The sequence below is a fragment of the Nothoprocta perdicaria genome, unplaced genomic scaffold (assembly GCF_003342845.1).
Source record: "Nothoprocta perdicaria isolate Ctin4 unplaced genomic scaffold, notPer1 scaffold_256, whole genome shotgun sequence".
NCBI classification, from domain to species: Eukaryota; Metazoa; Chordata; class Aves; order Tinamiformes; family Tinamidae; genus Nothoprocta; species Nothoprocta perdicaria.
Window position 1 is genome coordinate 112,377 of NW_020455484.1, and position 72,089 is coordinate 184,465.

The following is a 72,089-nucleotide window of genomic DNA, read 5'->3' on the forward strand; positions in this document are numbered from 1 at the left end:
TCTAATTTGGAGGATTGTTCCCCTTTTATTTAATCGGGCTCTGTAAGAATCAGACATGTTGGCTTGGGGTTATTACTAGGTTATCTGCCACACCTTTGGAAAGCTTGAAGTACTCTAGTCAGAAAAGTAAAGAAAAGTGGYTTAGAAGGATTGTAGGTAGGTAAAGAAATAAGAGATATTGAGGAGGACTAGAAAGAGTACATTAGTTTCAGGCAACTAGGCTATACTTTACAAGAGTGGAAATAATTCTAATTCATGACCATTTTAAGGAAGAGGAACAATGACTGTGAACTTTATCCCACTTGATTCCCACTTGATATATTGCATGCTGTGGACTCATCAAATCCTTCTTCTTGGAAAAGGAAATTTGAATTTCTGAGCCATCGGACTCATTTTAAGAGGCTCTGAAAAAAAATAGTCAAAAGTTCAAGTTTTCAATGACCACAGGGATTTTTTCTTTTTTTCTTTTTTTTTTTTTTCAGGAGTCACAATTTCAAAACAGAAGGTAGTTACCATTACTGTATTAAGAGGCCACACTGAAAATGCCTTTTTATCTTGGATATGGCTGCACCCTTTGTTCACTTTCTGAAATCAGGAGTGCTGCAATATCATGTTGTGTCACAGGCTACCGCCACTAAACGGTAGCAGACAAAAATAGAACATTGTCTTTTATCTCCCATGTAAGATAAGTGAGAATCCAGGACACGTGTTCATGGTAGAAGAATCAAGGAATTTACAGAGGCATGTGGCATGATAGTGTAAATTCTACACTAGTCAAAGGTTCAGGGATGGGCTTGGATAAATGTTTGATCCCAAATCAGTTATTTTTAACACATTTTATTTTTTCAGTGAGAACTTTGAAACTAAAACTGATACAATTTGTRTAATAATTTATGATCTTAAGAATACTGTAACATTATTTAAAAATAAACTTTTAAGTTCTTTAAAAATCAACTAAGCTATCCAAAAAGGCCCGAATTTAAGAGAGAAAAAACAAAACAAAACAAAAAAAAAAAAGAAGAATGGCAATGGGAACTGCACCTTGGACATGGAAGAGCAAGATGCTGAAAGAAGCTGAGCCTTTGGTCCTGGAGAGGAGGTGAGGTTTTAAGTCTGCAAGCTCACATTAAACCTGAGCTCTAAGAGGCTGCATTTAGGAAGCAGAGTGCTCATAACTGGCTCCCTCAAATAACAGTAGCCAAGTCAGTCCTAAATAACAAGATAAGAGCACTTYCCCTAGTTTTCTTTCACTTAACTGTTAGTAACTGTAACTGCTGATGCTTCTGCTGTCAAGATTTCTTACTAGAACAAGCACGACTCCTGTCTTCGAACTTTGCTGGTTTGAAGGGTCATCTCAGCTGAGGCTGAGACAAACCAGTTGTTTTTACTCTCTGGAAGCTGTGATTCTAGCCAAAGTGGTGTGTGGGCTCTCTGACTTAACTGGAATGACTGACTTAACTATGAAGCTAAAAAGTTAAGGTGAGCTGCCTGGAGAGAGAATAGATTTCCATAACACTGTTTTTGAATTCATACGTTCTCAATTCATAGTGTAAAAACATGTAGTTATTTACAGAAACTGAGAGGGATTATGTGCTCTGGGTACTTGCTTGATACTTTTTTTTCCCCTTTTCTTATTCGCAGTGTTTCTTCAAAGATACTTGCCTGAATGAGCAACTTATCTCCAATGAAAAGCCTGTTCCATCAGGCCGGCACCCCTGAAGGCAGCCTAAGATTACCAGTCTGACTGAAAGGTTGGAGTCAGGTTGGAGTCTTATCTCTATATTCTTGTCTGCTGTTTTTTAGTTCCAGTAGTAATTAAAAACACACACACATGTGTATGAGTCACAGTTTTAAGTAGTTGCCCCACCCATCAGTAACATGAATAAGAAAGATGGGCTTTGTCTGCGGTTCTCCATTTGAATGGCAAACTGAAAGCAGTAGTAATGCTATTTAATGAGCTAAAAGGGTCTGGAAGTTATTCTGACCTATACAAAAGCTAATGTGCCAGAGAAGTTCTCTTGCCAAGGGTTTCTCTTGTAAGTGCTGACCCATGGCAAGCCAACCACTCTCTCAGAACTATGAAAATGGAGCAAGTCTGTAGGCTGGAATAGCTTGGTCACACCAGAGTGCTGCTCTCTGTTGTTAGTGAAATATTTTCAATAATTATCAGAAAATTACTTCACTTATAAGATATTCTAATAGGTAAAAAGCTAGATAGAGTTACTGCTCAGGAAACTACTGAGCCACACTCATTCTGCCCAAAAGGAGAATTTCATTTAATATACAAAAATTGCAGACCAACAGTCTAGTGGTGGAAAGAAATACAAAGTATTATTTGATTGTGACTTTTTTTCTTTTTTTTTCCTCYTTTGGCTTCCAGACTGATTTYACAAAAACTGGAATGCTCCAGTTTCCTCACCATTCCTTTCAATGCCTATCTCTCAGCACTTTGGAAACAGCTTTGACTTGTACAATGTTCTACATCTAAGTGCACATTATTGCAGACAGCTGAGAGTGATTGCATAAACAAGTTACCACATTTTTAGCATTCATACAAGCTTACGATTAGTCAGAAGTGTACTTTGCATGTGCAGTTCAGCATTTTCATACTTCCATGATTTTATTTCCAAACCAAATTGCCTTCGAAAAGCAAAGCACGCATTCATCACCGAGAGTTAACTACATACTGAGCCTGCAGATCCAACACAAAGCTGCTTTTGAGCTATGTGGCATTAAAAATAGCATCTGAAAAATTATTTGAGAAAAATCATTTTCTGTACATGAATAATTTAAATATACAAATGGAATTTTATTAAACTGTTTTCCTATCATTCCCCAAAAAGTTGTATTTTGAGAAGACGTATGCACTTTAAAGATTTTGGAGAATATTAAGTATGGAATAACAGCAGTAGTAGGATAGCAATGACAACGTTAAGGACAGAGTGGCTGTTACATGCCAGAAATACTTGTGAAAACAAGCCATCGTTTATGTATGACAACTGTATTTCAAATGACATTTTTTCTTGCCATAAAAAGAATTCCCCCTTAGACTGATAAGTACTTACAAAGTCAGAGTTATCTTATTTTGAGTACTTATATGAATGTTTCTTCGCAGATTTAAGAGATTTAGGTTATTTCTTAATGTCATGTCATACTGATTTGTAATTTCCCMTAGGCAAATCTCAGTATACGTTAAGAATCTGAACAAACTTTGACTTCTGTGAAGCAGGGCAAGCCAAGKGATGCTCCAGAGAAGGGGCAAGGGAGAGAAGAGGTAAGTAGAAGACAGTGGCACTTCAGCAGCACTATTTTCTAATATTTTGTCAGACACAACAATCGCATGTGGATTAACCTTTAAAGAGATACAGATACTTCATATAATATGAATTAATCCACCAGCTCTGCAAGGGAAGATGTTGTGTTTCATCACACACAATGGCCTCACCCTGTAAGCACCCCCACTGATGACAGGCAAGGAAATACTTACCAGTTGCTTTAGAGTAGACCTGCCTAACAATCTCATCATCTTTAGAAGGACAATCAGTGAGGAAAATTATAACCATTGTATTACGTGAAGGGGACTATAACATTTAGAATTGAAGCACAAGTATTGGTATTTTCTACATGACATAAAACTTCTACATCATATTACATGTATTATTAAAATATATTATTCTATATTACATACTATAATACTTCTGCATTTTGTATGTGTTTTTCACAGAACTGACTACGTGAAAACTGCGTAGAGTAATCAAGGAGCTGATGAAAGAGGCTGAGGCTCATCATTCTTCCCTAGGTAAAGGCTAGCTTTAAGCGTGGCTTGAGGACTCCAGCTACCATCCCTAGATTCATGAAAGTGAAGTTCAGAGAAAATAGCATGGGTTCTTTCCCACTTTGCTTTTAGATTTAGCTATCTATGAGAACTGTTGTGAACTATTCTGTAGTGTATTCCACTATCAAAATAACTTAAGTCCCCAGTTCTTACCAAAAAATATTTTTAAGGGCATTACTTATTTTAGATTATTTTAAAAGACCTGTCATAGGGAATAACAAAAAGTAGTTATTGGCTTCAGCTGGATTCATGACAAAGATGAGCAGACAAAATCTACTGTCTTGCAGTATCAGATCTGATCAGTCAGATCAGATTATCTAGTTGTCTTTAAAGACTTGTACAGTAATGGTGCCCTATGATACTTTTGCACCAACCACTATGTCATTGACAATCATTTGAATAGATCAAATAGGGGAAGGGAAGCCTGGAAATGAAACTTGAAAAGAAGGGATTTGAAATTCCTGATGGAGATAATCCAGGGAAAATTTGGTTAGTGAATAAAACAAAGGGCAGAAAACAGATGTATGCCTCCCATACAGTGAAGSTACGTGCAATTACCACAAACGTACTTGCTTGTTTTGTGTGCCATTACCTAGTGGCCAGGTTCTATAATCAACTTTCACAACTTTCTTATGAAAATCAATGAGAGATCTTCAGGTTGAGAGCTCCACATACTGCTAAGTGCCTGCTGTAGTCTAACATCAAAGACATCATGTCTTTTCCTTACGATGAACTTGAACATCTCCAGTTTAATTCATTACTTGGCTCCAGCCGTTACTGTTCTTAGGAGTTGACGCTAGATTCCAGAATTAATCCAGGAGGACTGGGGTTGTCYTGAATCACTTCAGATGCTGGCCAAAGTGAATGTTATCCTGGAGATCCTTTGCAGTAATTGAAAGGATAAATGTCCCCCTCAGTAGTATAATTCAGGTCAGAGCTATTGGAATATGTGTTTGTTAGGTCGTACTGAGCTTACCTAAAAACATCTTCCTTATTTATCAGGATGGGCTGACAGCCTAGCTAAGAGAAGTTACACAATACTTGGGGTTTTGACTTCTGCCTATCACTATTAACGATTTATTTAATTATTAAATATGATTTTAACTATGTTTTAATTGCTAACATATCTTCKGTGCTCTCTCTATATTGTTTTGTGGAACTACACACTCAGATAAACAAGTTCTCCTTCAATCATTCTTAACTGCCTGTTTGTTCYGCATGGGTCACTTTTGTTTCTCTCCATATCTCCCTTCATTCCCATCTTTCCTGTTTAAAGTACCCTAACGCCTTATATTCCCACATTTTAGGAAGATAGGGACACATACAGGCATAAGATGTTAACACTATGCGTTATGTGCTTAATGCTACTTGAGGTAAGTTGTAGAAATACTCTCTATTAGCTTGTCTTTCTGTATCAGCTAACTGAACTTCTATTCACACCTGTTTCTTGAACATGATTTCACATGAAACAACAGCAGACATTCTTAAAATATATTTTCAAGATAAAATAAGTCAATACTTCAGCACTTCTCTTGTTCTGTACTTTAGCAGGTCCTACATAAYCATTCCATCTAAATGACAGGACTATATGTAACAGATCTTTTATTTCATCACCATATAAAACAAATCCTTGCAGTTCCCAATTCTTTATACCTTAAATGCCCAAAGCTTTTATTATATTTATTATCATAAAAAAATAAAAAGCACTATGCTAAACCTATGTTATTTAACATATTAAATGTGACTTTGCGACTGTAATTGTGTCATTTTAAAAAGTTTCTTCACTGGACTTGGACAAAGAGCTTGAAAGTAGTCCCCAAAACTATAGGCTGCAATGCTGCCACACTTATTAGAGAAGATTCACCCAACAAGTAAAATGGTTTGCAGTGAATTGGGATGCTCTTCAGTCTCCTGCAGGTAAAGTTTCAGTAATGCAAATAATTAGATGCATTTAACATCTGCAACAMAGCCCCTAATGTGATTTTTTTGAAGTTTTGTACGAAGACGCATAGTAACATTCCTAGTCTGTTTCCAAGCTAATTAAACTGGGAAACAAAACAAAAATGCTTTTTACAAGTGAAGTATGTTTTTTAACTATCAGTGAAAATACTTAGAATTTTTTCCACACCTTCTCCTTTGAATCACTGTAATCTTTGTCCTGCCCTTGCTGAAAGGCTCTAATATTGGTGCTCCATGATAGATAATTTTTCTAAATTTCATGTAAATGCAAATAACCACAAGCTGCCAGTTCAATTCCTGATATTTGAATAACGATACCTGCAGTTTTTGCCGAGAAACATTAGCATTTTTTTTCTAGAAAGATGTATGTATTTTGTATACCTCCTTATTTTCAGCATCAAAGGGGAAAAAAAAAAAGTTCATAAAGATCAGGACCAAGGCTGTTGGCTTGTCTGGAACGACCTGAACGTCTTGAACGAACGAGCAGTTAACGTCTAGCCACAATTCTGTTCTATTCCATGGCAAAGTGAACATGATATGAGACAACACCAAGCGAAGATGGAAAACACGGACCAAAGATGTTCTACAGTAGATCYAAATAAGAGTTTTAATCAAAGCACAGATCGAATACAGTACTCTGAAAACTTCCCTCCCTCCAAGATATAAAAATACTTCATAAGAAAGGYGAATTTTCATTTTACAAGTAATATACAAATATTGCTCATTGCAAACCATATAATACAATTCTAGGTTATAACTATTGCCTTCTTTTAAGAAGGTGCATTCACTGAACTGTTCTCCTTAGCAAACGGGAGTACTTGTCACCAACAGTAAATAATAGATGCGTTCTTAACTACAGTGGAAACTGTTCAATATTTTTTAAATATACAGTTTGTTTATTCATCAGATTGCTACACTAAAGGACTTACATTAATTATATTAACATGGATAAGTGTTTTAGGGTCTAACTTTAAGGGAGACTGAACAACCCAGTCTTCCATGCTCTGAAAAAAATGTCATCACGCTTTGTTACCTATGTAGAAAGCAAAAAAATCCATTTTCGAGCTTGACATTTGAGGCTGATTAACTCTCACCTTCAGAATTAATTGCAGGAGAGAGCAGATCCTTCTAGACAAAAATAAGATAGATTAAGTTATTAAGATTTATCTAGAAAAGGACAGTGCGCAGATGATGATTTTCACTTTACCTCAGGAAGGGAATACTCATGTTATTTGATATCCTGGCACTGGCTTTCACAGTCCTCCTCCTCTCTACTTGTCACATTCCATCATCTGCTGAAGCTGATTTGTCTCAGTCATTTAGCAAATGATTCTTTTCTGAAGGCCAGAAGACTTCAGAAAAAAACACCGGCCTCCAGTAACTGATGCAGAAAGTCTGGGGAGCATTTAAAGAAAGCTTTGATTTGTGGATGGGTGGAATTACATTATGAAAAAATTGAGAAATCTTGAATGAGGAATTGAGATCAGTGAATCAGTAGGATTCTACAGAAGGGAGGAAGGAATTCAATACCTTTCCTTCTTAAATAAAGCTTTAATGAAAAAAAATTCTCTGCTGAATGTTATGCGGTCTCACTGCAGTACGCGCTCTGCTCAGCTGCTGTGCGGGTCACCCTGCTTGCTGTCCTCAAGACGTACCTGCAAAGAGGAAATACTCAGGATGCACAGGAGGAACCAGGATCCGCATCACAAGAGCCACACACAAAATAATAACTGACCCAGTTCTTCTGGTGACAGTGACTTAGACAGGGACTCTGTTCTCCTTGGCCCACTTCTTCATGATGCGGATAATGTATTCTACCTGGGGATTACCAGTGCTCCTCAGAAGATGCACCACTTCCCGTAAAGTCTCTCTGCAAAGGTGAAGGGCAAAAATTTAAAGGACAGTGAGAATCAACTGAAATCATTTGAAATTCCCATAAACAACCCCCTTGCCTCCAATTATTTTGCCCAATGTTGTTCCTGGATAGAGAGATGCTTTCATCTGCAGAGCAGAAATAGATAAAAGTGTGCAACAGTCTAGATCTCAGGACAACAGATACACCCAAAAAACATGCGTTGTTTCAATAAGAGAGAAATTAAATGGAAAAAGCAGCATAATACAATTAATCGGTTTGGAATTTAGTATATATACATATATATACACACACACATATACACATATATACATATACACATATATACACAAATACTCCCATACACACTAATGTATATAATGTATATAATATTATATATAAAAACATCTGTATATATACATTTATATGTATATATTTAAATGCATGTAGCTTATATTTATAAATGATTAAATATTATAAGAGTGTATGTATACACACACATATATATACACATATATGTGTGCATATATGTATATGTTTACACACACATACATTTATAAAAATCCTTATTCTTGCAAAATAGCTCCCTAGAACAAAGCAAATTACTAGTTTTCTTTCTTGTTTGTTTTTATGTGGTTTTCTAGCCTTCAGTATGACAACACCAACCTTCATGCTGCCAAAGCACCATATGCCTTACAAATAAATACAAACACTATGGAAATGCAAATTACCATCTTTACAGCAAGAGCTTGCATACATAATAAAGAACAGGTAAGCTATATTTATTTTGCTGCATCTAGTGCTATACTTCCCAGATGGATTCCTGAAGCCATTAAAGCCATTATGCCAGCAGAGAAGGGGCTACAAGAAAGATGGAGAAGCCAAGGTACACATCTTCCAGCCATGTACAAATAGCGATTCTGGCCTGGGCAGAACAGCCATCTGGCCTCACAGCTGAATATTCATGAGGGAGCAGCTCTTAAACAGAGCCTCGCTGCTCTCGCCCATTCTTCCATTGAGTGAAATTGGCCAGAAGTAAAACAATCAGCAATGCTCACAGGTAACTTCCTCTCTGAGCTTTAATCAAACAAGTATCTTTGTCTGATATGGACAGAATCTTCAGAAAGAACATCTKAGTGAAAGCCCAGTCTCATCTACTTACTGGACTGTTGAGTAAATGTTTACTTCTTTTTGTTCCATGAACCTTAAAATGGCATAGGAGAGTTCTTCTGCTCTCAGGCCATTAAAATGAAATGAGTTCCTTTCCCTATATTTATAACTTAGCTCTTGCTAGTATAATGACCAGTGCTGTATTTTGGTTCCCTGCAGTTCATAGTATGCACTGATAAGATACTCTCCACAGCATATTCTGTAACTGATGGCTTGGAAGACAAACTTCAAAAAACTACATATGGAATTACTGGTCAGAGTTTGTATTTTCCAAAAGGTCAAAAATGAATTAGAAGATGACATGCATTCCTGACACCATGATTATGATTTTGGCTTACATTGAACTGGAAATAGCAAAAGAGCAAATAAATTCATATATAACAAACAATACTTACTTTGCTTCTCGGCCAGCTAAGATCATTTGAAAGACACCCACACAAGCGCCTCTCTTGCCTTCCCAGTAYTCAGGATTACTATCCAGTCTCTCCAGAACATCAAATGCTTTGGCTGAGTAGTAAAACTGACCCATCTGCAAAAAGAAGAGAAACGTTACCTATCCCTAAGTATAGGACCATCTTTGGAAGGGGATTAAATATTTTGATCTCAGAAGCAACATGCATTTTCCAGGTTTTCTCCTAGCAGTGCGTGACAGAAAGAGGCGCATGGCAGCTCCTTCCAGAAAAACAGGTGATATTTTATTATTATTCTAAGTCTTTGAACCTACTTATAGACAAACTGCACTGTGAACTTGGCTGTCAACAACTCGTTCTCATTTCGGTCATGTATATCTAACATTAGCTAACAGAACTTCTTTTGTGCTTTGCTTTTTACAACTAGCATTAAAGTGTGACATGCCCTATTTACAGTGCAGTAGGTACAAAGTCCTCTTAATATCACAGACAAACTATGTCAAACATGTTAAAACAGGATTGATTTTCCTGAACTAGAGATGGTCACAAAGGCAGATATGGATGTCTTTTGGGTTTAACTCAGAGCTAAGTTTTACTCTTCATTGTTGCACTACAATACAAAATTAGATTCAGTGGCACTTTAATCCAGAATTTTCCTGAGCATAGGAAAATTCACTGTGTACCCTATTTTTCTCCATCAGTTTCTCTCCTTGTAAATGTAGACAAGAAGCATGTTGGTTGGCAYAGTCAGCGAGAAAGGAGGAGCTACAGTAATAATAACAATAATTCCCTTTTCTTCAAATGCATTGTGATTTTACCACAGGGACAAGCATTTATCAGATGAAAATAAAAAGTGAGCATAAACAGTATCAGACATCTCAGCTAAATAGAAAAAAAGATAATTCTGATCCCCCCAAAGTGTCAACTAAATAAGTTTCATAACATTTGATGAATGAGAGTGAACTGTTGCATTTGTGGATTCCAGTCACATGTCTTCCTTCTATCTCACATAAAAGCAGTTAGATGCTTCGCTCCAAAGCAAAGGTTTCCTATATGGTTAAGATGGGCTTTTCCATGGTGTAGTAGCAAGAGGTGAGCCAGAACTCCTGCATCCCAGTTTCTCACCAAACAACTGCAGGTCACAATAAACTGCTATGAGGCTTCCAGGTCKGAAGTAGCTGTTGGCCTTGCCCCATCCTTGTTCATTCGGCATTCTGCTGAACGAAGCTGACTGTGACTGTCTTCTTCAGTCACGGCTGTGACACTTYTGCAGACCTCCCATATAATACAGTATTTCAGAAGCAGCTAGAGAATGTTACACAGACTCAAACAAGAGTTGGGAGGTGGTACAAGTAGGAGAGGTACAAACAGCAAGTAGTGTAGATAAGTAGTAAAGATAAGATGTAATGGAACAGTAAATATTTTTGATAGTCTTTGCAATAAAATCTCTTGGTCTTTGGAGCTGTCATCTTGTCCATGTGCAGGTAATACACACTCTGAAACATTTAATCTTGGAAGTGCGATTTTTAAGAGTACTGRATGAATCAAAAGGTGGAACTGCTTCTCCTCTAGTGTACTCTACAGTTTCAAGAGGAATCCAGGCAAAGTAATCAACTTACTGAAGTGAAACTCAGAATGACGTAAAGACCAAATCACTTTCACAGTTGGCAGTCACCAGAAACACCTAGGGCCTAGCCGCTTGCTTGATCAAAAAGACCATTTTAGGGTAAGATGGTGAATGAAATACTTTGAGCTGTTTAAGTCAGAATTCCTTCAATTTTGGAAGAGTGCTTTTGAGATCACAAAGAAGATTGTCTGACTTACAGTTAAGTGTTCTTTAGGATTCTGAGAACCCTGGTACTGCCAGATGAAAGAAAATAGCAAGAAAGAATGTTATAGATGGTATGCACATATTTCTGCTCTTTAGAGAACTTGGCAGCATTGAGAACCATTGTGAGATTTTCAAGATGACCCTTATTATCTCTCTTTCATGTTGGGAAGTTTGGTCACTGTATAATAAACCTAAGCTAGTAGCTGCTCACTCCCATGTATTCATTTATCTTAGCAGTCTCTACTAAACCAATTCCATGAGGTTTAGGTCTATTATCTTTATTCTGCTCTTTTCACATTTGCCTTCTTAAAACAGCACAGTATGATAATTTCATGGTCAAAACTGTCTTTACATGCTGCATTTAATTTAAATTAAATCTAAAATGGCTGCTCCCAAAATAACTTCATCCCCTATCCTAATATAAGTAGCTTATGCCAATACATTTTGAAATTTGGGTGGCTGGTGATTCTGTGATAATGTTTTTCTACAGCACATCCCCTTCTCTCATCAYAGAACTGCTAATTCCTCTCCATAGGTCCCAACACAGCGCAATTCCTATGGATGCATTCCTAAGGATGGTAGAGAGGATACTTGAATCTAGCATCCTKTTGTTGCTTATTGACACACACTGCACTGTAGTAGTCTTTGCACAGGACAATCTTTTTTTTCTTCTCCTGTAATGACACATACAATCTTCTCAAAACAGCTGGTCTTCACATGTCTCTACACCCACCCTGTAGATGAAACTCTCATGTTTTCTTTCATGTTTTGCAGAAGAACACGGAGCTTAAGAAAGCAATTGCAAACAGCGTCTTGTTCACAAATGTTTGCTCAATCTTCTAGTTTGCCATGCAACATTTTATTGGGCTGGACTGAAAAAAGAAAAAAAGAAGTGCTACTAGTATGAAGTACCTCACGGTTGGTAAATCTCTCTGAGAATGTTCATTTATCCATTAAGAACAAACAGAGCTAAGTCTCCCTGTGTAAAAGCACCATCTAAGGAACTGGAGTTAGGTAGAACTCTGATCTGCTCCCCACAACCTCTTCAGTACTAATGTAGCTTTGTTTAAGTGAGAATTTGGAAGTTTGCCAGTAGTAAATTAGCACTCACTATTTGAGCTTGTAAACACAGCTTGTAAACATAGTGTAGAAGCCTAGTACTAGCCACAGTATATAAAGCAGCATATATTTTAACGAGTTCTAAAATGCCCAGAAGCATCATTTTAGTGTCTGCTAAAGTGAACACTGTCTACCACGATTTTTAAAAGCATGTCAGTCAGGTCAATCTAATCTGATAATCATCATAAATGATAATCATCTTATTAACAATCTACTCTAGAAAAGAGAAGGTTCAAGAGAAAAATTGTTACTTGTTAGCATGGATCCAACTAGTAATAAAAGAAACTTGTTACTGTATTAATAACTCAAGCATGCAGTAATTCCCAACACGGTAATCCATGGGTTGTCTATCCAGAAGATCTGTTGGTTAGAATTATTTTGGTTGGTTATGACTGTTAATAATAGTCATATCACCTCTTTAAGTGAAAATTCACTAGTGGTGACAAACAAATTATCAAAAAGAATAGCAGTTAGTTAGAGCACTGAATTAACATGCCATATATCAAGCTGCCGAGAGAAGACTCACTTTGTAGCAATCATTTGCAATGAGCTGCAAAAGACTAAAGGATTCCCCTGAGGTTTCCATCTTCAAATAGAGTTTCCAGGCCAGCTGTGGTTTCTTATTCATAATATCTGCAATAACAACAGAATGTTGAGACTGTGCAAAAAAATACATTGTGCACAATACTCAGTGGTGAGTAGAATAAATATTCCTAAACGTCTTTGCTCAATTTAATAGCATGCTTTACCCTACGACCATAAGGTTGAGAAGGGAACTTTATCCTGGTGTTTTGACTTAATGGTGAAAACAGTTACTCATTAGAGAACATCAGAATCTTGAATAAGAATTATCAAGTTTACATSTCAAAATCTTCATGACACCAATACAAAAATAACAAGTCCTATGATTTTCAGATGTGATTAAAGAACAGAATGGAAAGCTAAAATGGCATTTTGTTCAGAAGAAGCAGCTGTGACAATCCATTCAGATGGTGAGACTTATGATTGTATGTTCTTAAACATGGAAAAATTTTAACTGGCATCAATATGAGACCTTCAATACTTGGTGCCTATCCCCTTCTAAACATTCAATTTCTATGTTTTTTAGCAGACAATGGGTGCAAAAATTCTACAAGTGTAACAAAACTTATTCATCTATCAGAAGAAAATGCTTCAAAATTCCAGAGGTTTTGTGGTCATTTTAAAATTTGCATACGTGACTGGAACTTTTCATCAATCTTTAACTTAGAATATCACACAGTTATAATATAACACAGTTAAAATGAAACTATCTGAATCTTCCATTTCAGCTAGTAGAAATTCTACTAGGATGTCTGAATATTCTAAAAAAAAATTCTACAAATTGACTTTAGAATATTCTAAAAGTCTAAAAAAAAAAAAAGGAGATGAAGTATTTCTTTCCTTTTCAAGTTTTATCAGTTTTATCAGCTACTCTCAGAGAATACTGGCTGTTAATGCATGGATCGCTCTTGCACACTTTCAAGAGAGGGTTAGTTTACTGTTTTTTTTTTTTTTTTTCCCTTCTCATCTGTTCCCACTGGGCCACTGGACGTGTTGCATGTAGAATGGRTGGCAGTGGCAATCACAGACTGGTTGAGGTTGGAAGGGACCTCTCGAGATCATCTAGTCCAACGTCCTGCTCCAGCATGGACACTCAGAGCACGGGGCACAGGGCGGCATCCAGGCGGGTTTGGGAGATCTCCAGAGAAGGAGACTCCACAGCCTCCCTGGGAAGCCTCTTCCAGGGCTCTTCCTCATGTGAGATGGAAYTTCCTATGTTTCAACTTGTACCTATTACCCCTCGTCCTGTCACTGGCCACCTCTGAGAAGAGTTTGGCCTCATCCTCCCTACATTCATCCTCAAGTGTTTATACATATTGATCATACAATCATCAGCAATCATCAACATGTTTACATGATCATGTTACATGAACATCAAATCAGATGATTTATAGACACTTCTGATGTAAGCAGCAGGAGGACATCACACCAGACTTCTTGTTTCATTAGCTCCAGATTACAAACATAGTGGCAAAGAGCCATGTCCTAATTCCACCCATGATTTGTTGAACTAATGAATCTTACCCYCTTAGCAGGAAGGGGAAATAGGAGAGAGAGAGGGGRAAAAAAAAGCATTTATGATACTAATTACCAAACTATCTATATAGAGAAATATAGTTCTGTGCTAATTCAGTGACTTTTTACCTTCTCTGAAAGAGGAATTCAATATAAATTTTATAACATTAAACAAAAAATACTGTCTAGCATTCAAAAAAAGATGCATCTTCACTACTTTTCACCCAGTGACAATATTTCAGGATTAATTGTCTAAACCTTGATAGCTAATCATAGTCTCACATGAATGTATTACAGTGCTTTGTATTTTCTATGGCAGTTTTCATTAAGAAGGACATRATAGTAATTTTCTTACTTGATACAAAAAGACCACTACACTCATCACTGAACAGTTGTCTCTGTAAAGAATTTTATGAGCAGTTTGGGAGCCAATCTCAAAATTTTAAGACAGATACAGAAGAACACAGCAGCTCTACTGAAACTTCACTTCAGGAATTTAGAAGAAAGGAAGGCACMCCACAGAATAAGTAGGAACTCTATATAAAAGTGCTACATTTTTTTCTATTGATAACACAGTACTAATTTCACCTCTTGTATAAAAAGTATGACCATCAATCCAAACTGTGGATTGATGAAAAGAAAGAAATTGGCATGTCCTAGAAYAGAGTCAAAGATAGCTATTCAAAGGTGTGATGTGCTTGTCTGCGAAGATCACATTAGAGATGCTGACCACACACAATGCCCTGAAATCTATCTATTTAGATTGCATCTACTAATTCTCAAATTTGATTATGATATGAGAACATTTTTGTACTGAGGTACTATAAGTGAAATAAATCAGGCTAGGTAGTCTCAGACTTGAGCGATTAGAAAAGCCCACCTCTACACTGTATCACATGCTGCATGGTAGCCATGTCTACCTTGAGGAGTTTATTCTGTAATGTTTTAAGAAAATTTGGAAAGGGTAAAAAAAAAATCTACAGGATATTAAAGATTATTAAAGATATTAACAGCTTACTTGGTCCATTCTTGGACTAATGGAAAAATCCAGGTAAGAAAAAACATGCTAGTAATTATACAGGAAATCCTTCAGCCACAGGTATTTCAACAGGGGGAAGTACAGGCTGGTAGAAAGGGAAATTCCACATTTTACCTGCTTTTTTTTTTTTTTTTTCTTTACTCTTGGCTAGGCATCCAGTGCTGTCCTATCTTATCTAAAAGGGCACTGAGCTAGACAGCCCATTCTGTCTGACCCAGTATGGCTGTTTCTCTTTTATGTTTAACCATTTCAAGTTGTAACCAATCTTTTAAGACAGAAAATCTTCATTCAAACAACTGAGTAGACAATCGAGAACAAAAAAGTTCACAAGTTAGGACAAAGCCACATTGACAGAATCATAACAGCACTTCACTGAAGCAGCAGTTGCTTACRGAAGCTGTATGCATGAACAGTGGAATAAGCACCCACACTATAACCAGCTAGTGCAATCAGCTTTTCACTTTCGTAGTCTTAAATYCACCTACAACACTAAATTCAATTAGGAAAGTGGGTTGCCAAGACTGACGCAACAGAGGAGGATCTGTGTTCTGCAATGTTGAGAGCAAAGTGACTCACAGCAGCGGGCTAGCCAGCTAAGGTAAACAAAATCATTCTTTATCTTCTCGCTCTGGATCAAAAGGAACACCTGCAGGAAGAAATAAAAYAAAAGATTATACATGCACATACTTTTAAACAAGCAGAAGGCAGACTTGCCTCATTTCATCAGGCAGTTAACACTTAAGCCACATGAACAACTGCTTCAGGAGAAGGGGGAAGGTTTGGAATTGCAGGGCAGGAGGTAGCTCTGCGTGGCGCAGGTGGGGGATTTCAAAGTCGACCACGCTGTGCTGAGGGGGCAGCCTGCGCCGAACAAGTGCGAGTGGGTGGCCATGCAATTACAGATGGCACAAAGGAAGACAAGGGGCTGCAAGAAAAGCTATTTGCAGTGTGTTTGTTTAGCAAGCAATGCAAGCTATTAAATTAGTAGCTTCCTGAAATACCAGAAGTTTCACGTACATATTCCTTTCTGCCTCATAGGTGCCAGAGCTCCTTTTGGGTCAGCACTAAACTCTAACTGATTTGGTTTTAGCAAGGTTCTGAGGCAAAACATTGGCACTGTTCTGCATCTATAGACCTGTTCTGGCTATTTTTTTGTTTTTTCTTCTTCTTGTGCCTTTCTGCAGATATATTTGTTCTTTTACTAGGATGCTATTGGTAGAAATCAAAATGACCTCATAGGAGCAGGTATACCTACTGGAAGAGTGAGTTCCACTAATTACTGTCAGTTTTATTGGTTTGACGTTTCTAATCCTCTATTTCTTTTTGAAAACACAACAACAAAAAAGCATTATCACCATGAGAAGCATTTTATCATAGGGTTTATTTCATTGTACCCATGGAGGTAATCTTTTTAAGAAATACGGTGCTATATGTAGAGATATCATACAAGCCTGTGAGATGGTGGGGAGGGCTATTCTTCACCTGAAAGAGCCATCACAGTCAAAGATAAGATACCAGGACAAACTAACCCATTTGTTTAAATTATCCAATGATTTAAAAACTACRATCAGTTATATAACACAAGTTTGTACAGAACCACTGATGAGAACATAAACAGGAAAAACATCGATTAACAACAGTTTATACTTTGTATTACTTTTGCTGTCTGGCTGCAGCTAAAGATTTCTTACGGGGTTATCATTTTCATTTTTTGTGAACTCTCAGTATCAGCATAGTCTTATCAGCATAATTTCAAAAGATATTTACCTGCGTTTTCATTAAGGTAATTTAATCTAGCTAAAAGAATTGCAAAACACATCCATTTGGCCTGGCACACTTAAACTTTTTTCTAAAGGAGAGATGGAATTTCACATCACAGAAATTATGCAAGATATTGAAAGAAAATAAATAGGCCATGGGAGGACTTTGTTGTCCCAGAAAACCGAAGGGTTAAAAAAATGAAAAAAGAGGAAAAACAGAAAAAGACTCAAAAACTATATGCTTTGCTTAAAACAAAACACAGATTTCTTGGTGTGCTCTCTGATAGCTTTCTGGAAAAAAAAAAAGTTGCTTCCTTCTTCATAATAGCTCTATCTTAGTTCTGCATATCTTAGTTGTAATTAAGTTTCTGGAGTACATAGACACAAAAAATGCTGGATGTAGAAGCTAATCTCCTCCAGCTGCATCTGAATGCTGCTGAATAAGATAGTGAGTACTTCCTCTTTTCCTCCCACATCTCCCAGAGGAAGAAAATGTTTTTGTTTTGTTTCTTTTGTTTCCTTTTTTTTTTTTTTTTTAAACAAATTTCTAGGGAACACCTGACAGCTTGTAACTATTCAATATCTTTGTTTAAGTTGTCCTAGTTGTCTGAGCAGTAAGACTGCCTGGGATCCCAGACAAAGCGTAGGAAATCTGATTAAGAGGGCATTCTTTGATCAATTAGAGATAGTTGCAAGCACCCTTGTGATGCACCACGAGCAGCATGACTTCCCATGTACCTCACATTACCAGATTAGCAAGACAATCTTTTCTGAAGAGTGTTCAYCCACAGATTCAGTTCCTCTAGAAGGGGAAAATGACCCACACAATCTGCTTATATGCAGCCAACAATAAGATTCAGAGRGAGGAAAGGAAAGAAGGGAGGATTTGGAAAACATTTTCATTGTCTTATCCCTTTTTTTTTCTTTTTTCAAGGCAGTAAGCACATACCTCTTCAGCCTCATTAGAATTGCCCATGGCAGCTTTGGCTTGGGCGTAGTTAAAGTTGAAAGTGTCATCATTGTAGAAGTAACTCTGGAAAAYAAGACACACAGACTCAAAAAAAACTTCCATGGTATAACAACATTAAAAATAACCTCCTCCAATCTGAGTCAGACTATATCAAGACAACAAGAAGGAAAATGAAAAACCCACATTATGAACATACAGCACTTATAAACAGCGGGTAGAAAATTATGGCCTRGGTTTCCATCCTACATGTGTAACTACAAACATAGCTGAAACATTCCAGAGTATTAACCATGGGTGATCTGGAGAATGCTGCAAGCTCAAAGTTGCAGTGGCAAGTGCAGCTAAAGGCAATTAAAGCCTTTACAGCTTTAATTTTCAATTTGGGCATGCAAAGACATGCTGTAGTGCCTGGTTTCTTTACCCTCCCMAAAATTTACAAATCTAGGGTGGTGAATAGGCAGTTGACTCCCTAATGGCTTAAGGAGATGAACAGTTTGTTTTTCCAGGACTTCCCAAGGTTCAGCAGGAGATCCTGTGGATCTGGTTTTGTGACGGGCTGACACACTGGGCCATGTGATGGAGGTGGAGCTGCAGCACTGGRCCGGAGCCAGGGGACATACCTTGTTATAGGGCTTCCCTTCTCCCAGTATGAAGTGCAACACTAAGGCTTTTATTTTCTTTACTGCAGTATTAGACTGGACATACTCTGACTGGTGGTATATTATGTTGATCTAGCTGTATCTTTTCTGGTTGTGAGGGCCAATGCAGGAAAAATGATTTTACCTAGAAATGAGACATATCTTCGSGTCTGACTCAAATTGCTGAGATTTAATGTTGGTCAAATGTCCAGATTAAAGTGTAACTCAGATTACCAAAAGCCAGCTGAGCACATGCTCCATGATTCAGTGCTACCCCTACAAAGCTACCAGGTAGGTCTGGTATAAGTAAGCCGGAACACAGTACCTTAGCTCTAGAACAAATGGGAAGAAGCAACGAGGATTCCTGCTAAGCAGAGTTGCAGCACTCATCAAACAAACAARCAAACAAAAAACCTTAGTAGTAAGAGCATGGTGGTTTATCCAGTGCTCAAAGTCACTGCAAGAAAGGCTTTCTGGGTTTGTAACAGCAAGGTATAGGACACAGAAATGCTTTTCCTTTTATAATACATATGAGAGAAACAGAGGCTGTGTCAGGCAGTTGAAGTTTCAACTAACTTTTGTTTTGCTGCCTCACTACTAGTGACAAGGAGGTAAAATCATATTTGGACCTTGCAATGGATACATGGAAGCAAGGGACAAGAGCCTTTCCTAGGGCTTTTAGCTTCTTCCATTACGGAGAGAGGCTTGAGAACCTCTTCCTTTCCCCGTCCCCAGCATCCAGAAAAGTATTGACTGAGCTCCCCTAAGTACATCAAGCCAGACACATGACAGCAGTCTAGATCAGGTTCTGGAAAGAGCTGGGAAATATATCAAATATATCTTGCTATTTGGGTGAATTTAAGCTCTGTTTGTGAAATATTTCTGCACCTTTAGGGTGAAGTAACTGGTTTCACAGTATGAGAATAGAACAAAATGTTGCCATTCTTCCTCAATGATGGTTTTGGATGAATCAGCAGAAATCCCAGGTTAAGCAAAGGTGATGAGCAAGATGCTAGTTTTACTGCATTAATGCTTTCTTTGGTTCAAATACCCTCATTGTATTTTTGAATTAATATGGACAAATCCTCTCATCAGTAACCAAACTGAAAACCTGTGTCATTCCATCCAGGCTGTATTAGTGCTAGAGATCAGGAAGGCTGCAAAACCAAAATTGCAAAACTTGGCTGGCCAATAGTGCAGGATGTTTAGGTTGGCTAGTTTATCAATTATCTTCAGAATAGAGGCAGAATCCACACTGTACTCCACTTTTTGGGGGTCTTTTCCATGGAACTAACTGTGCTTTGAATGAAGTCTGTTTCAGTGAGATGCTTAGGTACCCAGCTGAACAGCAAAGCACTCCTTGTGACCAGAATTAAGCTGACATGGAATTAGCTGGTCTTCCCAGAGGATTTTCAGTGTTACAATGTTACCATCATGCCAGCTGGCAATACATTTATAGTAAGGTGTCCTCTGAAACATTCTAGTGCCTGGAGCAGTTTAAAACCATCATGGATGAAGTTTTAATCAATCACAGATGAAGCATGGATCAATCACGCGTGATATCCTGTTTGCAGGAACATCAGACAGAGTCTTCACAGAGTGCACAGCTCTACCTAAAAAGCGACAGATATTTTAGTGGGGTCGATTCCTAAGAAATGAAACACACAAAACACTCTGGAAAGCCACCTAAATCTTGACAGAGAAGTGGTACTGGAGAAACAATCTGCATCCCTGAAATCAGAAGAGGAGAAGAGTGATCTAACAGCTTGATCCAGCTGATCTAGCTTTCCCAGCTGGAAAATGGTCAGTAGCAGCTATGTCAGAAGAATCACACAACGAAAGCTGTAACGGACAGCAAACTCTTGTTCCTAGTCTTTGCTACTTATCAACCAGATTATGTCTCCAAGAACTAGCCCATATTTTATTTAGTCTTTGATCATTTTGCAACTGGTTTGATAAAATCTAAGAAACCTTCTGAACTTTTGACCTCAAGGATACACCATGACAATGAGTTCCATAAACCAAGAAAGTGTCATGAATTTGCTGCTATTCCACCACACCACATCTTGTTTTCAATCTCTCCTCATAATAGAGGTTTCAAATCTACCTTATTTATTCTGATCTTCATGTTGTATTATTTGCTTTTTAACTTCCCTTATAGCAAATAGTATCTCCCTCTCTTAACACAATGTTAAAAAATCTCCAGCAACTGTCTAAGCCAGTCAGCTTTCTGCATTTGAAAAGGGAGTGGCTGTTATTTCAAATAGGAGTATACAATTTGTCCTTATATGCACCAATCTTTTCTATATAATTTTTCCTTACATAGCGAAATGTTTTGTTACATCCTTATGAATGCCACAAATGTGAAAACTGAAGGAATGACAATACAGAGATTATCCTTGACTAAAATGGGTCAAAATAAGACAGTTGTATGGTTATTGAATGGATACCATTGGCCTTCTTGGCCACAASGGCACATTTCTGGCTCATGGTCAACCTCTTGTCCACCAGGATGCCCCGTCCTTCTCTGCAGAGCTGCTCTCCAGAAAGTCAACCCCAGCCTGTACTGGTGCAAGGGGTTATTCCTGCCTAGGTGCAGGACCTTGCACTTGCTTCAGTTGAATTTCCTGAGGTTCCTCTCCACCAATTGATCAACGTATCAACTGATTATCTAAACACATCACTTGGAACCTGTAGTTGGCAGCATAACTTGGTAAGCAAGGAACAGTTAAATTCTGAAACGATGTTTCTGCAATACGTCACTATTGTGACACTCCTAAATCTAACAATGATTTTTAAATATGCATACATATATACTTGCCATAATTTAAACCATCTTAGCTGTATTTAAGCTTATATTTTATTTCTTCCTTAACTACTACTTTCTTCTGTAACTACCTCACACCCTGCAAAAACTGCAACACTAAAATAAATCTGTGCGACAGACCAAAGCCATGGAGAAAGTGGATTTGCAGACCTGTATGCTCACAGCTTTCTAACAGGTGGGAATTGGAAAAGACTCCTAACAGCGGGTTCTTTGCCTCCGTGACCACTCACCTAATAGACACATATCTCTGAGTATGGAACAAAAGCATATGCAACATTGCCATCCTGTATATGGGATATAGAAACAGGCTTCTATTGTGCAATAGTTTTCAGTTTTTTGGTTTTTGCTTTTTTTTTTTTCTCCTCCCTGCTGATTGATTTTGGCAAACTATTACAGTTCACCACGTGGAGAAGCCCATTTTGCAAGCAGGGATCCACACGTTATAATATGCAAGACTCATCACTTTATTCTCCTCTTTCAACCAAAAAAAAGTTTTTTTAAAAAAAAAGGTCAAATAAATCTTCCTTTCCCCTATGCACACAACATAAAATTGTTTCCCTCAAAGCTGATGAGGTAAGTACACTCCTTTCTCTGTATGATAATTATAGCAGGACTGAAGGTATGCATACTTGTACCATAGTACCATACTTGTACTATTTTTGTCTCCCTCTTGATMCTGTTTCTAAATATTAGATCTATAGCTCACCTACATTTTCTTCTGCATGGGATCTTATGCTAACACTTCATGAACTACCAAGGACAAAATCTATGCTGTTCCTTTTCCCTTCAGATTTTCTTTCCAGCTCCACTTGCAATGCTTTGCTTTATTCCCTCACAGATGCAGAATTGCCTCATCTAATCCCTCACCTTTAACACTGCTCTTACCTCAAGCCTCTCTGCTCTGTCCTCTGATCTGTCTTCTGCCCCCTCTCAGACTCTGAATTTCTGTTACACATCTTGTTTGCTTTCAGCTGTTTCCTTTACAAACACCAGTCATGCCTTACTTTCCAATACTAATCCTGACTCCATTTGGCTCTCCAGATCCTACCCTTCTCTGCCTCATTCCTAAGCTTTCTTATACACCTTGGAGGCAATGATTAATCTCATTTAACCAACCTTTTCACGTTGGAACTAGTTGTTTAAGAACTTTTTAAAGTAAATGAAAAGAGATGGGCATTTCTGTGAGGTGACTCACTCCCTTCTAAGATAAAGTGTCAGAAATAGACAGGATGAATTCTCCTTTGGAAACTACCATCTGTCCCGGGCTATAGAAGACCAAGGGATTACTTGTAACTAGAAGCCTGACTTTTGATGGCTGAAGATATRCAGAATGAATCTCATATTGTTAGTTGCCAGCATTGAGCTTCTCCAGTTACACACACGCTCCAGACTCTTTGTCTCTTCATTCCACTGCCACCTGCGATTTTTTTCAATAGTCTCTTCCTAGAYGAAGTTTAAAAACATTTTCCTGGCCCATCTTCCTTGACTCATCAGCTGCTTTTGCCACCACTGCAACCCTAGTGGCAACCCTCATTTTCTTTGGGTCTCACCCTTCTTGGATCATAATAATCATCCTTATCTAGCATATTTCTCTAACCATTCTTTTTGAAGACCCCCATTCCCCTCCCAACCAAGTGCAGAATTCTCACTACTTTCACTTTGCTAGGACAAGATTACAGTCACTTAATCCCATTGTCAGGATCTAGCCTCTATCTGGGTCCTCATATCTGATTTATAACTGGAAATTTTAAAGGTACAACCACTACCATCCATCAATTATAGGTGATGTGATTATGTTGCAGTATAGTAACCACAGGCTCTTTCTCTTGAAAAAAATCAACATTGCCTGCCAGCAGGGAACCATTCAGATTACTTTCACAAAAGTAATATTCTTAGCTCACTCTGCTTTGATAATATTGCCCTACCTTAGCCCTTCAGTAGATGCTTTCTCTAAAAATGTATATGCTTTATTTCTTTCAGGGTCACAGAACCACAGATGGTTGAGGTTGCAAGGCACTTCTGGAGATTGTCTAGTCATCTAGTTCAAGCAGGGTCACCCTCTTCAGATGGCTTTTGAATATCTTCAAGGATGGAGATTCCACAGCCTCTTCAGGTAGCCTATGCCAGTGGTTGGTTTTTCCTCATGTTCAAACATAACTTGCCATGCACCCCTTGCCCTATCACTGGGCACCAATGAAAAGAGTATGAGGCCCTTCTCCTTACACCCTCCTTTCAGGTATTTATACACATCAATAAGATCTCCCAGCCTCCTCCAGGATGAACAATTTCAGCTTTCTAAACCTTTCTTCATATGAGAGAAGCTCCACATGAAGGGCYCTCATCATCTTCGTAGCTCTATGATGGACTTGTTCCAGTAACTCCATATCTCTGTCAGGTTGGGGAGCCCAGAACTGAACACATTGCTCCAGATGCAACCTTACCAGGGCTAGTAGAGAGGGAGAATCATCCCGATGTGGGCCCATGGATCTGTGAACGTAAATGATCTCTAACCTGATCCTCATCAATTAAAGGAAAGTCTTCCTTCTTCCAAACTTTCTCCTGTCTTCAGGATCTGGGATTCTGGAGGACTGCTCTTAGCTGTAAAGACTGAARCAACTCTGTAACTCTGCCTTCTCTGTATTCTTCATCACCAGGATGCCCACCCCATTCAGCATCTGGCCTACATTCTTCTTAGTCTTTCCTTCGTTACTGATGTATTTGAAGAAACCCTTTGTGTTGTCCTTCATATCTTGCCAGATTTAATTCCTGTGGCCTGTTCCTATTTGCACATTCTGGATACTCAAACTGTTTGAGTTTTGCCAGGAGCTACTTGCTCTTCCATGAAGGTCTCATGTGCACTCTGCCTAACTTCTTACTCACACGCTTGCAGTGATCTTGAGCTTGGAAGAAGTGATGTTGGAATATTAAGCATATCTCTTGGACCTCATTTCCTTTTTGGACCCTAGCCCACAGGATTCCTCAAAGCAGGTCCCTGAAGAGGCTGAAACTTGCTCTTCTGAAGCCAGAGTTGCAATGTTTTGCAATATTGCTCTGCTTCCTCCTTGTGGGATCTTGAACTTGGGTCACATGATGGTCATCATAGGTCATCATAGTCACTTCAGGCATTGCTGCTCCCAACCTTCACATCTCCAACCAGTCTTTGTTAGTACAAGTTCCGGCAGTGCATCTCTCCTCATTGGCTCCATCACCTGTGTAAGAAAATTATCCTCCGTGCTCTGCAAGTACCTCCTGGACTGTGCCCAGCTGTACTGTCTTTCTAGCAGACATCAGGCTAGCTGAAGTCCCCCATGAGAACCAGGACTTGTGATTGTGAGGCTACTTCAGCTCTCTGTAGAAAGCCTCATTGAATTCCTCTTCTTCATCTGATGGCCTGCAGTAAACACCCACAACAATATGTCACCCATATAAGGCTGTCCTTTAATCCTTACCTATAAACTTTCAACTTACTATTCATCCACACCTAGGCAGAGCTCAATACATTCCAGTTGCTCTCTCACATAAAGAACAACTCCATGACCTTGCCTTCCTGGCCTGCCTTTYCTAAAAAGTCTGCAGTCTCCCATGACAGCATTCCAGCCATGCAAGTTATTCCACCATGTCTCTGTARCTGCAGTGAGAACATGACACTGTAACTGCATAATGACCTGTAATTCTTCCTTTTCATTGCCCATGCTGTGTGTATTAGTGTATAAGGATTTCAGTGAGGTAGTTGAGCAGGTAGGTTTCCCAGAATGGGTGCAAGAGGAACATCCCATACGTGCCTACCTGACTGCATGTACCTGCTGCAGGCTTGAGCTGTGTTTTGCTGACTACTCTGTCTCTATATCTCTCCCCTTCCCTCATCTTTGCTAGTTTAAAGTCCTCCTTAGCAGGCTGGCCAACCTGCTGGCAGACACACATGCCCCACTTAGTGACATGAATCTCATGTCTCCCCATCAGTTGTTAGTCTTCAAACAGTGTTTCGCGGTCACAGAAACAAAAACTGTGTTGCCAATGCCAGTGGCATAGCCAGTTGTTATTCTGAAAAATCTCGTTACTTCTCCTTCTATCCTTTCCCTGCACTGGCAGGATTAAGAAAATAATCTGGGCTCCCAGATCCTTGACCATCATCTCCAGAGCTCCTGTTCGACAGTTTCCAATTTGCCTTTGATATCATTAGTGCCCATATGGAAGAGCAGCAAGGATAACAGCCCAATAAGTGGACGAGCCTTGGCAGTCTTTCTAAGCCATTTCATATTTGAGTCCTTGGCAGGCAACAAACCTCTACAGACAAGAGGCCAGGTGAGCAGATAGGCACCTCTGTCTCCTGCAAGAATCATTCGTAACTTCTTCCATGTGCTCCCACAAGGTCTGTCAGTCCAGTTATTTCCCTTGAAGCCATGTCCAGCTCCTCAATTTGAAGGGCACTAAACCCGTTCCTCAATTGCAAGTCTTCAGGAAGAAGACTTCTCCTCCTACAACTCTGCTCTTCTTCTGGCCTTCCTCTACAGTGCTATGACATACTGTTTCCTTCATGTCTTATCTTCTTTGTGCACTCTTGCTCATCCAACTCTTGCTTCCAGTTATCAACCACTGACAAAACTCTCTATCATTCATTGGTAAGCTTCTAAACAGACACTTGTTTTGTTTCCGTACTACCCAAACACAAAAGCATCCAGAAACTATCTAATTATCTTCCTCTTTTCCTGTGATGCCACTAATGGTCAAGTTGCAAGCAGGACAATACCATAATCTACAACAGGGAACAATAGCATTTCATTGTTACTACGCATTTCAATCCATTTGCTGGTTTTGCAAACGATATCCCATTTAGACTTGTTCGTGTTTCTGCATTTTTTCTGTTTACGTACGACCTCACACAGTGCAATCTTAATTTCACAGGCAGTACTACCATACTAAATAACAATACTAACCTTGACTGAATTGAGGTAAATCAGGACATCACCAAACTGTCTAAGCAGAAAGAAGCAGGAGGCCATGCACTGTCTCCCTGGAATGGTATCTAAAATTCAGAAGAGAAATGTAAATTTTTAGATTTACAAATTATGTTGTAATGGAAATTAATCCCACAGATTGCTGGGAACCTGGAAAGGGACTATATCCTAAAAATAGAACAACTTGCCTTTTCAGGCAAAGGATTATACTAGAGGTTAGAAAAACTACTAGATCATCTTGTCAACTTTCTACACTGCATACAAGAACTATTGCAAGATTGCATTCAACAGCACATTCTACAGTGAGAAACTGTTTAAGTAACAGGACATTTTCCACAGAACATCATCTATGTAGCATAGTTTTACCATTAGTCACTCTATTCTTTGGAAATTATACTTGTTACAAATCCCGAGTTTGTTATTCTGAACTCATTTTGTTTTCATGCATTCGGGATTGCCACACTGCTCACAAATAGTAAGGCCGTAAGCAAATAAGTTTGGCAAATCAGTTCAGAAGAGTGTCAGTAAGSTTTTATACTATGCTGTCATCTATTCTGAAATTGCTGGCTATGTTACTGAAAAGCTCTTTCAAAGCTTTTTTTAGAGATTTTAAAATGACATTACCAGGAATATTCTTCTGCTAGACCCAGTCAGCAGAATTTGGGCAAAATGGAGGAACGCAAGTAGCAACAGGGCAGATGTACTCTGCTCCCAAGTGGGTGCTCTGCCGAGCGCTCATTAGAGAGCTTGCTGTTCTGAGCAGAGTGGTGGGGTGACACGAGGCAGGAAGATTATATGGCTTTAGCAGTCCTGAAGTAATCTGATCCTGAACGTTACCATCAATTCATCCACAAATGAAAACCTAAACACTTCTTTTTCTTCATACAGAAATTTTGTACATTTGAAGGACACTGACTCAGTATCATTCCAAAAAAAAGCCAGCATTTCCCTGGAAAGCTGTAAATTCTTCTTTCAAGGTTAGGTAATAATTAYTGATGGAAAACATCATATAAGATCTCAAAACACATTTCAAAGAAAGGCCAAAGACTCRTATTTTACCCTGCTGCACCAGGAAATCCTGGGCTTGACATACAGTCATTTCCTTACAGAGATACTCCATCCTTATCCACGGCTGAACCACATCAGTCAGTTCTCCCTCTCAGAGAATTACTTATTTATATGCCATTCACTTGCGAGCAGAACCTGGCCTCTTTATTTATCTGCCCTTACTTACATGCAGGCCTACCTAACATTACCACCTATCATTACATTTATTGCCTTGGCAGGACAGTAAGAGAAATACATTTTTTTTTCAATGATCCTGTACTTTTTTGATAATTAGAATGTTGGTATCTCAAAAATATCCCTTTCCTCTCACATGCAATTTTTGAAGTTCATAAGCTCTAAATAAATAAATAAAAATCTAAAGACTTGAAATTTGAAAATAAAATTTCACTAGAAATAAATCATAATAATGAAATATTAGAAAATTATTTTCCCATAAATGGGAAATTTCCAATTTTCAGTACCTACTATCACATCCAAATTTTGGCAGGAAATCATGTATATCATTCTCCATGTACTTTTAATGAAAGATTTAATGCAAGTAAATAAATAAACATCCGTAAACCTATACAACTCAGCCACTAATAGTGCTAACGACAGCAAAGCTAGAGTTTAGAGTTCTAATCCATCCCATGTGACTCATACAGGAAGAGGAAAAAGTTCTCCTTTTTAAATGACTTTGGGTAACCTAAAAATACCTTTAAGAGAGGACTGCATGAAGTCCAGAAGAGATGTATCATTCCTCCTCACAGCACTAGATGTGCCTGTGTCTTAAAGAGGACTCCTGAAAATGTGAGGAGTGCTGTTGGCTTTGTACAGCGCAGTTTTTAAGAATTATGCTCAGCATGAGAAACATGGCATATCACTGAAATGTTAATGCCAATTTATTTTCACTACTGTTATATTCACTAATGTTCTTTTTGCCCCCATTTCTTTACTTATCTCAGAAATCTAATCTCTCATTTTCGACCAAGTTGAGACACTGGAAGAAGATCACTTACAGCATGAGAATTCTCTGTAAAAATCTAGTTATGTCCTTCTTTGTAATATCATTTCATGAGTCATTTAGGAGTGAGAATTCTTACTAAGTAATTCTTACCGAGCTGCTGTTCTGGGTGGTATTTTTTGCAGCTATAAGGTGAACATTGTCTGTTACACTGTAAGTGCATCATTTTTGCTGTTGTTTTGGACGTCCCTCCCCTCGTAAGTGCATACTGACTTCCAAAACATTTAGGCATTTCAACTTATGTTGGGAAGTGCTTTCACGTGAACTCTCTTCAGCCTATGTTCCTTGATCCCCTCAGTGAGAGTTCTCATTGAAAAAAGCCAAGATTTCATTGATGACCTCAAATGACCTTACCAAATAAAGGACATCGTTTTCTTCATAAACTAACTGTTCTTGCTGCTTTTCCCTTAATCTAGTCATAGGATTTCTACAGTTAGCAAAAGGAAGTCAGCAAGACAGGAACTAGGTTTGAGAAAATCTTTCACCCTCTCATCTTAATCTGTTTACTTCTGATAACCCACATTAACATCAAGAGGCTTGTGGGTCCAATTGCCAGATAAGAAACAGCATAGGATTTTTTTGCTTTAATGAACACAATCTGTTTTTCCATTATAGATCTGTGAAGCAGCTGGCTAACTTGATAAAAGTCCCTGAACAGACAATCTAATGGTGTTAGCTCTTGCAAGAACTGGCACAGCACAAATGCTGCATCATGGCTTCCATGCTTGCAGAGCATGGATGGCTRCTTAGCCCAGGTATAAAAACAGCTGGAATTTGCCTCTATGTTCTAAATCCAGCAAATAAAGGCAGCAAATTAAATCATTCAACATAATGATTAATATGTTAAGTTACATAAGAACATAAAAGTAGTTGCACTGGATTGACCCCAAAGTCTCCCTTGTTCAGAAACCTGCTACTAAGAATATATGGCTGAAAAAAAGAGAGCAGATTTTGATTTCACACATAAGAATACATAGTATGATATATAATGCCTTCCCTTTGAAGCTCCTCACTACTTCCAGCAATCTGCACTGACAGACTTCCTAACCAGCACTGAAAATTGTGTCATAAACTCTTCTCCTATGAACTTCTTTATACCTTTCAGTTTCTACAACATTCTACCTCAAAGGAGTTGTGTGCTATGCGACAAAATACTTCCTGCCTGACGTTTAAGCATCTTGCCTGATGTTCTGTTTCAATGCTCCTTAGTTCCTGAATCATACAGTGGCTGATTCTTCTCTATTTGTCTTCTCCATGTCACTTACCATCTTCTGTATCACTAATATAAACAAAATCACTCATCACCTTTCCAGGCCATGTAACCTACTTCATTTAATTACTCTTTGTTCAACAGGGTATCCCTTTCCTCTGGTCATCTTTGCTTGTTTTTTTTTTTTTTTTTGTATCCTTTCTTGTTTTACCATACTGTTTGGAAATGTAAGAACCAGAACAGCAAACATTATTCAAACTCACAGATACATACACCGTCACACTGATGATTTCTCTTTTGCTCTTTGTCTCTTCATAATTCCTAATATTCTATTCAATTTTCTCATCGCTTCTGATAATTTTATTACTACAGGTAAGGCTTTTTTTTTCCCACTTTTTTCCCCCATGTACTACTTCAGATTTATCAATGAACACTTGCATCTTATGACCCCAACCTGTTATATTCTTCTGCAGCTTTCATAGCTGCCAGAGCTTTCAGTTTTACTATGAGTAATTCTGCACTATTGCATGTCACTGTTTTCCTCACATTACTCACCATTTACCAATATGGTAAAAAATATTTATCAATATAAGAACTCTCAAATAAAAAAACAGCTCTCAAACCAATTCCAAACATTTTATCATTTTCACTGCTATTTCCGCTGTATTTTTTTAACAGGTGAGAAAGCTTACATAGCTCCTCTTCCTGAAATTAAGAAATTTTGTGAGGTTTTTACTCATATATGGACTTTGAATTTGATTATATTCAGGTCACTCTAATAGAACTGGTTCTTGAGCATAATATTTCAAGTTAGTTTCTATGTAACATCTATATTGGTCATGAATCACCTGTTTACTTGTGTGTTTTCTTTCTTGTCTTGCTAAGACAAAAAGTAGTTTTTAAAAATTCATTCTTTGCATCACACTATGTCATTGCACTTATCCATTCAATATGAACTCTATTATCTTATTATCTGTCTCCATAGAGCCTCTTAACTCTTTAATATGCCAGTCACTGTTACTATTCAAGCTAGCTAGTGAATAATTTAGCTTTAATAGAATCTGTCTCCTATTTGAGCATGTAATTTTAAACAATCCTGTGCTACTCACTGATAAGGAAAACATATTTACTTTATTTTGAGCTAAGGTTTTTTATAGAGCTTAGAACCATTTATGTACCAGCATCATCAACTTAATAAAGCCTAGCTGCAAACTGAATGCAAAAAAATATATATCCTCTACATTACCTCCCTTCTATCATGTCTTTTTTTTTTTAATATTTTATATTTATAGCTTCTTCTAAAACAAGGAGTTCCATTTGTTCATCTCCTTTTAAATCATCCACTATATGTACAAAAGCATTTATATATTTGGTTGTCATGTGTTTGTTTTTATTGCTACATTTTATTTGCAATTTTTGTTGGGTTTTGTTCTACCTAAATGAGACCATCTTGTCTATTTCTTATCTAAAAGGTTTGGTGAATTCCACCTGTGAGGATACAAAAATCATACAATTTTGACTTTAGAGGAGGAGTTACCTTGAATTATGTTCTCTTCTGTATCTGTCACCTTTCAAGTCTTTAAAAGATGCCAGGGGAGCACTGAGGCACCAACAGTGTAAAATCTTTCCAGTACTAATGACTTCATTTAGGTTTAGATGCAACCATTCATTCGCATAGGCTCAAATATTTTTAAAAAAGAAATCTTTCTATGAAAACTAAATTTCTCTTTATTTGTTTTCTCAACAATTTCTGAAGTCTCAGCATCTCTACCTTGTACTACATATGTTTTTTTTTAGTGTTTCAAAGTAAAAAAGTAAGGTTTTTAGCTTCCAAATAATTTACATTTTGCTTTGAAGACATCTTCTCTCAACAGAGTTTTTCAGGGTGTCTTCTATTTGTGTATCATTGTTACTCATGTGTGCTATGATCACTCATCACAACTGTAAGATTTTTTATGGGTTTCAAGAGGTCTTTCGCCACTGCATCATCACCCTGTGACATTGCTGGCATTGCAAACCCAGCTAGGTGTATGCTCAGTGAGTCACTTTGCCGCATTCTGATAAGTGGGAACCCAACTTCAAAGGGATATCCTCAATGAAAAAAAAAAAAAAAAAAGAATTGGTAGGGAATACTCATCAGCAAGATCATTTCCAGCTTTCCACTATGAAGCTTTCTGTCTTACCACCTCAGCAGTACAAGGGCTGCAAGTCTAGGAACAGAATGGCTCTAATATATTTCTGGGAATCCCTCTGCCTCTTGAACTCTTTCTCTTCAGCCACTCGGGACACAGGAGGCAGCATTCTGTCTTTGAGGGCTATGAGCTGCCTGCATCACCCATGTATACAAGTCCCTTGCCTACAGAAATAAACCCACTGTCAAACGCCCACAAAGGAAACTAGTGAGCCCCACTTCTGCTGAACTTCTGTATTTTGAGTTTTGATTTRAGAATTTTGTTTCATTTCGGGGAAGGAGGACAGAGTCTTGTTCCAGTGTACTAGTTTGCTTACTCCCTTTAATCTTTTGACTTAGGATTGATTTTTCTGATGTTTTCAAGATCCCACCAAGAAATGAGTCCAGAAGCCTCCTGCTCCCTCCGTAGTCAAATACCTCCTTACGGTGTTMTCACCCTCAGTTTCAGGGCACTCTCCATACCAGTATTTTACATATTCACTAAGCTCTCATCTGTGGTCCCAGATTTGTACCTGTCTGTAAGTGGGCCTTAACCACAACTGTCATCTAATCAGACTGTTGTCTTCTGGTTTTACAACGGGGATGATTAGTCAAAGACAAGCTGCCACGGTAATTATCACTGAAGACGAGTGTTTTGCAGCAGAGCCTCTCTTCAGGCCAAATTCTTATAGTAATGATAGAATAATAGAATCTGTACTTTAAGCCTGTGAGTTACTCACAAAATGCCTAGCACTAGCATTACTAAGAATCAGCAGTTAGATAAAGACATGATGGTGTACATTTGAATATCAAAAGAGGGATTACATATGGAGAAAGAACATTTCAGACATACCACATTCACTGGCTGATCCACCCACCAACTGGAAGAACTGCTGAGCAATTTTCAGATGATCTCTCTAGGGGGGAAAAGGGAAAAAAAAAGATGACAACAAAACAGTTTGATTAATTTTCAGGACTAGTAAGAGAGATCTGCACCTGCATTTTGTTAACTCTGGACTGAGTACTACMGTGGGAAAGAGAGGAGGCTTGGAGATCCTGCAATCGAAATGTGAAATGTCTCCCTCTTTCACCATCAGCTCCATTAAAACCTCTGCAAATCCATCCACATCCTACTGCTGGAAATGGGAGAACTTCATAGGCCTCACTTACCGAGCCTATTTCTTGTCCAAGTGCTGCATTTACTACTCCCTTGAGGATGTACTCCTAAAAAATGAAATAATTTAAAGGATCAGAAAAGACAAAATAATGATTTCAGGACATAAAGAAGAGCCTACCAGCACATTATTTTCATTATTTTCTTCCTAATGCCAACTCTATTCCAACTCAATTTAATAGGTAGCTGTTTAATTTAATAGGTAATATAGTTACTACAATAGCAAGTGCTTCAGTACCATGCGTAGAACAAAATGACCTTCAACATTTCATTCTGTGTGTTTGCTAGTCACTTCTGTAAAATATTTCATCTTGTTAATGGGTAACGTGCTTTTGGATGCGCCCTTTTTCTCAAAGATGATGCACCAGAAGGAACACCACAACACAGCGCCATGCCATCACCACCAATCTCATGATGTGACCAATCATCAAGTGCAATCCTGTTCCATTAATGCACACCTCAGGCATGCTCACAGGGTAATTACTACCACCCTTGCTCCAGAATGCATCATGTTTCTTACTGGGGCCATAATATCAAGAGCTCGGGTTATTTTACTGAAATTAAGAGTACTAGAGACTACAGGGCACTCCACTCCTATGAGTTACAATTACAGTTCAGCTCTTCTCTGAGCAAGATTGCTCAGCATATAGCAGACATTTATCTTGTTCAAATACTACCAATCAGAATTCTAGCTTTAACTCTGTTACACTATGGTAACCCTGACAAACCAGGGTTGCCCTGTTACAGATGTACACAGGAAAAGACAAAAAAAAAAAATGTATACAGACCAAACAAAGGTGTGTAAGGAAACAATCTGAGATTACCTAGCTGCTAAGCAATCATCTTAGAATATCAACTCTTTCCCAGATGCTGAATTAAATTTTATAGACATTATGACAAAAAAGAAATCTGAGAAGGACTCAAGCAAGACACACAAGTATTTTGCATGTCTTAATGGGGAGTTCCTTCAAAGTGTGGTAAAAGACGAGAAAAAAAAAAAAAGCAGATGGATTCCCACTGCAAAATTTTTCAAGTGGGTGATGATAAATGATATCATGATGGTATCTGCACAATGTACAAAGGTGGGTGATTTAGGAAAGAAAATGCAGGAGAAAAAAAAAAGTAGACTAAAGAAGCAATAACTGCATAAAACTGTTCAAATAATCATTGCCACATTGAAAAGTGAAAGGAGAAGTAAAAAGCAAAGCAAGAGAAGGCACCCCTCARCACAGAATCACCAGATGTGTTCTCGAGGAATTTCTCCTTTCCATTCCCTCCATCTAATCCTCACACAGACTCATGAAAGGTCCCTTTCATGCCCAGTTATGTGACCTTTGGAAAATAAACTGCAAAGAGGAACAAATCATGTCAGAACAGGAGTCAATAGACATTAGTTTTCACTCATTTCAGCCAAAGTGAGACAGGATTAGCCAAGAGTTATTACTGAAACTGTTTAATCTAACCTAGCTCTTTTTTTTAATAGCTTCAGGAGAAACCATGCAGGCATCTGTGCTGCCTGTCCAGAGGGTTGGTAACTCCTACTAAGGCAGAGGTGAGAAGCAGCGGCAGGTGGAAGAAGGCTTGTATCTATACACTAATGATCAGCTCCTTAGAAAGAAATTCGCACATAAGAGAGCTGTGATCTTAGTTGATCCCATGTGGTAGAGCAATAACCTTCTAAGTATTTAAATATGCACATATGATAATATTTTATGCAAGCACATTATGTTTATTGAAAAAAATGATGGTAAACACCAGATTATTAAGGGTGGGAATGTGACAAGCAGTCTTCAGGATGCCAGTTTTGCATGTGGCAGTTTTCACACCAATTTATGACCTCTCTCTTTATGTACTATGACATAAGTTTTCAATTACCTGTGGAGTTGTAGGTTCCAGGTCCTTAATCAGGTTATAAGCCTCCTGCACATCATCTGAAAAACCAGACGTTAGAATGCACAACAAACCTCAGCACACTGTATTAGAACAAACCACTCATCTTCTACAACATTCCTTGATAGTCACAGACAAAAGATAAAGCATTTAGACAGGAGGAAAAAGGGAGCTATAAATCACTGTGAATTTATATCACAATGGTGATAGTTTTCTAAAACTCAAATAACAAACATGGAGTGAGTAATAGCTTCTTTATTACTACAATTTTCTTGCTGTGATGACTTGGCTCCTTGTTCATAATGCAGTGGCTGCCTTCCCAGCAGTACAAGGTCAAGATAATAAAACCTTCATCTTCCTCTTTCCTCTGCTCACATTTATTTACCCATGGAGGTGGATAAGGGAAGATAATTCCGAACGGAAACTTTACCGTTTCCTTTATCAATATTTCAGCATCTGTCCACCAGTTCTTATCCTAATTCTATCAAGCAAAAAGCACTACAAGTACAGCAGTTACTTTAAGGTTGAACATATGTTATCTCACCCAAAGAAAAAATGACTGAAAAGATCTTAAATGTTACCTAATTCAAGAAAGATTTGTCAGTACAGTCTGCTTAGCAAATCAACTTAGTGTAGATGCCTTTTGGACTGGCCAAATGTYAATACAAGTCAAATAACGGTGACAAGGTTTATGAGAAAGTAGGGGATGGAAAAGCTATCATTACTAGACTTACACTAGACTGCACTAAACACCTATTCATCACTTGACCAATCAGTCCACTGTTGAACAAAGGAAGAGAGTGGGAGAAGAACAGAAAAAAATAACTAAGTCTAAGGGCTGTAAAATGGATTTGAAATGACATGTCTTCTTCACAAAATGTGGCTTTTTCCTAGTCACTTCTGCTCATATTCTGTCTGCACCATATTAATAAAAATAGTGGTCATTGCCTTGGTAGGATACATACCTATTATTCTCACGGACTAAAACAAAAATAATTCTTCCCCTCTAAACCCAAGAACCTGCAGTTGTCTGCTAAAGTAATTTATTTAACTGCATACAATTATGCTGCTTCTCTGCAAGTCGTGGGAAGTCTTACATCACTGTTTTCTACAGAAAGGGAATTAAGTACAGATTACTGTAAAGGAAAAAGAAAGGAAGTCTGAGTGATCAGCTGGAGTGATCATCTGAGATTAGCTGCATAGATACTACCCTTGCATCTATAAAAGACCCAGAGGAAGATGTACTCACCTTGTCGGAGATAGTAAATGACAAGATTTAGTCTGGCCTCAGGAATAACATCAACCAGAGGAGGCAGGACCTGCAAAGCCCCTTCTCCTCCTCGGAAGACAACCTGCAGAGGAAAGCAGATTATTGATAACAGCATAACAAAATCTCGATGTTTTAACTCAATTAAATTCTTATACTAACAGTCAAAGGAATTGGCATTGGTGTCATTCCTGCTTTCATATAATTTTATAAAAAATTGCAACACATGAYAATCTTTATCCTGAAGTACACCAACTATTTAATCAATCAGGAAAAGCTTTTAGCAGCTCAAAGCAATATATGGCATTAAACACAACCAAAACACGGGGAAAACAGATTAAAAAATAGTTTGAGATGTATTTATGTGAAAATTCAGGCTGGGTGGTTTAGAATTCCAAAATGACCAGTAGTAATCAATACTTTATACATCAGTTCACATCCAGTGACATCTCCTGGCAACATCCAACATACTGATCCAACTATTGACAAAAAAGGCCAACAATGAAACCCAAGAATGTTAATTTAGGAAAGCCCACTCTGGAAACAGTTTTACCTGTTGGAAAAAAAACCTGTGCCAAGTTTTGTGACTGTTCCTGAATAACGACAAAGCAAGCAGCTGTCCTTCATTAAACAACAACAATCTACTATTATCAGTTATTGAGCAAAATAATAGTAATAGAATTGGAGGGAGCATCAGCAGTTAATCAATGAGTCTTTTACATCAAAACACACACTTTTTGGCTTGTAGGGAAAACACACTTTTCCCTACAAACATCCTTGTCAAGTACATTTGGATAGAAACTATTTTACTGTGTTGTCTTAATGCCACTGACATCTTAGTCTGATTGAACAACACACCTCATGGTTACGCACCCCGACTTACTCTGCAGTCTCAGTATGAACCAGGTTGGGCAAAGCATCGTGGAAGGGTTATTGCCACAGGAGATTAAAATCATATGCCCTTGAGGATAAACCCAAYATTATCATTTTTATAACAGTCTCAAATTGTCAGGGAAAAATGATGGGCCGGGAAGAAGATGCACTTGATAAAACACTGATTTCTGGAATGGGTCTCACACRGCACCAGAGATTCAGAGGTCTCCAGTTTCCAAAATACTTTACTTCCTGTGTCATCAAGAAATGTTTTACAAATGAGTACAGTCTATATTAAATTTAGAGAAATACATTACTCACCAGATTGTGCTTAATAAGCTCCTTGGCAAACTCAAAAGAAGATGAGGCACTATCTGTCAAGCTCTTGAGTTCTGCCTGGAATTATATACATTCAAAAAGCTTAACAAGGAAACAGAAAAGCACACAAGATACAGCAGGTTCATATTACTACTTAAGCTGACAGAACACAGATAAACTCGGTTACAGGAAGAGCAGTGCCTTTCCAGTTGAATATGATTTTTTGCAGTTGCATAATACATATGGACACAAGGTCAAAAGCACAGCAGGGAAACAGTCAGACCCACACGCCCACACGGAGATGGACAGGGACACCCACCCACCGCAGCTCTCAATACAAGGGAGACTATGAAGTAGGGCACATTCCTAAAAGAAGGACACAGTGACATGGCAAAAGGCCGTTACCAACATCAGAGATCACGACAGATAACAAGCAAAAGAAACCTGTATGGGTTTGTGAACTAAAACAAGCAGAAGTGAAGAGCTTTCCAGCAGATACCTCGGCAGCCTTCCCATTGTAAAGGCGGAAATGGTTACAAGCCTTCAGGTTAAGAGCAATGGTGCTGTCAGGGACTTGCTGGAGGTAAACGGCGAGCACCTCCTGGGATACGTCGTAGTAATCCAGCTTGTAATAGCACAGGGCCACATACACGTTCAGAGCCAGGTATTCCCTGCAGGAGTGAGGAAAGAGGTAAAGGGAGCATTTAAATATCACAAGATAGTTACACGACAGAACATAAAAGTCAGTAACAAAGCCCTCACATGTCTATGCATCTTCTACAAGCCCATCAAAATTGGGGAATTCTGAGAAATGCTTACTGGGTAACTACAGTCCTAGATTCTGCTAGATAAATTGCATAGAATCAGCTACAGTGTGATATATATATAATATAAATATATATATATAAATTTTATTACTAACAGCAGCTACCACAATTTAAAAAAAACTATCTACAGACCTGTGGGTTTGCAAATTTGAGAAACAGTGGCAACTTCATACTAAGAAATGAACACAAGAAACTCTATATTTGGCCTAACAGTGAAGGATTTTCTATGTAACATGAAAAAATACATCCAAAAAACACATAAAACTTCACAAATATTTTTAATGGCTATTATTAACTCCATGTCAAGTGCAATTGCTTCAAAAACTTGCCATTACAAGCTCTGAAGCCAGAAGAACTAGATAGAGAAATAAGGTAGACATTTGTGGCAACTAAGCAAAAGGATAATTATTATGAAGGTTACTAATTTAACATTGAGTGATGGTCTCTACAGGATTTGGCAGTTCAAGCATCTTCCCTGAGCATTAAGTCACATACTAGTATGCATTATGAGGGAGTTTTAGCTTTCTCTGCAGCATTCAGGAGGAAAAACTGTCAAAATACAATTTTGTACTGTAGAGTGGCAGTTTCTGTTTTGCCAAACTATTCTTTGACTCCTGCTCATAGGTCGGCAGAGCTGTAAAAGGGAGGTAGAGGCAGGATTCTAAAAGGCAAAATTGTTCAAAGGTGTAGAAGTGGAAGGAGAAGGCATGGAATGGACACCATGACATCTTTTATTGCTTAAAATGAATATTTTCAGAYACTTAAGAATTAGTTTCCTTTCTCGTTAAATTCTGAATTTAAAAGTTGCAGAATATGACAAAAAAAGAAACCCTCAGAAACTGTTGCAGCAGAATAAATAGAAACAAAGAATCTCAAACCTAAAGGAACACATATATCTCTACATAAAAACTAAACCTGAACTCTTAGAAGGCTGAAAGTGAAAGAAAAGCCAATAATCACGAGCTTTCCAGGCCAGCACAACAAAACAGATATTCAATTTATATAATTCCAGAAAGAAAGAAAGATCTATGAATGGATTAGAAGAAAATAGCACTAAAAAAAGCAACGAGAACCCTTTAARTATGTATTTTTCAATAATGATTTTCAATACACAGATTTGAGGGGATGCAACTTGTTCATAGTTCGTGGTGAAAGGGCCATAGTAACTGAAAAAAATACCTATTTTCAGAAAATAAGTGATTAAATGGACTCCAAACACTAGCAAACCCCAGAGTGGAGATGCCAAATGGACTCCAAAGACCCGAGCGGAGATGCCCACCGATTATCGAGGAGGATGCGTTTATAGATGTCGATAGCTTCTTGGTAATGGGACCGCATGTAGTGGATAGACGCCAGGCTAAGCTGATCTTCCGTGACGTCTTGCAGGTTCTGGTGAAAGCTCATCAGCTTCTTCTCATCGCTGAACTGAAACATAAAGGGTAACAGTCTCGAGAGAGTTCAGTGAGAAAAACATTGCGAGTTAATTAGTTGGGTTAGTTTTGTTCTTGCTGGCAAGCAGCAGGTGATTCATATTGAACATCTGGAAAAACTCTTTCAAGTCAATTTGACCAATGGAGAAAGCCCAAAATAAAAAARGCAGACCAGTTGAAACTGGATAAATCTGAGGCTAAAACTAAGTACATGCTTTTCTTTAAGGTGTGATCTAGACATAATTATATGTCACATGCCTTGATGGATAAGGTTGAATTACACATTTCACATACAGAATTTGGAAAGACAACATCTGAATGTTACTATTTGAGCCAAAAGAAATTTTGATTTGCACATCAAAATCTTACTTCCTAGGGACAACAGAAAGATGTAAGTCTTGCCAAGACAACAAACTCATTCTCATCAAATCTCTTCAGAGCAACAACAAATGTTCTTTCATCAGTCCTTTAAAATTTCAGTTTCCTTAATTAAGGAGCTTATTTTTAAAAACACAGTACAGTGCATAACAAAGAAATGGTAAAAGCAGGGAACAGAGTTAAATAATCATTTAATATTTGCATTACAATAGTAAAGTCAAAAACTGATTCACCTAATCAGTTTACCTAAAAAAAMCCCAGCTTCTCTTGCTGTTTTTGCTGGTATCAGCAACAGACATTACAAATTTTTCCTCTTGCATGCAAATTCCCTCTTACACATTTGTTCTTTATCTGAAATACCTACCTGCCATTTTTCTAAAACCCTTTTCCTCCCTCATTGAGCTAGCCACACAATGAAACTCCAATACAAAGGCAAGAGAAGCTGCTAAACAGAACTCTGTACAGGAAGCTTTGTATTAGTTATATATTAGTCCAAAGGCTGACTACATCAAGCAGGGACCATTCAACTTTTCTATATCGTGGCCATCTCTAAGTGACAGTGCCACAACAAAAGCATTTGAACATCATTCTCTTAAATTTACAGCAATTTAAGTAAATAGCATATGACACCAAGGCAAACATCCAGGATCAATWCTTTCTTTTACTCAACACACAATATATGCAGGAGCACAACATTTATAAGGTATACCTTAGGATGGAACAAAAGCAAATTAAAAGGAAAATAGTTACATGCTATAGTGAATAGTCTTAATTGCTGTTGAAATTAAAGTAAATCTCAACCGGTAAACAGCATTATATCCTGGGCACTGAATAACAGGCAGGTCAGTAACAGCATATTGATCTTTTTGCTCAATTGCTGAGAATTACATAGCTTTGAGGTAGGAAAACTTGGTATAGTTCAGAAGGAAAGTGAAAATAATGGTGTCTGCATTTCTGCTGCTATTCAAGTCCTAGGTTCCTTGAAACCAAAAATACCGTCAGGCTTCTGCTGTATAACTTATGTGAAATCAGCAGGTAAAATTTGCCTTAGACACATGCTGAGGTCATCTATTCTGAGATCCTCTTTTCACACTTTCTCCTCCACATTTTAATGGAGTAGGGTACGTGGGGAAAATGTTYGTTCTCCCACCACCACAGACATTTTAACTGTTCTGCCAGGTTGCCAGCATAAATTACACCCCACTAGAATGAAAAACAAATATAACAAAGTGCAAGCAATGATGAGACATCATACCTTATGGGCCAGGTGAAAGAGTAAACGGTTCTGGAGCCGACTCTTAGGTGCTGAAAGGAAAATGAGTAAGTATAGACACAAAGAACATTTCAGTTTTAACTCCCCTTCCCAGCAGACACACATACACACATGTTCTCTCCTTAACTAGCCCAAGTTACACTTCTTCACTGTAATGGCATGTGCAGCTCATGCCCTGGGGCACGTTCTGCCAATTTCATAGTGGTTGAAAAACTTTCCTGCTTCCCATCTTCATTTGCTGCCATTTCTTCTGAAACCTCYGTGGAACACAATTTGTCATCGTTCTCTCCTTCTATGAGCTTTAAAAGTTTGATGAACTGTACTATTATTTCTCTGCAGGGTAATGCAGAGTAATTCCTCCTGGGTAATTCCATGACTTTGCACAAGTGACACACAGAAAAGCGTCTCTTACAAAATAAAATGCAGCAACAGTTACATCCATTATAAAGACTCCTTCTACAATGTGCAATTGTAAAGTATATTTGAAGTAAATTGTGTATAAAGTATATTTGAAGTAAATTGTGCATAAACTATTCTAGGAGTCTTGTCAGCTTTCAGTGTCCAATTGTCATTGTCCAGTGTCCCAATTCTTCTGACCTTAGGAACAAACAAAACAAAAGAATCACAGRATCACAGAATGCTTAAGGTTGGAAGGGACCTCAGAGGTCATCTAGTCCAAACCCCCTGCTCACGCAGGGTCATCTAGAGCACGGGGCACAGGGCTGCATCCAAGCGRGTTTTAAAGATCTCCAAAGAAGRAGACTCCWCAACCTCTCTGGGCAGCCCGTTCCAGGACTCCGTCACCCTCACTGTCAAGAAATGTTTCCTTAAGTTCCTGTGGAACTTTTGGTGCCTCAGCTTGTGGCCATTTCCTCTAGATCTATCAGTGGCAACCACTGAAAAGAGGCCACTCCATTCTCCTCACTGCCTCCCTTGAGGTATTTATAGACACTGATCAGGTCCCCCCTCAGCCTYCTYTTCTCCAGGCTGAASAGGCCCAGCTCCCTCAGCCTTTGCTCATAGGGCAGATGTTCCAGGCCCCTGATCATCCTCGTAGCCCTGCGCTGGRCTCTCTCCAGCAGCTCCACATCCCTCTTGTACTGGGGAGCCCAGAACTGGACACAGTCTCCAGATGTGGCCTCACCAGGGCTGTGCATAGGGGGACAATCACCTCTCTTGACCTGCTGGAGATGCTCTTCTTAATGCACCCCAGGATCCCATTKGCCTTCTTGGCCACCAGGGCACMCTRCTGYCTCATGGTCATCTTGTCATCCATCACGACACCGAGGTCGCTCTCTGTGGGGCTGCTCTCCAGCAGGTTCACCCCTAATCTGTCCTGGTGTCCGGGTTTATTCCTCCCCAAGTACAGGACCCTGCACTTGCCCTTGTTGAACGTCATGAGGTTTCTCACCGCCCAGTTGTCCAGTCTGTCCAGGTCCCTCTGGATGGCAGCACAGCCCTCAGGACTACCAGCTACTCCTCCCAGTTTGGTATCATCAGCAAACTTGCTGAGGGAGCACTCCAGCCCTTCATCCAGGTTGTTGATGAATAAGTTGAACAGGACCGGACCGAGGACAGACMCCTGGGGGACACCACTAAGTACAGGTCTCCAACTGGACTCCGCGCCACTGACTGCCACTCTCTGCACCCTGCCATCGAGCCAATACTGCACTAAGAGCAGGCAGGGTTCAAACTAACAAATGGAGAGAGGTTTAAGGGACATATCTTCTCTCCGGAGCCACTAAGATCACCAAATTTCTTGCTCTAGCAAAATTAGGAATACCATTTAATACACTCCGTATGACACCACGTGTTAACTGCAGCCACCAGAGAACGTCCTGTGCTTCATGGAGACTGACAAAGAGCCCTGTCCAGCAGAGCTATTAATTTCTTTTGTGAGCAATCCTCCCAAAAGCCTTCCCTTGTTTCCTGTATTTGCTTCAGCCTACTCCGATGATGAGCACTCTCATTCCTGCTCAGACCAACAGCTGGCAATCTGCGTGCCACAGAAAGGATTTATATGGAATCTTTACCAAAAAGCAGAATTATTCACTGTGTTTGCGAGGCCACAAAAGTGCAGAGTTAGCAAAGCAATGGCTTGTAACACAAGGCTATAATTCTTCTGACATCCTAAACCATGAAAGAGGCTGAAGCCACTAAAACTCCTTTTTTTTTTTTTCCCCTCCCCCAAAGATAGAATTTTCTAGTAAGAATTTGTATTTTGCAAAAGCAATTTAGGGAGATATTTGCAGAGCTCTTGCTTGTTCGCCATATAACGAGGGAACTTTGGGACACAGTGAACAATGCCAAACTCCAGGCCATTCCTGCCAGGTTGGCAGCACAAAGCTATCTAGCTTCTTCTTAGGCCCAGCAATTATTTCTTTCCTCTCTCCCTTCTTAAGCGGTGTTATTTAAACATGTCCCTCCTCACCAACTACTCTAGAAAAAGGGGACAGTGAATCATCGCTTTAAAGAACTGCCAGTAAAAGAGGGGTCCCAAGAAGAAAAGGCAKCAGGAGAGAATTCTCACAAAATAAAACACCTTGCAAAGTATTGCGAGCTGAGGGTCAAGTTGTTTCAAAAAACATTCTCCAACACAGAATGTTTTGGAGAATCTCGTTAGGCAAAGTATTAAAGATAGTTTATTATTATTAAACTAATAAACGTTTATTGATCTAGTAAGGATCTGTAAGGATCACTAGTCACTAGCAAAAAAAAGCTAATATATTCTATAAATGATTTMGTTCACTGAGTTTCAAAGTTCCAGAGTGCATTAATTTAAATGCAAGTTCCTAAAAACGTCATCATCAACGCTCACCAGAGTAATGCTGAGCATTAACTGTATCAAACCCTAGAAGGGTTGCACGGATCCCATATGTATATGCTTTTGTGCAAGACAAGCTGACCACAACTCCCGTTCGCAATTCAAAACAACCGGTCATCAAAGACTCCAAAAATACAAGCAGGACAGACTGTGGGATTTACACTAAAATAACATATGTACAACCACAGTACAGTGAGCAAACACACCAGTGTAGGTTTTTAGCATGAGTGTAAGTCATTTGCAGGGAATAATCCCTCAAGAATCTAAAATGACTTGTTTGTTTTGCTGCTCAACCAAAGACTATAGTGCTGCCCTCTTAAATCTGGCATCTGATCCAACATCTGAATTATTATTTTACTTCTTGGCAAGAACCAGTGCTAGTTCATGCTGTCCTATACTTAAAGAAGGCAAAAGATGAAATTCGAGTTCTGATGTAGTAAGTTGGATATTTGGAGAAGGAAAAAATAATCCTGCTTCATAACAGATTACATCATACAATCCACGTTGATATTCTTTAAAATGAGACACTTTTATTTAATGCCAGCCAGGAAAGTGGAAGGCAATAACCAAAAAAAGTAGTCCTGTTGATATAATAAAGCAGAGTCATGGAAACATTCAGYATCTCGTCTCCCATTGCCAAATATATTTTTGGAAGAAGACAAGGAAACATATGGACTAAATTAGATTAATGTCCAGGACAAATCAGGTTACAATTATTGGATAAAGCTGATGTCAATCACTGGAGAAGGAAGTCATACAATTGCCTCCTCTTTAGAGAATGACTCTTTTGAAGGACACCAGGATTATTCTTTTATGACTCTGCTGCTAGCAAATTTCATTGTCACTGATCTAACTGCTGATGCCACAAGGAAGCACAACCCTATTCCTGCTTCTTCAGGAAGATGACCTTTTTTTYWAAAAAAAAAGCACTGTTAAGTGATCTAGAGTTTCTAATAAGCATAATGACAATGTGGCTGCAATAAGTTGGGCCCTGCTCCAGTGATGAGTATTGGCCTCATGTTGAACATGTCTCTGAGGTAGCTGGACAGGGTCTGTGCACCTCTGGCTAGGAAACACACTCATATTCCTATGATAGAACTGCTGTCATGACCGGAGCTCGTGTTGCAGACACTGAAGTCATTACACTTGACACTGATCTTAAAAGCCTTGTCCGATGTMATTTTATGTGCTGACTCTAAATGGATAGTGACTCAAGGAAGGATTTGTCAAAATATAATAAGAAGATACAAGAAAAGAGTGAAGATACTTATTTTTACTAGATTTCAAACAAAAAGTTTTAGTTGAGGAAGCAGCAGCCTATATTCTTGGTGGGTTCCAGGGTGTTGCCAAAGGCAGTAAGGTGATAAAAGGACAGAGGCATTCTGGCATTTGTAACCTCTCATAACTCTACAAGGCAATGCAGGTCTGGTGTCCAGCACTAATAAATCCCATCTAGCAAATCATGTAAGGCAGATGTGGCCCTAAGGGAGCTCCTGCAGACACCACTGCAAGTATGAGTAGAGGAAACTCCTGCCCTTGGGCCACAACATTTTGCTCACCTGAAGAGGAGAGCCACAGCCTCACTGGTGGAGGTGAGACGAAAAGCACGGGAGAAAAATGCTTGAAAAAAGCCATGGTCCAACAGTGAGGTTCACATTTGCAGAGAGTTCAAAATTTTCTCATGTGAAATTTACTGAGGAAATTAACTGAAATTTTCCTTCTCTCAAAATACTTTTGGTCTCTCTCAAAATTAAAAATCAGTTCAACTATTTCCAGTTACTTGGAACATAAACAAATTTCATCAGTCATGCCTAAGCAGAGTAACGTGAAGATGACTGAAACAAAAACTGACAATTATTCCCGTTTTATAGTTTCCACTGTGTCTCAAAAANTCCCGTTTTATAGTTTCCACTGTGTCTCAAAAAGAAAAAAAAAAAAAAGAATATAAGGTAAGTAGGTTTTGAAGTTTAAATATGCATAAACTGGTATTTTCACTTTTAAAGTTCTAGATATAAAACTGCTATTCTCAAATCAGCTAGAAATGCAGGATAATGAGCTGCTTTTCTTAAGAACTACAATAGAAGTAGGAAGCAGATAATTTTGCATATAGGTGAACATGCAAAAAACCACAGCAACTCCTCCTTGCCCTCTCATAACTGCACATTTTCACTGCTGACAATTATCTGACACCTGGCAAACATTAGTGCCGGCATAAAYGAAACTCATTTGGAAAATGCCATTGTTCTTACTAATTCATCTCTGTTCTGCTTTTGTGCAATATTTCTCCTTCCAGGGTAGACAGTTAATGAGAAATATCTCTCTTCAGTTAAACCACATTCTGAGCTGACACACACAGTGTTGTGAAAAAAGCAGAGTAATTGCAAAAAAAAAAAAAATCTCTCTTGCCTGGTTCAGCTCCCCAGTCCTGTCAGTGCATGAATCTTAAAGTTTGTAAAATTTGATATTTATCCTGAAAAAATGTTTTCAGATCAGATTTAACTGCAGTCCCATTTATGTGCAAATCCTATCTATTGGCAAATACTTTGTGGTTTGAGAGACACTGCTAGCTCTTGTTTCCYTCTTAACACAGTGCTAGCCAAAGGCTTCTGAGAGCACGACGTTTCAACACTAGGATTAGTCGCCAGGATCTCTGCAAATGTTCTAGACTGAGTTTCAGGTCCCTGCTCTTTGTTTTTTGAAGACACAGGAGCTGTGAATGCAACACAAGGCCATTTGTTTTTATATTTTTTTCAGGCTTAGGTTTTTCTTTATTAAGCCATGATCAAGATTCGCAGTCTCATTTTCTCAAGGCTAATGGCCTAGCCCATGTTGTACGAATTTTATGTTCAGTCCTTGTATTAGAGCACAAATGCAAAAAGAATAAACAAAGCATCACTCGGCAGCTGTGCTGTGGGATGACTGTGAAACAAAGTGGTTGACTTGAAAGTAACTCTATCTTCATCTTAGGTGCAGGAACATTAATAACTACAATATAAGGGCACAGCAGAGAAAAAGCAGAAGTCAGTAAAGTCTGAAAGGAATTTGGAAGAAAGCCTACAGGAAATAAAGCACAAGTGAACAACCTTCAAAGAAAGACTTTTGAAAGTCTCTACCATCTTTCAGCTTCTCTTTTTAGGATATATTTGCAACAACTCTGGTAAGTATAATTTTTTGGCGTACAGATTTATTCTTTCCCAAGAGGATGTACTGTTAAGTTTYAACTGTAATGACAGTAATGACAATCTAGGAGAATACATCTACCACAAAACAAACAAACAAAACCATATGGCATTGCTCCAGAAGAGATTACAGATCTTGAATGAAATACAGTAATTATTTCACRGCCTTTAACTCTTATTTCCTAATTTTTAAATATCCTTCATATTTTTTCTCAAATAATAATAAAATGTTCGCAAGCAATAGCAAAGGCATATGATAAGAAAGACCTTTAATTTGCTTCCAGGATATTTAAATTTTGTGTAGAAAAGCAATTCCATAAAGTTAGCTGACATTATGTTTCCTTTCATATAGAGATTCCAGCACAGTATAAATTTAGAATTATGGGTGAAAACAAATTACTTTTCTGTTGTTTGTGTTAGTACTGTGCTATTTTCCTGGTCTTACTCAGACAGGTGCAACAATAAGTAATAATTATCAAAGAGTATATAAGAGTTCAGGCAAAATAACCCTAAAATAGCAATCATAATTAGTCCAACATCAGCTATCTTTTGTTTTTTTCCAGTAGTTTTCAAGGTAGCACTGGATAAATGGTGCTCTTACGGCTTTACTATTCAAAGAAATATGTTATTTCACCAATGTCTTTGCAATGCCATGAAAGAAATTATAAGATGTCAAGGCCTCAGCTGTTAATAACATGTTAAGAATATGTTAAGGATGCAATACTAAAATGTTAAAAAAGGTATATTAGGATACATCTCAACTGAAAAAAGAAGGGTTCAGCCTCAATTTAGACAAGACAGAAGTGATATGAGGTGAAAGAGGAATATGAAAGAATATGTAATACTTGTCCATTCTTCCCTGAAGGCTCCAAAGTGGTGTAAAGCTTCAGCGGTGCCTGCTTTGTCTCCACTATGTGGTGGCAGGAAACACAGTAATCACAAGAGCACTGTAGAAAGGTTTAGCACCTTATTGCTATAAAAACTGACATGCTGCTCTGCTTAAAAACATAAGTAAAATCAGGATACCACCAATGTGMTCACTCAGCTGCTCCCTGTTTCTATCCCTGGCTACACTCCCCATCTCCTTTTTCTAATATGGAGTCCAAGCACCACTAATTTGACCCCTACTCTGCCACTTGCCAGGCTACTACAAACGGATCTGAGATGGCAGGGAAAATTAACCTTCCCTCAGTTCATAGCTAATAAAGATGCAAGCACAACCGTGAATCTGTCATCTCCAGAATGGATTACTGTAATGCAGGCCATCTGAAGCTGATGCCAATAAGCAACCTCCAACTGCTACATGATATAGCCACTTGCTTCCTCCAAGGCACAGGTCACAGAGACACCTCACGTTCTATTGCCAATTATTTTTAGACCTCACTTCAAGCCCYAGATAGCAATCTCCAAGCTCAAACATCTTGCTCTAAAGATTAAATTGATACCTGTGGATATTAGAAATGTACACATCTCTTGAACAAAATGGATAAAAATGTTTGGAAAGAAAAGATTTTCAGTTGGGGGAATCAAGCTCAGAATGAACTTTCAGAGCATTTTAAAAAGATTCCAGGCCATAATTGGGAAGGGGAAGGGGAAAAGGAAGGGGAAGGAGAAGGAAGCTACTTCAAAACCATCCTCTTTGAAGAAGCTCCTCTACACAGCACCAGAGGACTACACAATCTTTTACTTCCTACCCTATGATCAAGACAACTACAAAACTACCCAAGATCTACAAAACTAAAGTAACAGAAACAAAAGAGAAAGCCCATACTTTAAGAAGAGCTTTATCCTGAAAAGGCAAGATTCAGAGTTGGCTGAGAACTTCATTGTTACTAATTTTACTTAGAAATCACTGAGATACTACAGTGATGGAAAAATGTATAAATGACTATGATAAATGGAAAGTGATGGGTAACAAAAATAAACACTAGAGCCATTGTTAGGCAATAAAAACGGCCTTAGAATCTAATTTCCATTCTTCTTCTCTTAAATGATCCCATGCATATTCATATTGAAGTAGAACTATAATAAGGACGTGACCTCAGTGAACTCCATGCCTTGAAGAATTAAATGTCTAATATCTGTCTTACAAGGCACCAAGACCACCTATCAAGTCACCCAAACTAAGGACATGGAGTTCTTGTCCACATCAGAGAGAATGCTAAACTCCCTCATATGCTTTTTTTTTCTCTGRTAATTTCGCTATCCTAATTATCATCATCTGCACTGGCTCAGAGACATGGAATCAGTCAAAAGAGCAGTGAACTTTTGCTGGTGGTCAGCATATGCTGGGTTTTATGTTTAGAATTTAGTAACAGAATTCATTTTCCAGATGTCTCTTTCAGTTCCAACTGTAACTGTTCCACCTGCCCATGTCTTTTTTTTTTTTAGCAATCAAACAACATCATAGCTCTCCTGTTAAATGTAAAAGGCATTTGATCACAAGTGTACTTCATTCTTCTCCAAAACATCAAATTCTTTCTCTGAAAATCACTTTAAGCATTCAAATCAACAAACCATCCTTTACATCAATCCAAGCCATGCATCTCACCTTTCAAGGCTGCTTGTTCAGCCTGTGTATACATYCCTAGGAAAAAGTAAGTACAGGCAAGGTTCACCCAAACATCAGGATGGCAAGATGGTTTCTTGGTCAAAGCTTCATATTCCTGTAAAGAGGAGAGTTTTGATTTTTTAAACCAGCAAAAGCACAACATATATTAAATACAATTCTTTCTTYCATCACTTTACAGACTATTATTAAATTATTCAAGTTATCCAACTATCCTCAAGATAATCTTGTAGTTCTTACAATTGAATTATTATGTTTTGGCAAAAAAATACACACTAGGGGCTCTTTTTTGATTAAAGGAATAGAACAGACAACACAGACAAGCAGCACTACAAATCTTTACCATAGCTGTGTGTATACTGCCTGGAAATTTTATCTGGGTAATGCAACTGAATTGTAACAGTTTTAAAACTAGCAAACAACCAACTTTTCCTCAGTCTTTTCTGATGCTTCCAATCCTGCTCCAATCAAAGCCTGGGAGCCCTAAATGACACAGAGAAATCCCTGTGTGGATACTTATCCGCATTAATGCATCAACTGTTAAACAATCTGTAGGTAGTGGTTTAGTCTAGATTAAATACAGAAATGCTAGAAGTCTGTATTAGGCAGATTCAGGATTTTCTAATAGATAAAAATATAGTTATGGATAAAAAATAATTACTGCAAATATTAAACAGTGTTTAATAACACCACTTTCCACACTAACTACCATTTTAAGATTTATAGCATGGTTACAGAAAGCCCCTGGATGCTATATTCTGATTTTTTTTTTTTTTACACATCCACATTCTTTACATATCCTTTAACACTGTCCTGTAAACTGTTTGACTTCTTGYTATGTGTGAAAAAGTAAAAGCCTGAGCAGATCAATCTTTAAATTTATTTTGAAATGAAATAAAATGAAATAAAAACCTTTGCAGATACTGACCTGTGATACTCCTAAAGACAGACATCTTTGTGCCCTATAACAACAGGGTACTAAAAACAGAGSTAGAGATATCCCTCAATTCCATCTTTTCCCTCTGCCAGGTATTGTTAAATTATTACAAAAAAACAAGTCTGGAAAGTGCCTCCTGCTGGTGTCCCTGCTCCCCATCAAGCCATGCCAAAGAGGTTACCCAAGGCAAACAGGCTGGGTCATGCCAAGCTGGCACCTCCCAACCATCATAAGCTTCTTATCCCTCACAACACACACTGCCAACTCCATTTCTTCTTTCGAACATATGAATTGGGATTTCCCTCTCCCCATAGGAGGTTGAAAATTTGTGATACTAGGGTGGATATCATCTTCCCTTTGGGGGGAAAAGCACAGATACTTGGTGCCAGATAAGCTACAGCCATGCCCCAAGAGCAGCGAATGCCCAGAATAGACATGCTGATGACCAAGTTTATAGCTTGCAAGCATTTTTTTTTTCTGTTGCCAAGTGAAAGTAAACAGCACTCCCAAACAGAGAAGCCCTTGGTAAGAAGTCCTTGAAAGCTGACCTAGTCTCACCAGTACGTCAGAAGCTAACTGTCCTTCGAGAAGACTTTAAAAAGAAAAAAGCCCACAACTTTCTAAGAARCTTTCTACATATAGACCAACTCTTCCTACTGAGGCCAGTTCAGTCTTGACACGGGCCTGTCAACATGCTCTGAGAGACAAGCCACTATTATTTATCAGGACCATTTGGAATATTTCAAAAATCTGTTCAGATTAAATGCTCCCAGAGATCTCTTCAGGTTATGGCTTCAGACACATTAATTAGAAAAGATGAAGTGCATAAACATAAGTCACATTCTGGCTTGGCTGTTGAAAGCAAGTCATAGACACTGATGTAGCAGTACTAGTGTGAATCTGTGGAAACAGAGTAAGCAAAAATGGCAATCATTAGTCTTTCCTAGCTCATAAGTGTGGGCTGTTTGCCCAAGCTATGCTGTTGCCCATTTATTCACTAAAGGGCATTCAGCTTTACTGCCCCTCAAGTAATACTCCACAGGGGAGCTTTGCTCCCTCCTCTCCTAAAAAAACTCCCTTTGGCTTTCCCAAAAGTGAACCTTTGGCATATGCTTGACGAACAGATGCACACCAGCTTCTTCCTATTTCATCTTTCTCTGTCTCTCACCTTAATACAATACAGATGCACATACATCTTTCCATAAACCTRTGCCATCAGATTGACAGTCTAGGAATACAGACGTCTCCTGACAATGGGGAGGGCACTGWACACAACCCTTCTAGCCTTAGTACTTGTCTGGATTCTCCAACCACACAAATATAGGCCTTGAAAAGCCAATAGGCCAATCTGTGAGGTTATCCCACAGGTACAGAAATGTTCATTGTACCCTGTCTTTTACATTCTTCTGCTAGATCCATTATTTGCTTGCTCCTTCAGCTATCAGGAACTTGAACAGTCATGAATGCTCATTCTTCTACTAGAAGCACTGGAGCAAGTACAAATATCCCTCATGGATGAGCCACTATTTCATGCTTCACTATTTGACCAAAGCCATCCAGAGCCAAACTGTGCTAGGTCTTACCTAGCAAGGAAGTACAACTGCTCCCAAATCTTTGCTAGGAGAGAACAGCAGATCACAAAGACTGTCTGAAGCCCTGGCTGTGGTTTGAGAGAATTTGGAAGAAACAATAGATTAAAGGCTCTGGCCAAGAGGTCATGCCACACTCTGCTCTCCTATGCATAGTTGATGACTTGTAGGAGGGCTTTTAGGCAACATCCTATCTGGAAGCTTTCCCATCCTAGCATCCCATCTCCTTACGCCAAATTTGTGTGTGTGGAGCATCATTGTGAAATCTCTTGCTAGTAACGTGCCTCTTCTTGCCAATTAAGCTCTCAGTATCTTTATTATGTGTTATAACCTCCATGTTCTTAGGTTCTGGTTGCCTGTTACGAGTTGATGATGGTCCTTTGATGACTTTTTTTTTTCCTGGAACTGTTTAAGATCAGTGCTATGAATCAGTAGAAAGAGTAGAAAGACTTTCTTTTTGGGGGTTGGAGCAGGCAGGAGGGTGTGGTAGTGGGGAAGAGGGGAATGCCTTTTGAGAAAGACATCTGCCTGCTAAGAAGGGAGAAGTGTGATCCTGGTCAAACTGAGGGCAGAGCTCTGTCAAAGCTTACCTGCTGCTATGCCTCTGACAAGAGAGCAACACATGTGTATGAGCCAAATATTTTGTTATCATCCCCACCACATTCTTGGTGGCAAACGTCTGTGCATTTCATTCTTTTCCACTTTTTACAGTGAATAATGCCCACTTCAGCCCAATTCCTAGGCCCATCCAAAAGCTGACATGCAACCAGCCTACTAGGCTCCCCATGAGGGTCCCGTTATAGATAAAAGGATTATTGAACAGCAGAATTTCTGTGGAATCCCAACAGATATGAGGTTAAGTCCCGGACCAGGAATGTATGGCAGACTAAGCACTTTCCCTCACAAGTGCTGGTGATTATGAATGATTTAGACTACATGCAGYGTTACTTCAGAGAACTCTGCACAAGTTTCTATCTGTGGTTTTTGATTTACAGAGCTCTTGGCACACCCCAAAGAGTGCTACAGTCAAGAGAGCAGAGATAATCAAGGAATTTGTCCCTGACAGTGCCAACCAGGCCCCTGTAACATAGCAGGGGAGACACAGCATTACACTTCAACCTTGAAGTCGATAGCTAGACACATAAATATATAGCCAAAAGGGTATTAATTCAGAGCCCAGACACTATCCCTTGATTACTAGTAGAAGCCCACTATGTGGTGTCCCTGAAGAACTASGTCAAGATGGACAGACTCATTTCTCACATCACCAAAGTAACAAAGAGATATCATGACTCATCACTGTGCCAAAATTAACATGAAATGTGAAAATATAGGTCCTGTKGTCCTGGAAAACAAACCAAAACAAACAAAATACCACAACACTAATCAATCTCCTGAAATACAAAAATCTTTTAATATCCCCATTATCGCAGAAAGACTGAAAGCCTGTGCAGAGTAGTTTWAAAAAGTCTGAATCAAGAGCATCACCTAGTGGTGAAGCTAATACCACAKACAAATTCTGGTCTCTGCAAAAAGAGTTTATTCTTTCATTGAATACCAAAATTAGCTAAATGTTAATATAAAGTTATGCCTATATTATATACTTTTCAGATACTGTCAGTTTGATTGCACTGACTAATCCTATTGCCAATWGGTGCTTTCTCTTCAGTTTTCTACAGCAAAAGGAAAGTAGAACACCTTGGTGAACCTACTTTGAAGTTTTAGAAAAATAAGTTCAGTTTCAGCTTCACATTTGGACTTTGTGCATGTGACTGTGCATCATTACATTTAAACTCCCAATTTTATCTAAGAGGGAAATATCATCATTGCTCCATAATCTACTTCTCAATGGTTTCTTTTTCATTAATCCCTCAAATTATGTCCCGTTTTAAATATTCAGTTGCAGTGAATGCAAGTTAAAAGGATGTAAAATGCTCAGAGCACACCTATACTTCACTGTGGATTGTGATGAAGACCTTCCCCAGCTGACGTAGACTGAAACCAGTAAGCTTAACCAGTACAGTTCTGCCTTGTGTGGACCCGCCAACTTACATCTGCAGAAACAGAGCAGCGAGACAAACATTCCTCAAGCAGACCACTTTGTTTCCAGATCTTCTCCAGTGTATGTTCTGCCTCTGTGATATYGCTACATTACACTCTACAACACTCCCTCTTTCGGTGTGCAAAACTGACTCCAGCCTAGGTGTTTTATACTGAACGTAAGCGTAGACTCAGAGGTAGACAGCAAGCAGGCCAACACAAATTTGTTAGGTTTCTGCAGAGAAATATGCAACCAAAAAGAGAAATTACTCCAGTGACTCTGGAGTAATTCACTGACAGCAAATTGACAGGCAACAAATTTGTGTCTCAGCAGAGACATAAATGAACATAACAGAGAAGGAATGGCATAGGGAATCGTGTTTAGAAAAGATACAGCAGCACCACATGGTACGAATATTGATGATTTATATGTATGAGTAACTAATATTTATTTTTGTGACTTCTTTTTTTTTGCAGAGAATAACAGTTTTATTCCATTTTACCTAAAATAAGAAAATACATATAATAACTGTAGAGTATATTACAGGGCCAGAAATATCAGCCTGGGAAGTAAGWATGGAAAACAAGCTGCAGGTATATTGCTGGTAGCTACATAATGAAGCTGAAATTACAAGAAAACCTAAAAAACAGAACTGTGCAAAGTCACCTGCAGAAAGGGAATGGAAACTTTAGAACACATGCAATGACCTTAGAAAGGGTAAACTGAGCTATTAAACTGAGTTAATATTAAATTAAGACAGTAGAGAGGATTAGAAGAAAAAACGCTTGTTTTTATGAGACTATTTCCTTCTTGATCCAAATGGCTTTACACATAGTGGTTTGTGTGTAAAACCCATTTTACAATGTTTTTACTTGATGTTTACCCAGTAACAGCCYAGTGGAACCGGCCCCCATCACAGGGCACTTGTTGCCGCGGCTTCGGGGACAGCCGGGGCACCGCGTGGCCCTCGCCCCGTCCCGCCTCGTCTCCTCTCACCTCCAGCGCTCTCTTGTAGTCGCCCAGGTGGAAGGCGGAGTATCCGATCCACAGGTCGCCGTCCTCCTCCTGCTCCCCCACTTGCCGCTTGAACTACCGAGAGACGACGGCGCCTGAGAGCGCGGCGCGCTGCGGAGCGTTTCGCGGGCAGCGCCGCGGCTGTCCCGAGAGCCGGGGCTGCCGCGGGACCGGCTCGTGTCGCCGCTGACCCGAGGCGAGCGGCGGGCACCTCTCGCACCTCCCGCCGGGAGATGAGGTCCCGGTTAAAGCGGGACCGCGGGCGCCACGGCCTCCCGCCGCCGCCCCTGCTCTCGCCCCGCCGCGGCCGTTACCTCCAGCAATGCGATGGCGCCGGTGAAGTCCCGCAGGGCCAGGAGCTCCTCCAACTGCGGCACCTTCTTCCCTTTCTTTTTCCGCCGGTCTCCCGGCGGCGGCGCGCCCCCCACGGCCGGCTTGGCCCGCGAGAGCATCTGGGCAGAGAGCAGAGCGGGGCCCCGCCGGGTAAGAGCGGGGCCCCGCCGGAGGCCGCCCCGCACCCCCGGCCCCGGCCCTTCCCGCCGCGCCGCCTCTCACCATCCTGCCGCCAGCCCCGCGCCGCCAACCGCCACGTTGCCGTGGTAACGGCGCAAGGCGGAGGCGCGGCGGCGAAAAGGCGCCGGCTGGAGCCGGCTGCCGCCCGCCGCGGTTCCCGCCCGCCGCGGTTCCGCCTGCTCTGCGGCCCGCCGCGCCTGCCGCCCGGCGGCGCCCAAGATGGCGCCGCGGCAGAGCGGGCTTGGGGCAGATGTGGCGCGGGCAGGGTTCGCGGCGCTGTGTTGGTACTTGTCACATCCCGTCGTGAGAACACGTAAACTCGTTAAAATTTAAGCGCTGCCAGTTTAAATAATAAGARCAAACCTGCAAAGCAGGCTCAGAGGAAGCAGGACTTTGTGCTCAGGAAACAAGGAGCCAGCAGAGTGGTGTGGTGTACTTCATGCTTTACTCAGCCYTGTGTGGCCACTTTTCCTACTGATTTGCCTTGCTTATCAAAGGAAGAGTAGAAAAAGAGACTTGAGAACACCAAGGGGTTGCAGGGATGAAAAATGAGAGTGTAGTGACATATCACATCAAGCAGAGCACTTTCCACTGTCAGGAGCTGCCGAGTAGTAAGGTGGACCATGTGTTCTCAACAGTTGCGTATACATATATGTATATACACATATGTACACACATTCACACCATACACGTGTGTGCATATGCATTTACACACAACCAGCCAAAGGAGCAGACCACTAACACAGACACTCTCATCCTGTTTCCTACTCTTGGTCTATCCAGTGGCTGGCCCTAGATCCCAAGTCTTCCCAGTTGCTGGCACATGGCCAAGGACTATGGGGACCTGCAGCCCCACTCCAGCTGTTGGTGCTCAGACCTCCATAAATGCACATCCACACGGAGGAGAAGGTCTTCTCACCTAGGAAAACAGTTAGAAATGGACTTTAATTAAGACAGATTTTGGCCATCAAGTGCAGAGCATGGACAGACAAGCATATGGGCCAGCAACCTGTTTTAATGTGATCAGCCCTTTTATCCCCCATCCCTCTATTTTCCTACACTTATTTCTGCCCCAGTCACCTTTATCCCTCCTTTCTCCCACCTTTGACCCTAACTGTAGACATCTTGTCTTGCACAATGTTCAATTGCACTTCTCCCACATCACGTAATCAGTCCTATACCCCTCTAGACATTAACCACCTCTCAGTCTGGAAGGTGATCTAGAGAGCAGCTCCAATTGAATTATCTTGGGATTCACCAAGGGAAGCCCACACCAGGAGAGTGGGCTCACTGCTCTCCTACTGCTCTCCTRCTGCTGTTCAGAGAGCCAGGTCAAGGTTGTTTCTCTGTGTTSCCTTATGTTTATGGAGATGAGCCTTTAGTCACATAACTTTATACCCACTATTCCCCAAAGATCTCTTGTAGTTATAAAGAAATTTCTGGAAATTCCGTTTTGAACTGCCTGAATTGCACCTTTAGCATTTCCAGTGAAGCAGAGCAATACATTATACTACTACTGACAACTCAGCTAACCAAAAAATACCTACCTATGGACAGGACTTGTCAGGTAACATCATTTGTAGAATTGTGCCTTCCATGAGAAGAAAAATACTTCGCACCCTATCCAAAAGAAAGTAAGCTTTTGCTTTGGGAGGTTTGGGAGGTAAGAAGAAATATATCCCTATCATGTCGCATTCAGTTGTCATGTCGCTCAGCAATAAAATGTGTGTGTTGTTTGTTTGTTTGTTTGTTTGTTTGTTTTCCATAAAGTGGATTTCACATTTACATTCTCCCAGTCACTTCAAGCCAACTTGGTCCTGGAACAACTGACCTTGAGAGGCTGTCCTGCAACCCAGCGCCTTGGGAATACAAGAAAACTATGATGATGGCCTTTACTTATGAATATAGTTTCATCCCACAGGCCATAAAGAAGGAATGTGTATTATCCATTCTCAAATGGATGATTTATCTGGATAATTTTAATTAAGAAATTAATTCTGAATTACTAAAAATTCAGAGTGTGTGCCAGTGGTTTTGCCTCCTTTTTAGCTTTTTTTATCTCTATCAAGTAAGGTATTGCTTTTGTCAAGAGAAAAAGTCATTTTTCATACAAAGTATCTTTTCAGATACTTGTTTTTTAGTCTTCTTTACCCTGTCAAAATTGCATATGTATGTAAACTAATTCATATAATACAGACATCTACSTTATTGTCCGTTTTCTAGGAGTTTCTATTATCTAACAGAAAAAAAGGGAAAAAATAAAAAGAAAAAATAGTGTTCTGCAAGCCAGAAAGCTTATCAGATGGAAGAGTGCCCTTATTAAGCCGGTGAAATCACAAAAAACACTGTGATTGACAAGGATATTGTAAGGTGCCCTTTTCCTTTCAGATGCTAAACAGTGCCCAGCAGCAGTTTATTTCAAAATGAAAATAAAAAAWTACTTTGTAGAGTAAGTCAAGGAAAATTAAGATTTTGGTCTGTGTTTATTTCAGTGTACAAATGTTGTAGTAAACTGGATAAAGGAGGAGAAATACAAGAAATGGGTGTTTTCGCTGATGGAGATGTTACRTTTTTTGTCTGAATGCAAGCAAGCAAGCTGACAGTATGATTAAACATTAGTTTAGAAAAGTAAGAGCTTTTGAAAAGAGCTTGGTAAGAGCTTTCTGTGTGCAGGAATGGTCTAAACCCCATTCAGAGCAGTAAGAGTCTTTTCATTCAAATCTAGTGCTCAAGTCAATTGTGTGAGAGAGATGAAGTCATTCAATCCTGTATTCTCCCTAGCATTGTATTCATTTAAATATTTTTACTAAGTTTGATGCAAATACTATTAAGATGCATATGAAAGTAGGAAGAGTAGGAAGAGATGTTATAATCTTGTTCTTTATATGAAATGCAGAGATGACACATCATAATTTAAAGCCAAGTTGAAAAGTTTGTCCAYGCTATCAATAACATTGGAAAACTGCTGCAGTTCCTACTCTTCCTGCAGTACTAGTCTATTAGTCAGTGACATTATCTTGGAGGCTGTGAGCYGTAGAATGATTAATGATCTTGTTTATTTCCACACAGCTCCTGGGAAAGAAGGAATTGACTTATASTGATAGCAGTAAAAGGGAAGTCATTCACCTGGGACTAAATACCCATAAGCATGGGAAGATATAATGAGTATTTACATGGAAAAATAGAGCATAGAAAGGGACAACTGAGAAAAGGAGAAAAAAGATGAAAACAGAGAAATAGAAAAAGGAGAAAAGGGGAAGGCAAGATGTGGAAAAAAAGTCAGGTAATAGTCAAAGCAAGAGGATAAGAAAAGTGACCTTTGCACTATTGATGATCACGTGCCTCAATTGCTGTAATTTCTGATGAAGATGACAGTTCTTTTTTAGTAATGATCCTTTATCATATTCTGTCTCTTGTATCTTTTAAAGAGCATCTGACAGCATCTCAAGATAAATGATTGGCAGCAGGAACAAAAGTAATGAAATGATACCCCTGCCRAAGTCACAAAAGCAACCCCCAGGGAAGAGTAAATGGGAATGGGCTCCTACAAAAACAAGGAGCTTGAAAAAAATTTGCTTCTCTCATATGGTGTCAGCAACATCTGAGTCTTAATATGCCCTGGATAGACAAGATTAGGGCCAYGATGAGAAAAGGTGAAATATCTAAGTTGACAGAAAGACTAACCTACAGGGTGGTGAAGCTCGTGTGTGCGTTTAATGCTCTTATCAAGTCTCTATTTCCTAGCTCAATATAACAAGGAACAACAGTCATTGGAATTAAAGATCCCACAGTGAAGTTCAAATTCTTTTTTTTCCCTCCATTATTTTGGCAAGAGAACCCATTTCTTTAGTTTTCAYTGGTGATTATGTCTGGTCTGTGATTATTTGGATTTATGGGAACTGCACCTTCAGAAATTTGCTAATAATTCCAGTATCCAAATTCCAGCATCCAAACTGTCATTAAACTAACTTCACTAAAGTAACTTAAATGCAGTCCTTGCGTTGGATTTCATTATCATACTTASGTAAATTATGGAATTTTATGTATGCAGAACTGAAGAATGGATGGAGGTGAGGCTGACCAGCCTGTAGTTTCCCAGGTCCTCCCTCTTGCCCTTTTTGAAGACTGGGATGATGTTGGTTTCTTCCAGTATTCCGGCACCTCCCCTGCTCTCCATGACCTCTCGAAGATGATGAGCCTGCCGGTTACCTCAGCACTCTTGGGCGCATCCTATCCGGGTTTTAGATTTATGAGTGTCCMCTTTGCCTGAATAATCTTCAACTCAATCCGCTTTGACCAGCAGAAAGTCTTTCTCTCTCCTGGTTCTCCGTCTTACATCTGGGCTCTGTAGTTCATGGAGACCAGCTTTATTAGGAAAGACAGAAGCAAAGATGGCATTTAGTAAGTGTGTTCTCTGCATCCKCCATCACCAAGACCCCTTCCCCATTCAGCAGTGGACTAACATTTTCCCCAGTCTTCCTCCTACTGCTGATGTATTTGTACAAGCCCTTCCTGTTGTCCATGTCATCTCTTGCTAACTCTAATTCCAAACGGACCTTGCCCTTCCTTGTTGCATCCCTGCATTCTCTGACAATGTTCCAATCATGTACAATCTTGTACAGTGTTGTGATATACAATCTTACTGGAGTTGGTATGAAATAAGCAAGTGCTTGAGAAGAACTGAAGCCCTGTGGCCTTTGGCATGTCAGGGCAGCTTTGTCTCTATTGACAAGATACTTAAACATGTTCCTCAGAGAGAACAGTTTTGGTTATTCCCCAAAGATGTTCCCAAAGACAAGCTTTGGTAAATGGTTTCTTTTTATCACTAATTCAGGTACGCAGTCATATGTCATATCACAGGCAGAACCTATTTTTGGTAGTAGAAAATTTTGTACTGTCTGTATCAAACAAATTCTAACCTCAGATTGATCTGACAGCTCCGTTTTTGTCTGTTCCTAAAGAAGGCCATGCTTGTTGTGTTTGTTATCTTTATCATCCAAACTATGCAACAGAACATTTTCCCTTGACAGAAATAAGAACCTAATTGAATATCAGAATGGTGATTATTTGGTTGAGATTGCATCAGTTGCAACTCTAAGAGGCCCAAGAACTTGTTGCACTTTTGCCAGCCTGTTGACTAGAATAATTCAAATTTGAAGCTACAAAACAGTGATTCCATTTGGCCTGATCCTTGCTGGAGGGAAATGGTCAGTCCTTCAAATAAAGAATACAAAATCAAAAGAGGAAAGATCTCTTACTATTCTAGTGGTGTACAAGTTAGCTTCTAACTTGTCAATTGGGTTAGATATTTATGATACATCACACATGAATATCTGGTATGTGGCAACATAGAGTTATGGGAAAATGGGGCCGTCACCTGAGCTACTGTAATATGATGCAATTCCAATTGCAACTTTTCTTATCCATGTTTATAGATTTCCTCTTACTGGATCARTAACTTCTGATGAGAAAGTCACTTCTCTGCAACTGTAGTGTAATTCTACACGCATCTGTGGCAGCAGCTATGAATTCCAAGGACAGACTTATGGACATCTATGGTATCCCATTGTGATTTCAGGTGTACTTTTAGGAGCTGGCCGTGCAAAGGTAACGTGTGATAGCAGACTGGTCTGTTGTTCCTATTTTTCAGGACTTTTGATGCAAAAAAAGGGTAAATGTTTGAAGTGAGTACTCAGTACATTAGTAAAATGTACTGGGAGGGAGCTGTTCTGTGACGAATAGTTTTATGCAGGCAGAGGGAGCTAAAGGAATACCTTAGTGGTGTTTTTGCTGTTCTGGATTTAGTTTGTCTGTATGTTTTAGAATGTTCTAGAAGACAGAGAAAATCACTCAGAGTAGTTTTAKATCAGGAAGTTAGTGTTGATTATCTGTTTCAACTAAACCCTATAAAATCTGGTTGTTTATTATACAATAAAGCAGAGGGCAGAGCAAACAGGTTACCTAGAATGAAGGGCCAAAAATCACTTTTCACTAAAACCAGTGTTAATTTTTTTTTTTCAGTGAGTTAATTTGGATCAATATTTCTAATCTAAAACAGACTAGAAAAACACCCACACAGACTTGTTAAGATGTTTTGTATGTTCAGTGCGTGCTCAGATACTATGCTTGTTGGCAAGGAATTGCATTTTCCATTTAGATAAATAAATACAGGACCTCCCAATCTGAATATTAACTGTCCTTGTGCTTCTGTGCTTCTGAAGGTAGAATAAGCTTCAGGCTTTGTCTTCGGTGGTTTGTATCTGATTTAATTAAGGGAAGACCTCCATCCACTGTTAGTAATGATAGGATTACAAAGATATACTGAAACAAATGAACATTGAAGAACCAATTTAAACATTTTGCACATAGTAAATGTTTGATGTTAGGATCTTTTTGACCTTTCTTTCAAGAGTATAACAGTAACCAAGCCTAGAAGTTAGAGAAATCTAAAAGGGAAGTGAGATAYATTTTTAGGATCTTATTCCTTAGAAGATAATTAAACATGGTATCTTGTAAGGGCGAATAAGTAGTTCTAGGTCATTTGAGAAAGCTTTTGGGAGAAATTTGTGGTCTATGCTTGGAGTTTCAGGAGAAGGTATCTTTAGCAGGACTTTCCTGGTTTTTGAAATTCTTGATCTTCTTCCCTGTGACATCCCATTCTTTCATTGCGAGGGACTTCATTGCCTTCAGCATGCTCCCCTCACTTGTAGTTCTGCTGCAAGACAATAATTCCAATTATTGGAATTCCACAATAAGGAATCCCAGCAAACACCAGCCTACAGAGGTTTTGGCTTTTGCTTGTAGCAGATCCAGCAAATCTTGTGCCTTGTGTATAAGATTCTTGTATGCTTTCCTTTTCTCTACCTTCATATTCTTCTAATAGTAGTAACTCACAGCACAATCCCACAGCTTTTCTATTATTTTGCTGAGCCTGTAAACCAGGTATCACCCATCAGCCTGCCAAGCAACTGTGWATAATGCATAAAACTCTGAGGTAGACAAGAACGTGTGGGTGATCAACCAGTGCACACCTGGGAGTGCTCGCTTCACCTCCACGCAATCTTCTGCAGCAGGCCCTCCCACTTCACATCACCTGATGTTCAAGGCATGCTCCTGTCACGAGACTTGACGCAGAGAAACTACATACACACACTGGGCAATTAAAAGTCGAGAGGTCAACAACTCGTTTATACCATGTTCTGTCTGAGGACTCCCTTTGGTACTCTGGAGGCAGGAGGGAAGGGAGAGGGTAGAAAGAAATGCTACTCTAAGTCCATAGTTGGCTTTGCCTTTTGTTTCTAAAGGACATTTAAAATCCACTATCACAGCTAAATAATTACATGAATAAATACAAAACCAGAGGACTCAGTGCAATACATACTCTCTATGTGACACATACATACCTACATACATACTCCCCGTGTGATCAGCAATGTGAAATATGCAATTCTGTTTCTGATTTCCATGCTTGCTAACTGTTTTTCTCAGGCTAAGAAAATGCAGATCTTGCTCTGCTGAAGTTAATAACAAAACTCCTATTGACTTGCATGGGATAAGTTTCAAGCACTCTATTTCTAAATGCCTATAAAATGAGCCAAAAATGCTCAGATAATCTCAAAATGAAAAGCTGTATTCCATTATACACATTGCTAAAATCTGCCGCTTAGCCTTCTCTTCTACAGATTGAACAGTCCTAGCTTTCTAAGCCTTTCTTTGTATGAGAGAGACTCCAGCCCTGGTGCACGGGGTTATTCCCATAGGAATAACCAATAGGTGAATCATAGAATCATAAAATGCTTAAGGTTGGAAGGGACCTCAGAGGTCATCCAGTCCAACCCCCCTGCTCACGCAGGGTCACCTAGAGCACGTGGCACAGGGCAGCGTCCAAGTGGGTTTTGAAGATCTCCAAAGAAGGAGACTCCACAACCTTTCTGGGCAGCCTGTGCCAGGGCTCTGTCACCCTCACTGTCAAGAAGTGTTTCCTTAAGTTCCTGTGGAACTTTTGGTGCCTCAGCTTGTGACCGTTTCCTCTAGTCCTATCGCTGTCCACCACTGAAAAGAGGCCACCCCCTCCTCCTCACTGCCTCCCTTGAGGTATTTATAGACACTGAYCAGGTCCCCCCTCAGCCTTCTCTTCTCCAGGCTGAACAGGCCCAGCTCTCTCAGCCTTTGCTCATAGGGCAGATGTTCCAGGCCCTTGATCATCCTCGTAGCCCTGCGCTGGACTCTCTCCAGCAGCTCCACATCCCTCTTGTACTGGGGAGCCCAGAACTGGACGCAGTACTCCAGATGTGGCTTTACCAGGGCTGTGCATAGGGGGACGATCACCTCTCTCGACCTGCTGGAGACGGTCTTCTTAATGCACCCCAGGATCCCATTGGCCTTCTTGGCCACCAGGGCACACTGCTGCCTCATGGTCATCTTGTCATCCACCATGATGCCAAGGTCTCTCTCTGCGGGGCTGCTCTCCAGCTGGTCCACCCCTAATCTGTCCTGGTGTCTGGGGTTATTCCTCTCCAAGTGCAGGACCCTGCACTTGCTCTTGCTGAACTTATGTGAAGGACATAGCACGTTTCTTTTGTTGAACCTCTTGATGCTCCTCTCTGCCCATCTCCCCAGCCTGTTGAGGTCCCTCTGAATGACAGCACAGCGCTGATGTATCAACCATTTGTCCCAGTTTTGTATCTTCAACATACAGTGAAGGTGTGTTCTGTCCCTTTATCCACGTCATCAATGAATAAGTTGAACAAGATTGGACCCAGTACTGAGCCCTAGGGTACGCCTTTATTACAAGACTCCAACTATTACAAGTAGTTGGAGTACAACTATTACTATTACAAGACTTGTGCCACTAATCACAACCCAATAACTTTTTTTTTTTTTTGTCTCACATTCATTCCGCCTACCCTCTCTGAGACCATTCCCAGGGAAGTTAAAATGATGAGATCATTCTTAGGAAAAGTACTCAAGAAAGTCTTAGAGCTCTGCTGAAGAACATTACCATGATGTTCTTTAGTGCGTGCCTATTAGGGATGGCACTTACAATCTAGCTTTAGTCCTGCAGGTCCAAGTCGTGCCCTTCAGCATTGCTAATCCCTACCCAATGTAAGAAATAACACTACGTAAAATGTTAACATGTTTTCCTCCATATCAGGGACAATTTGACAAAATGGAAATGCACAATGCTGCCTGGTAGCAATGTCTCCAGGGCAGACCTGGARCACTCTGGGGTTCAATGTTGGGTGACTGCTAACAGACAGGTGTTGTGCCGAGCCTACTCTCTAAACAGAAACTGAGGCTTCAAGTCAGGCATTTCTGCTAATATCAAAGGTACTTTGATGGCTAARCAAACAAAATTGATGATTTACCACAGAAGAAAATATGACCTTGTTTTATGAGCACAACCAACAGAGGCAGTACTGTAGAGCAATTCAAACATGAGGCAACCATCTGGTTTCCTCTAGGCTTTAGCATGTCTTTTTAAAAATTTTATTTTATTTCCATTTTAAAGAGCCCATTTTACAGGCCATTTGCCCCCTCCTCCTTCCTTCTCTCAGCTCATCAGTGTGATGAAAAGTTAGTGTCCTTATCAGACAAGGTTTCTGGTAATGCTTCAGTTTTATAGCCTCAGCCTTTCCATGAGCAAACATTCACAGCAACCTTTAGCCTTACCTGAGTTCTGCTGTTGTTAACAAAGAGAAGTGCCACCTAAGACACCAGAAGGACAGAGAGAGGTGAAGTCAGAAAAGGGGGACAAGGAAGCACCTGAGTGGAGGCTTGTATAGCCTATTTTTGAATCTACAGCGTGGAAATCTGTTTTGTCCTATTCAGAAACAAAACTGTAGGTTACCTGGGAGAGAGATCTGTGAGAGATATCTGAMTATCTCTGAGAGAAAGAGAAAAGAGCAAACAGACACAATGGATCTAAACTGAGCGAAGATGAAGCAATGGATGTTGCCTCTGGCCATTCGGCCTTTGTTTCTCTTGCTCCCAATACTGCAACAAGTTGGTTCAAGCAAGTGTAGCAACAACAGTTATTTGATCAACGTGATGCTCATGGATAATACAGATTTCCCAGTAACTGCTTCTGATTTGATGTCAGCTGTGAAACAAGCCTTGGAAATTATACAAGAGCAGTTCCAGATGGAAGGTAAGGCAATGGCTTTCCCACTGTTGTTTCTTGCCAGACTTGACACACTTGACTTGGACGTGTCACAGCTCTCTACTGATCTCACTTTCTGCAAACTGCTCCTCAGACCGGYTCCTTGGTGGTCTATGTTCTCTATATAATTCTTACAGTAATGGCCCTCTTTTTGTGAAAACAGAAGTGCTATAGGCAGAACTGTTCTCACTTAAATGGTAGCTGGGCAGACTCTTCCCGCATTCCTTTCTGGAGGTGTCCACTTGGGATTAAAAACACAAGGATTATTGAACTGGATCACACAAGACCAGTGATCCCTCCAGTCCGGTGACTGAGCTGACCTTGCAGCAGAACCTAGCACTAATTCATCCTATTTCATAATTACTAGACTGCCAGAGATGTAAACACGTGAAAAATGAGACTTTCTCCTCTCCTGGTGAGAGGCTATAGTCTTGGAGAAGAATTTTCATCTTGATCCCTGCTTGTTGATCACATTATGGCTTGATGTGTGAAGAGCCTGCAGCCCATATGGTTTTTGTCCTCAATCAAGTGCACTAGATAATGCTTCTATTCACATCAGTATCTTACGTCTTTCGATATCACCAGTATATTGTCACTCTCTAGAATATATTTGGACAAAATGATTTTTGAGAAATGATTCATTTTTCTTAATGTCTGCTAATTGAAGGGTGTTTTTTGTTTTTCTTTGATTGTCTGGTTGGTTGGTTTCCATTTTTGTTGCAAAGTAGTCTCAGCTTGTTTCTACAGAACTCTAAAAATAAGAGTGATAATCACCAGTAGTAATACTCAGTAGAGGAAGTCAGCACTGGAACAAATTTTGTAATCCCATGCTAAGTAGTGTGAGTTAGATAGGTGGTCTATCTAGTAGTAGTATTTTATTGAGACTGGAAACATCCTAGCGTGAAATTACCTCTGTTAGAAAAGAAGGAAAGAAGGAAAGAAAGAAAGAGCATGTTAATGCAGAGTATGTTAACAATTATCTACATCTCATAACGTTGTTTTCTTATACATCTGGCAGGAGTAAATGTTACAGTAGATGCTAGCTTCCACAACTTTAGCACATCACTATATTTCTCACAAGGCTGTCGTACCAGCACCTGTGAAGGGGTGGACCTCATCAGGCAAATTTATGTGAGTATCAGGCTTTTTTTTTCTTTTTTTTTTWAAGTCTAACTTTGTAAGAAAAAAATCCTCTTCCATCTGTTTATGCGAATAAATGTATCTGTGCTTGTTTGTCTCTTCTGTCTTGTGCTAATAACTTTTGAATCTGTTGTTAAAAATAAATTTGACAGGGAGTTACTTACTCCCTTTGTTGTATCTGCACAGCTCTTTGTGTGGCCACACAGCCAAAGTAATACAGCTAAAAATAAATGCACATACAGCCCCATCAGTCCATTTTTAGCTGATCAGTTCCCTAATCTGGTTCGTCATGCAATTACACAAATATTGTGTGAGCACAAAGCGGAGAGCTGTGATGATGAGTGATGATGAGAAGGTGCACCTTGGGGTAGAGGTGCTATTAGTCTGACATTGTAGAGCTCATGGAACTATGTCCAGAGGGCAAAGATGAAATGCACGCTCGCTCTATACAGGAAATCAGAGAAATCACATGGAGAAAAAATATGAGTGCCCTAATATTGGGAAAAGCTTTTGTTTACAAGGAGTGCCTTTCAACACATTCAAGAAGGCAYGTTTCAGTGGATTTGCTGATGTCTAACAACTTTAGCCTCCAAGTAAAGCTTTGTCAATCTGATTTTAACAAGGTATGAGCATGTGCTATAGTCTTAGTTACTAGAAAAATCATTCATGATGAACAGCAAATCAGACCAGTAATTTTGGCGGTCATAAGAGGACTTTTTCACAAAAGCTTTATATGCTCATAAACAATCTCATTTCTGTACATAGTATCTCAAAATTCTAACCCTTTTTTTTGCTCCAAGTGCAGGCACTGTTCTGATATGTAATTCCATATTTTCCATATATTTGCAATTGGACCACAYGGGCATTTATTATGCATTTTAGTCCTAATATGCTCTACTTCTCCCTTACTGCCTCCACTTTGCAGACCAGGAAGTTAGCTCCTGCAGAGGTTTTTCTATCTTTCAATGAAAATCATACTCACAGCACTATTCTGTCCTCTCTCTTTTCTTAAATAGCTCTTTGTGACTATTCCCTCCTGTACTCCAAATTTGTTTTTTTTTAGCTTTTCTGCAGTTCCTTTCTTACTCCAGTCCTGCCTAAATTCTGAGACTTCCTCCTAAATCCTGTAGTCTTCTTTGTTTTCCTGCTCTGTGATAGCCCTCTGCATTGTCCTCACTGCCCACCCTTTCTGATCTCTTGCAGAGTAAAGGCTTACTTGGCTGTGCTGTCATAGGACCTGCTTGCACTTATGCCACCTACCAAATGGTCTCGTAAGTATTAAAACACCTCTCCCTGCCTCTCTGTTGTTAAAGATATGAACTCTTGAACAAAGTTCTTCTGTGTGCAACAAGCCAGCAGACACATTGGACCTGGGCATTCAGCAGACACCTTGGGCTGTGTGGTCAAGGCAATAAGACTCTTATTCATAGCCACAGTGTTTGCTGGAGAAAAAGAAATCCTTTTCCAGACCCCATCAATGCAATCCCACCACTAGCAGGAAAATGAGGTCAGAACACTTCTCTCTTCAACAAGCATGGTAGGAAAGTGAGTTATTAGCCTGAGGCATGTAGATATAGCAGTACTGCAGCAACTGAGATCCTTCTGGGTGCGTATTCAGTCACTGAAAAGAGCCTGAGTCACATGATACAAGAGAAAAGCCCAAAATCCAGTTTAAAAGTAATGTCATAACATACAAATTCATAGTTTTACCAAACTAGATCACCATCCTCTTTTTAAATTTTGCTAGTGTCTTGGCTTCATTGAGAGATACAGAAAAGATAGGGATGTTTTCACCTCAAACTTTGCATCTAGCATCTTTTGAGTGGTATAACTAGAAGTGAATGCAATGTTCCTGGTGAAAGTATATGTGTATGTATATGTGTATATGTGTATATGTGTATGTGAAAGTATATGTATTGATTTACAGAATAAAAATATAAGACCACAATAAAATATTGTGCAATATACTCCATTTTATTTGTTGTGTTTACTAACTGTGTTCGAATTTCTAATTTGTTGGATATGGAGCTGTCCAGAATAATGTCCAAGTCTTTTCCTCCAAAGTTGACAGCTAAACTAATAACTGGTAAAAAGTATGAGTAGCAGAAGTTTGTGCAGAGCAATATAGAGCACTAACTATGAGGCACCAATCCGGATTTGCTCATGGTGCAATCGATTTGTAAATCAAAATAGGCACCTTACCTTACAGCATACTCTCCCAGCTAGAAAAATGTCCATTTCATTAGTGAAGTGGTTTTCCTAATTTATTACTTGGGTCTCTTTCTATTGCACCAAATGTAAACTTCCTATTTTGGTAATAAAAGTGGCCTTAACTTAAAACCAAATTTCTTTTGTAACAACTCTGATGGATATGTTTTTCATAGTCAAAATTTACTAATTTTAAGGGACAATCAATTGTCCCTTATAAGAACTGAAATATCTTTAGTCTAATAGCAACATCTATAAAAATACTTTCATCTCATCCAACTTACTCTCTTTATGGAGAAAAAAATATTGTTGTTTCATCAATCCATTCCAGCAAGAGTTGCCTTATTTTCTCTCTGACTGTTGCTGTTGTCCGTCTTCTAAAATATGCCATAGTGAAACAGAAAATTTTTCCTTTCACTAGTAGGAGTAAAGCTTTTTGATGTCAACAAAACCCTCCTCCTCCAGTACTGTCTAATAAATAGATCAAATCCATCCCATGTAAAAAATTACAGTGGAAGACAGAGAGTCATCTGGCAATTCTCACAAATCGGAGAGGTGGTAAAATCCCCCTTGCTCATCCAAAACTAACTTAATAGCATTGCCAAGACAGCCTCCTTTAAATTCCCTGAGGACATACCTCCCATTTGTCAAGACTTTTTCCTATAATTTTACAAATGTGACAAAAGACACCAAAATTATTATTATTTTTTATTATTTTTGACACATAAATTGGTTGCCAAACAGATTACTTGAGAAATTTTAAGAGCATGTAGCTTGTCATTTCAGTCATCTGGGAGAGTTTTCCTGGAAATATATGCTGTCCCCCCTTTTTGTGCTCTGTTGTTCTAGCCTGGCTCTTAGGATAGGTCATAAAGCCCCTTCATCTCCCAGTGCTTAGGTGAATTGCTGCAAATATACACATCACTTACAGATCAGTTCCTAACARTGCACCAAACAGTGCACAGTCCTTGATAACAATCTGGGAGAAAAATTGGATGTATCCTAGAACAGTTGAATTGCTGTCAGATCCCTCTGGGTCAATCAATGCACACTACCACACGGGCCTGGAGAAGGAAGGTGCCCGTGGCATAGGTGATTGGAGAAGATGCCTGCATGCCCATTTTAGCAGGCCATACTGATTGGAAATTTCCTCAGGATCATTAGAAATCTTATGTTTCAGGTTTGAGTTCCTGTTCAACTGTGCAGACCGCAAGAAGAGAGGGTGCTGGGGATAGACATCACACATTAGCTGCCTTGATGCCACTGCAATTCAGATGTGTCCTCTTTTCTCTCCCCTCAGAGTGGACACCATACTGAGCATGCCTCTGATCTCTGCAGGGAGTTTTGGACTGTCCTGTGACTATAAAGAAAACCTAACCCGCATTCTGACCCCGGCCAGGAAACTGAACGACTTTTTCCACTATTTCTGGAATAACGCCGGTTTGCCTTTCAAAACTACAGCCTGGGAATCTGCCTACATTTACAAGAGGAATGAGAACTCAGAGGTTTGCTTCTGGTAAGATGCGGTTTCACCTCTGTCCCAGCTGTTCTGCTCAACTCAGTCTCTCTTTTGGGGCATAAGAGGCTGTCCTTCAATCCTTTTCTTTTGGAGGTGCTGTACTGCTATCAAGAAATGAGCAGGAAAAGATGAATTACATCCTTCAGGTGTCCTGCATATCCTAATGTTTCACTTAGTCTACTTTAAGTAGACTGWGATCTCAGTCCTGCAGTGCTCTAGGCATCTTTTTCTCCCCATTATTCTCAAAAACATGGGAGATAATTATTAATTTACAGGAACATAAAAATAGCTGAGACATACTCAATTTTGCATAAACAGCTATCAACGTAGAAAGTCAAGCACTTTTGAGAATACTTTTAAGAAATCTCAAGCCTTGAATATTGCTATGGACAGCGTTATCAAAAACTTGACCTGTCTGGAAATACTTCAGGTAACAGTGCTACATGTGAGAGGCTCCCTCATTTTTCTCCCCATAGATGTGTTTTTAGGTTGCAGGATCTTACCTAGCTCTTTTAAAGTCTCGAGGTGGACACTATTGTTACTTTGAGACCTTTCTGAATGTGAAACAGTATCTTTATTTGAACAAAAAGACCCCAAATAATTGCTAAATTTAAACTGTGCTTGCACCAGTTTTGAGCACAGGAGCCAGCTTCTACTTTGTGACATGAAACAGCAGCCTCTGCTTGATTCCTGAGAATACTGATTTTTCTCCCTTTATAAAATGAAATGCTATTTTAAATATGATTTTAGTTAGGTATATGCAATAATATATTGGTATTTATCGTTGCTCTTTGTTTATTGACTCCTCAATTTTCACTTCATGTCAATATTTCTATCCTATTTTGATRTTTTTTCCCCTGATGTTAGGGCATAAAGAAAATTATTAAATCAATTACCTTTTCTCCTGCTATTTTAAAAGGTAATTCAAAGACAGCTAAGAATTCATGGAAATAATTGTTATTTGTATTTCCAGTTCATAACCTGAGGAGCCTGCAGAATTTGAAGGAAAATCTAAAAATCTATTGTCTTCAAAATGATATAGGATTGTGCT

The 72,089-nt window shown here is 39.3% G+C and overlaps 2 protein-coding genes across 2 annotated transcripts in view; one reads left to right on the plus strand and one right to left on the minus strand.

The window, feature by feature from the left end:
• Nucleotides 1-6,483: 6,483 nt before the first annotated feature.
• Nucleotides 6,484-55,948, minus strand: TTC26 (tetratricopeptide repeat domain 26). Its single transcript, XM_026040421.1, has 18 exons — nt 55,811-55,948; nt 55,479-55,571; nt 49,898-50,012; nt 41,326-41,375; nt 39,542-39,687; nt 37,935-38,106; nt 37,439-37,513; nt 36,227-36,329; nt 34,963-35,018; nt 33,084-33,137; nt 32,767-32,830; nt 26,442-26,530; nt 18,022-18,105; nt 15,889-15,958; nt 12,703-12,809; nt 9,212-9,345; nt 7,530-7,664; nt 6,484-7,449 (listed from the first exon to the last, which is right to left on the minus strand). Exons 1-17 carry the CDS (start codon nt 55,946-55,948, stop codon nt 7,553-7,555), a joined length of 1,662 nt encoding a protein of 553 aa, XP_025896206.1. The 3' UTR covers nt 6,484-7,449; nt 7,530-7,552.
• A 9,974-nt stretch (nt 55,949-65,922) lies between these two features.
• The window catches only part of GUCY2C (guanylate cyclase 2C), a 44,469-nt gene continuing 38,302 nt past the window's right edge, over nt 65,923-72,089 (plus strand). The window contains exons 1-4 of the mRNA XM_026040416.1: nt 65,923-66,159; nt 67,190-67,302; nt 68,515-68,582; nt 70,820-71,035. Of these exons, the coding sequence (XP_025896201.1) occupies nt 65,949-66,159; nt 67,190-67,302; nt 68,515-68,582; nt 70,820-71,035 (608 nt within the window). The 5' untranslated portion in view covers nt 65,923-65,948. The remainder of the gene's footprint in view (nt 66,160-67,189; nt 67,303-68,514; nt 68,583-70,819; nt 71,036-72,089) is intronic.